This window comes from Pyxicephalus adspersus, chromosome 11 (genome assembly GCF_032062135.1).
Source record: "Pyxicephalus adspersus chromosome 11, UCB_Pads_2.0, whole genome shotgun sequence".
Lineage (NCBI taxonomy): Eukaryota > Metazoa > Chordata > Amphibia > Anura > Pyxicephalidae > Pyxicephalus > Pyxicephalus adspersus.
Genome location: NC_092868.1, coordinates 15,002,473 through 15,053,951, shown reverse-complemented (window position 1 = coordinate 15,053,951; position 51,479 = coordinate 15,002,473). Strand labels below are relative to the sequence as shown.

General features: G+C 37.5%; 1 protein-coding gene across 1 annotated transcript; it reads right to left on the bottom strand.

Moving 5' to 3' along the window:
• Positions 1-8,875: 8,875 nt before the first annotated feature.
• Positions 8,876-45,998, bottom strand: KIF18B (kinesin family member 18B). The gene is made up of 16 exons (XM_072426150.1): positions 45,914-45,998; positions 42,500-42,851; positions 41,853-42,010; positions 39,740-39,844; positions 36,754-36,864; positions 35,886-36,083; positions 32,041-32,217; positions 30,813-30,887; positions 30,601-30,710; positions 25,991-26,120; positions 20,964-21,055; positions 20,040-20,284; positions 16,957-17,545; positions 16,033-16,143; positions 14,938-15,041; positions 8,876-14,222 (listed from the first exon to the last, which is right to left on the bottom strand). Exons 2-16 carry the CDS (start codon positions 42,819-42,821, stop codon positions 14,095-14,097), a joined length of 2,655 nt encoding a protein of 884 aa, XP_072282251.1. The 5' UTR covers positions 42,822-42,851; positions 45,914-45,998; the 3' UTR covers positions 8,876-14,094.
• Positions 45,999-51,479: the final 5,481 nt, after the last annotated feature.

Here is a 51,479-nt window from a genome sequence, read left to right as displayed (position 1 = left end):
AAAAGACCATGGACTTTACGAACCATCCATTAAATGTTGAGAATGCTGCCAGTATACAAATATATATCAATATATATGAGAAAATATATGGGAATATGAATTCACATAATTTTAGAGCACGTTCCTGGAATTATGTCTGTTGAATTTTTTGAAATATTCCAATCTAGTTCTAACCAAAATTAACATATAATAGGTGTGTACGTGTGCATTTGTGTTAATGTGAGTTTTCTCTTGCTCTACTATATAGTTACCATACTGCTGAATTACAATATCTTGTTTTACACAATGTAACCCAGATAAATGCTACATGTAACACCTTGTCTAAACCCTTTAATGCTTGTTTTACAGCTAAATAACATGTTAATCCAAAAGCTACAGGGGAATATTTCATAGAAATGTGCTGTATTTTCCTATTTTATAACAGCTACTGTAGGACTCATACCTAATACTACATAATCACAGCTAAAACCTACAATCATACATAAGACCCAATCATTTCTTTAATGAACAAAGAATGTGCCAAAGCTTCCAAATACCTTGCAGTCTATTGAAATAATGTACTGAGATTTGGGGGTGGCTACTGGAAAGCATGTTCTCATACAGAAAAGTGTATGATTATTAGTGAAAGGTATTTTGCTTCTGCATGTAAAGCAATAAATTGCAATAAAATGTTTTATTGTAATAAATTGCAATAAAATGGTTATTTAAGGCCACTGGATGTTTATCTCTTAAACTGAATGTCAGCGTAACAAAAACAAAGTAGCATGCATGGCAACATCCTCTCATTTCCCATGTTTTATCCCTTTCAAGACGCAAGCACAGTAAAATATCTGATTATCTGCCACAAATTTGTATTTAGCTTAAAAGTTTTGTTGTAGGCAGAGAAACCGAGAGGCAAGTAGGATCCAAGATAACGAAGATGGGCTGTAAATGGCGAGGTTTATAACAGTGAACAGCAGTGGTTTTTATTTGGTTAAAACGATGTTGATAAGTTTTGAAGTTAAACTCAAAGTCTGGAAACATATTGATTGATGCACGAGAGAATGAAAAGTTGGATGGTAAACATGGAGAAGTACCGGTCACAAATTATGAATTGTATCATACTCTATGCTTCCCTACTTGCCCTGCGGCCATTGAGACTCTTTCTGGGTATGTCAAGTGATGTATAGAAGGGGGAGAGCAACAGACAAAATATCCCCTGAGGAAGCAGACTGGGGTTCCGCAAAACACTTGGAGAATACTACACCAACAAGAGATACCTATGTATTAGTTGTCACATATTCACCTAATGACAAGGATTTTATGTTATGATTTTAAAATGTTAAAACTTTTTATTTAATAAATGCAATTTTCTTTTTATTGATGTTTTATTAAAAATTGATACAAACTTTAATTCATGGATTTTACTATTTATTACTGTCTTTACATCCCATGTGTTATTTAGTTGTTTTGGTTTCTGTATCTATTTTGTTGTAGGCTGACAACTAATAGCATTTTTATGGAGGTGGAGTTGTGTCAGTCTTGGCCAGTACTAGTCAGAACTACCCATTATCTTATTTTCCACAACATAGACGTTTGGTATGATGAGATCATATAAAAAGCCTGCGTTTGGCATAAATATAATAATTTAAAAATATACACAGTGTATCCAAATAACAAAGTGTTAAGTGGTAAGGCTGGACCTTCTTGTGTCATTGCATGGGAGCAAGTGCATCAGAACAGAACATACAGACGACTCCTAGATACGAATGGCGTCCCTGCTCGCTCCTGTGCAGGATGGAGGCTTGGACGGGGGAGGAGACTGTTTGCAAAACATGCAGAAGAAATCTTTTGCTAAACACAGCTGAGGTTTTGGGTGATCTTGGGGGGGTGGGGGAGCTCTGCAGCCTCCTGTAACTCTTTAATGACCAAGACAAACTCTGCAATCGATTTTTTTTGCCTATCAAAGTACAGCTTGCTCCAGAAGTTAATGGATGTCTAGGCTCCATAAAGTTTTTTTTTTTTTGCTTTGTTTGTGATTAGCTCACAAGGAGGATTTTATACAGTAACCAACACCATGCTGGCTAATAATATGTTGAAACAAACATCCTTCCTAATTGCATTTATTAAAATAATGTACCTATTCCAACTTACAAACATACAAATTCAACTTAAGAACAAACCTACAGTCCCTATCTCATATGTAACCCGGAGACTACCTGTATATAAATGTCCTCTGTCAAAAAACTGATCAGCTACTAGTTTCTGTGGGAAAGCCTGTATTCACCTTAGAAATTAGCCGACTTGGACTTTTTTCCCTTAGTTCAATAGGAGCAACTGTAAGTTCTCTCTGGAGCCTGTCCGGTCAACATACTGCACAGGACCAAGTACACTGTCTAATGGTCTGGTAACCATTCTCTGGGTGAAATAAAGCATCTGTCTTTGATATCTAACCACACTCATAGCCTTTAATCTCTAAGTGATGCTGTTTTGACTGACCCAATAACTAATACTATTGTAAACAGGCAAAGTATATACATAAAAATCAGAAACGTAGAAATGTTATCTAATATTTAAAAAAAAAAGCCAAAACATCTGTGAATGGGACATCCTTGTTGCCTGAAGCAGTCAGTTTTCCCCATACTTTTTGTGATGTTTAAAAACTAATTAATTACAGGTTTTGTTGCCATATTGCTGACTTTGGATAGTTGCCAAACAGCCTTTGGGCAGCACCCGTAACTGTGTAATTCTTGCTATCATTATTAGCATTCCAGACTGGCACAAATCATACACTGCAGTTGTACGCAGATACAAGTGGTGGTATTGGCTGAGCATGCTTGCTCTCGCTGTGTGGGTGGGTGGGGTACACTACTGATATATGTGATAATGAGAACTACTAAGAATAAAAAATAATGTATAAATCTACTGCCTCCACTATCCTTAATATGTTTACTAAAAGCTTTAGATATATGTGGAAAAGTCAAACAGGCCAATGCCTACAGCACAACAATTTGTAGGGGTAAACAAGCTCCAGCAGGACAAGGCCCTTTGGCAACAAATGGAAGGGAAACATTACTTCCTACATCTTTTTATTTTTACTATGTTTAGTTTTAAAGTGTTACTGATATTATTTAGTTGTACTTTCTTTTATAAGCAATTATAAATCTTTAAGCACATGACTTTGGCTATGCTGCGCTATTTTACTTTAAATCACTTTTATTAGGTTTTCATTTTAACTGATACAATAGATTGACACATCAAAATGTACAGCATACATATCAATCATGTTGTGCCATTTTGAGATAAGTAATTCTACTCTTTAGGCTTTTTGTGCTTTCATTAATGTGTTTATCTTCACATTTTGGTTTTGAATGGCTACCAACTGCTTGTGCACAGTGTCAAGGGCAACATCACCTACTAGAGTATTTAATTACCTCTGTACCCACCTTTGCCAGAATGAGTGATCTATTAAGAAAGTCAGCAGCTCTTCACATCAACACCTTGTTCTTTCAGCACACCAACTCCAATAAATATTTCAGCCGTGGAGGGGATCATAGAGTGCCAATGTAAAATTGTCCATTCCCACTGAGCACAAATGGTAGAGGAACCTTCTCTACTGAGCACTAATGTAAGGGATTCCATCTCCACTAACCACCAATGTAGATGAATTATGGGAAACCCAACTTGTCATAAGAGCTATAGGACAGAGACAACTATAGTCTGGACAACTCTTCGTGATGAACATTTCCTCCTATTTCCCATTTTTTGTAATGCAGTGTAGAAAACAAAAAGTAACCTGATAGGGGCCCCCTAAAATAGATATTTAATAACTGAAGGTATTTATGATTTTATTTCATGAACAAATGTTTTTGGTCTACACCTAGAATGGGTTCATTTTCTGTAGGGCCCTATTTTTTTTCTATTTAATGGAAGCGAAAAGGAGCAGAAGACCTGAAAGATTGCTTTTAGTGCCAACTAGAAAGAGGAAAGATTTTTTGGTGTTGATAATCAAAATGTGGGCTTTTGTAGATATACTCTACGCACAAGAGTAACTTAAGGTGCAAAAAATACCTTTTATTGTTGTATTTCTTTGGTCCTAGTTGACAGCGTTGTGTGTGACAATCATACTGTAGATTCAGTTAGGGCAAAATAAATCCTAGAGTTTATTTAATTGTTTTAAAGTGTTCTGTGATCATATACTGTACGTTGGTGTTGTAAAAGTGAGTGAGAGTTTAAATAGCTAAAATCATGTTGTTTTTAAATGAAGATTACTAATATTAGTAATACATTTATACATTCTTTATAAGCTAAGCAGCATTTGATGAAGAAAACTTTGTAACATTTACTTCCCTAATCCCTTGCTGCTGGAAGGCCTTTATACGCATTGCTCTACAAGTAAGAGCAAATTTGTATGAAGTAAGAGTGTGAGGTCTTCAGAGCAGCAATTTTATTTATGCGCCACCCAGATTGGACAGAAACACACATATCCTTCAGCAGCCTTAAAACTCTAGAATTTTTATTTGACACGCCATCATTATTAAACACAATTATTATTTAGCCCTTCCCTTCATCACACCTTGCACATGTCCTAATGAAACTCTTGCAAAAAAAAAATGTTGCTTAAAGCTACACTCTAAAAGAAAGAAGGGATGTTATGGGTACACCATGGGGAATTATTGGTTTTATGTGTCATTATAAGCATGTATTAACATTTCTCATATTTAAAACAATATGAAGCAATAGTTAAACTGAAGATAAAAGGGGTTTGGACGTTAATGAAATAATGTGGTAGTGTACAATTCAGATGGCTTCAGAAGGTTACATGTATAATTGTATAGGCATAAATGAAATATTAAATGAATATGGATCATCCATTCATTGGAGGAATGGAAGCAATGACTTTTAAGATTTTAAAAACTTGGTCATGGGAAGCTCAGATGGGACCTCCTATGAGGGTTATTCATTTGCTCGTGACAGTTGCAAGCACACAACTATTATATTTTCGCTGGTGGATTTCAAAGAAATTGATATTATTTACCTTGATATCTTGGTTCTGAATAATGTAGGAAAAGGGCATGGTATTTTAAGAGCTTTGTGCCAGGTCTGCAAAAAGTTATTACTTATGGCCCCAAAACATAAAATCTGCAGTCAACACCATTGGATATCATCAATGGTTTCAGGTAACCATGTACTTAAAGTGTGGTTTGTCCATACCATCTGCAAAGGCTGATGGCCTATGTCTTTGAACTCACAAAGCAGCTCCAAAGAGAGCTGTTTTATTACATATTCCATTAGTAGAGTACTGGACTATGTTAGCCATCAAATAATGCAGAAAATGTGGTGTGTTTGTTGTACCCTTTATTGGCTACTTCAGGGCACTGATTTAAAGATTTAGGTTAGGTACACACATGCAACAATTGTCGTTAGAAAACGAACGACTAACGACAGATCATTGCCTATCCATGATTATTTTGAACGATCGTATAGTGCACGATCCTGTACATAGGTTAACAATACGATTGCTCAAATATAATCCACCAATAATGTACACACACTAAATACAATCGATTGAACAATGCAGGAACTGACGTGTACCGTGGAACCATCCATTATCACTGAACGACCGTACACACACTAGATAATGAACGAATGTCCCCCAAAAAGATCCGCCAGGACGTTCGTTTCCAGCGACATTCCTCGTTCATCAGCATCGTTGAGCACTTTTAACGATTAACGATTGTCAAACGATAGTCGGTCGATAATTGTTCGTTTCCAATGACAATTATTGCAGATCTTCCTGAATGCATAAACTTTAAACTTACTGCATGTAAAAAAACAAACAAATTACTTTATTTTTCCCACTACCTCAAAGGACTCTATTGATAAAGCAGGGAATCTGACATTCCCTTAAATATTTCCTGGTGGAGTATTTACAGATCCATGTGTTTCAATGGCAGTAACTGATTCTCCTCCAGGGAATGTTTGAAGTCATGTCCCTCCTTTATTAAGAAGAAAAAAAAACCAAAATGTGTACATCTAGCCTATAAAATACATTGTAAAACCATATTAAACAGAGAAGCTATCATCGCCTTTTTTATTTTTGATAACAGAAACTGGGTATGCCAGATAAAGAACAAAGGATTCAGACTCAACAAGTGAGCTAAATGATATATTACCAGTCTTCCAGTAAAAGCCACTAGGCTGTGCACCTCATTCAATTACTTTCTTAAAAGAAACCTATAAAACCTTTAAATGGAATCCAGCACAGAAGGGTTTGTATTGTTACTTCAAATTAAAGGTAAGAGCCCTTTAAAAAACACTAAAGTTTAAAACAAGACCAATATACTTTTTTAAAGGTGCAGAGAAAGTATCTCATGCAGAACATCCCACAGTAAATGAAGAAGTACACTTTGAGAATAAAGCAGCCAAAAACTAGGTCTAAAAATGTCTTGAAACATATTTTTAAACTATATAGTGAAAAAAAAGAATTACCAACAGCTGTTTTGTATTAGAGCATTACTGAGATACTGGTGGGGGAACTAGAAACATACATAAAACTATTCGGGAAATACAGCAGCACATAACTTTATTAAACAACCCCACGCAGACATTGTCCTGTTAAACATGGCTTTTGATAAAACAGAAATCACACTTTGGTTATGAATGTAAAGCAGGTCATAATGGAAGACACACAGTTCACAGACCCAGATGGCAATATTATTACCAGCAGCTCTGTAGAGGAAAGGGGCAGGCACATCCAGACACACCATTAGTTTAAGTGGACCTGCCGCTGTAAAATCAATTTTGCAGCCCGAACATGAGGCAAATAAGCGTTTAATGAAGGGAAATCTGTTACATGTTGTTCCATAGGATCTGACAAAAATTTACCATTCTTTCCCATGTAAAACACATTACCATTTAGATGCATATCACCACTGAAGGCAAAATAGCTTTCAATTGTAAAGCACATAATAATTTACATATGCCTTAAATATTTATTTGATTTGATGCAGTTTTCGGATATTTAGCCTGTTCCTAGCAGCTGATTTGGATTAGTGTATATGTACATTTTAAAAAATTCTTGTTTGCAGTTAAGAATTGCAACATTTTAACTGACTACATTTGCAGCTTGTTGATAAATTTAACAAAATTTTTGAAGTATGTATAGCCAACAAATTGTTTTAAGTTTTGGGTCAACTTTTTACTATGATCTCTGTTCCTGAGAGATAGATTCACTTTTTGTTGTGGTGACTATGATCAGCACGATAGAAAGTCATAGTAAATACTAAATTGTCCAAAGGGAATACTGGTTTGATTGACAACTAAGTAGGGAACTCCTTCTGCTTCATCTTTAAGACAGTAAGTAAAGTGAAATTTCCCAAGCAAACCAATGGCTACATTTACACAATATAAAGTTGCAATTAGTCAATTATACAATGAAGGGCAGGCTCCTGGAGAATGGTTGATTGGCTATTTAGACCAGTGGTCCCCAACCTTTTTGGTCCCACAGACCAATAAATGTACAGAATCCGGACCACACATGCGTTGTGAGCCGTGTGTCACCCAAAGGGGAAGAAACTTCCCCCACAGTGACATCATGCCAGAACCCACCTACCGCTCTGGGCCTGTGATGGAAAAATGGGCGGGTTGTGTCCATACAGGGGACATGGTCCGCTGCTCTGGCCGGTGCACCCCCAGAGGGGTCATTCTCTTGACCCTGCTTGGGAGTGCACAGGCCAGAGTCGTGGACCACCAAAATTTTCTTGCGGACCACAGGTTGGTGACAGCTGATTTAGACCACTCATACAAGGTTCAGACATTATTAGGCTCATAACGCCTAGGGTGGGTCAGTGCAATGACCATTCTATGCTATAGCTGGGTGCCAGTCCAACTGTATTATAACGCCAACACACAGGAAACGGAGTACCTGAACCATGGGTGAAACTTCTTTACTGATCATGGTAACCAGAATACATGGAGGCTATTGTTTCACACTTCATGCTGTCTATATTTCACATCACCATATTGGGTTAACGTTTGGGATACAACATCTTAATCTATAAACCTATGCTGTAAACAGTCTGCATACAATGCATATTTTATAGATTCATTGAATTAATTGAAACATGCAATTGTACAGAGTTCTGCTCTGGTTTTCATGCTATAATTCTAGTAGCAAATATATACCATTGTACATGGTGTACAAAATTCCTACCTAAAGGGTAATGCCAACTATCCATTTCTGGTGTTCTTACATTTATGAATTTGGGATTAAGTTTTTATCAGCCCTGGGTTGTGGATTAGTTGGGAAATCTGGAATTATTCTGAGATATCCACCAGCTGTGGAAAAAAATTACAATTATCCTTTTCTGGATAGTCTTTTGCACCCAAATTGTTCTGACCTCACCTATAAAAAGAGATTACGGTTATGGTATTTTGTGACCTACAATATAAAACAAAGCAAGCAGTTCCTTTACATTACATGTCATCACTAAATATTCCCATAAAGCTACAGACACTTTTTTCTCTAGTTTTGGTTTAGTGGGGAGAGGGTTTGATTGCAGTCTGTGTTGTCACAGGGAAGTCAATAGGAGTTGTGAAAATCTTTGAGGTAAGAAATTCAGAAGGATCAACCCATCAGGTGCTCCTTTTGTGCAAATTTGTTCAGTCAATGGCCAATACCACCAGCAAAGCTTACAGTAGAAATTTTTTATATATATATATATATATATATATATATATATATATATATATAGTGTTTAGCCACAGAGACTTTACTGAGAAAGAAATGTTTCAAACACACTCTCATAGAAGGCCAGTTTCACAGATTTGTCTTAAAATAAGTTGAACTTGTATTTATTCTTAAAAAAGGCCTATGTTGTATTTTTAAAATCAAGGTCTTCAAAGCTCATTTATTCAACAATCATTTAGCTTTAGACAATAACTCGTGCGGCTTTTAAAAAGGAAAATAAACTAGGGAAACAAGGCAAAAAAATGTATATATTCTCTATTGGCACAATTATATGGACTAACATACAAAAATATATAAAACAAAGTTTTTTTTTACACAGTTTAGAGATGGTAGCATCATATTTACAGGTTTGCAAGGCTAACTAAGTTTATAAAAAGTTACCAATAACATGCACATGCAGGTATCTTCAGTACTTCATATCCTTATAAAAAACATACAGCACAATAATGCCCAACCAAGACAGAAGTTAAGCTACAAAATATGATTTTAATACAGAAATATCCTCCCTTTGGTCAAATAAAACAAACTGTACATATGTGTTTCTACAAGTGGTAATGTTATATGATAAATATTTTACTTGCATCATATTTAAATGTAATATTTCATAATTTGATGTAAAAAAATATGTGTTTTGTCACATACTTATTCCCCATCTATATATATATGCATATCATAGACACCATTTTTCAGTTGCGCTAAATGTCCTTTTGACAATTTCCTAGTTGTTTTCCTTTAAGATTTACTTGGGATGTTGCAAGGTATGTAATGATTTATATATACATCATATACTATGTATTAAATATCATCACAGTCATCACTTAAAAATACAAAAACAAGCCTAAGGGGATAGTTTAGTTTTGAATGGATGCTGGTAGCCTGAAATGCAAAATGATCTCATAGCTTTCTGGGTGCCCTTGCAGACCCCACTACCAATCCTGACCTTAACAGCAGGTATTATGGAACAGGAAAAACAGATTCCTTCTTCTGCATTCTCTGTACTGTAAACCTACCATGAAAAGGAAATATCTAGTATTCTGGAAGAAAATTGGAAAGTTTGCTTGGTCTTAGCATATGACATTCAACCAAAATTTACATACTAGCTTAAAAGTTAATATATTCTTTCGTCCCTGTAATAATTTGCTGTAAATGTTTTGATCAAGAGTTGCATATGCACTCATCTCTGAAATATTGTTTTAAGAAAATGTTTTATTTCCATAACAACCAAACTTTTAGAAATAACAGGTAAACTCAATGGTTCTTTTAAACTACAGACAGTAATCAATTCCAATGCATGGCGTTTGCCTACTTAAGCCCCATGCTTGTAGTTGGTTACTAGAAAGATAGTAGTTCTAAACAGGTACTAAAGCCTTGTCAGGTTTCAGTCCAATGAAAAATTCCCATTAAAGGGGCTGCCTGTTTTTAAGTCAAAACTATCAGTCAGATGACTGATGGATCAAAATGAGTCCCACCTATTCAAGCCTGCTGATCATATAACTGTAGTCCATTTGTGAAGACCGTGCAATATTGGTGGTTTCCTTGAGTGGGCCAATAGGTCCATAGCCCAACAGGGCAAGAGATTAGAGGTCTGTGTGTAATCATTACACCTGAAAAAGTTTTACTATTGTGCAGTACATGTAGAAGATCTTTTTAAGCATGAAAATTTCCTTCATCTCAAGACTCTCCCACCTAGGGGCCTAACAATCACAAGCTAAGCTCAGTTTTTCAGCTGAGCTTGTAGCCTCAAACTGGAAAGAAAATTCTGCATATGTTCTTACACAGAATCCAGCAAAAGGCAAAGCATTCCAGTGCCCTGCATGCAGTAGTGACTTCTCTTTAGGAAAATAGGAGGAATTCACACCAGAAGACTAATACTGACTACAAAATTTCACTAGTAGGTAAAATCTACAACTGAAGCTCCTGGTAAACGTTTCCAGCACTGTGCCAAAGGGTACGACAAACTCTTTGCTATTTGACAGTAATTTCAGTTTGAAAGCAATGTATAGCAACTAATCACAAATAGGAATAATGTATTCAATCTTCGGTCCTGCATATCACTTCTTAAGTAGTAATAAATAGGTTCCAGGCCCACATATTGCAAACTGTTTTGAAGTGAAGCATCTCCATTATACATTCAAGAGTTGCTTTTCTGTAATCATTTGTAAATAATTACTGACATTCTCAGTTATATTTCTGAAATGTATATAGTTTACTACACACTTGCTGACATAGCTGGTCATGCTGGCAGTCTGCCCGGATAACATTGTCTGTCTGGTGCTAAACTAAAGAAATGCCAAGAATAAGACTAATGAGATGAAGAGGTCTGTAGCCAGCCATGATTAGGAAGATATGCTTTTTTGTTATTACCATGCTTAATCAGAGATGAAAATTGCCAGATCTGGCTTTTTGTTTATTGGAATACTGGAAATTACAAGAGATGACCTACATAACTGCACCACGATCAGGTGGCTTCATATATAGGCATTTTCCTTGTGTGTATTTTACAGCTGAGCTGCTCCCCTACTCTAAACTCTAAGAACACCCTGATTACAAGGATTACATGTGTGCTCCAGTGAATATATATCATGCAATGCTTCATAGGAAAGCAAACCTGGTGGGAGAGCTCTCATTTGTTACAGCTCAGGTGTTTATCCAGTGTTAGAGACTGATATTTATGGAAGCATTGCTAGTTCCAGGGCAGACATTTCTAGTGCATTGTTCCCCAGAACCAACACCATTGCCTGTGGTACAGTACTATCAACCTGCAGTCCAGGGCATAAGATGCCATGACAGGTTTCCTTCTAAGATGTTTACCTACTAGGACACAAAGACTCCTTGATGTCTAGTATGTCTAGCTAAGCTGCAGCGAGCTACAACAAATTCCTTTACACATTTTTGCAGTATAGAACGATGTGAACCTAGGGCTAAGAGCATGAGGCAGATTGTTCTTGCACCCCTATGGTATAGTGGGGCAGCATTGACTATTGCTTAGAAATAACAGGAAGAAAAATGGCAATAAAGTTTTATAAACCACAAGAAAGAAATACTCCTGGATATTTCTAACCTGCATCAAATGAGAATTTCAATGATAGTCCTCCGCATCAAGTACACCAGCACATTTGAAGCATTGTATAACACTTCATATATAGCTCAGATTGACACCAGGTGAGCGTTATAAAGCCATCACCGTTATGCCTTCCCTATTGTAAAAAAAAAACAAAAAAAAAAAAAAAAAAAAACATAACTTACATTGGGTTCTGTTAAAAATTAACCTAGTAACTTTGTTAGACTGTATAAGTAATTCCTGACGGTATATAGCTATAACATAAGTAAAAAAAACTGGATCAGTATATCCTAAAAAGTTGAACAAAGATGGCACCCGCCACTGAGGTAGATGAAGGAGTTATCCGGAAGATTACTTTGAGGTCTTTCAGGATGTAAAATAAATACATACAAGAGCCACACATACACAGGTCCCACTAGAAGTAGATTTGAATGAAAGTATACGTAATGACTAATTCTCTCATTTTGACTTTTATCTCCACATTTTTCTTTAATTCTTTAGTACATTACATTCTTTATACATGTCAGTGATGAAAGGATTTTAGACAAACTGGCTCAAGCTGTAAAGAGCTGCCTGCATAGCTTAACACAGTATTCCCTAAAACTATTGAGAACACTATGCCACCAAAAAGAAGTGATTGCCCATGTGGTGCTGTGCACCAGAACCACAGATAGTTTTTAATAAAGTGCTGTACAACCCATGACTTCAAACCACCCATGTGAACTTTGTTCCTGAGATTCCAGAGGGGGCTCAATGTACCCCAATCTGATGAGACAACATTGGTAAATGCAGAGGAAAAACTATACATGGAAAAACATTTCCTCTGGTTATAAAATCTAAAAGTCAACCTATATGTAAAACTATCAGATTGGGGTGGAGTTACCCAGCAACCAAATTGTTAATATACAAAAGTTAAAATGTGATTAGGGAACCTGTAACAAGCTCATAATATTATTTTAAAAATTTTTAAATTCATAAATAAAAGATGAGCTACTCAAGGGTTCTAAATCCTTTCTTTTTTTGGTTACAGTTTCATTTGCATCTGATCGTGCATATACCTTCAGTTTTGCACAATTCTGAATACACCAATCCTATTAAATTGTGTTTTTTAGTTAAGGTAACTTCAGCCGAACTTCAGATTTTCCTCTCTTTGAATCACCCAAGTGTGTTTTAGGTAGCTACATGCAATGCAGAAGACTGAAAGCTGAATATTTTAAACCTGAACTCTGGCAAATAGGTAAATGCAAAGACACAGAAAAGGCTGCTTTTACCTGCCAAGGGATTTATATTTTTGCACATCCAATTCTGAGATTTACATCAGTTCTGTCTTACCGTACAACCCTGTCTGGCAGGAGACAAAACCCGATTTTATATCTGCTGCAGTTAAAGCTAAACTCCAGGAATAAATAAGAACAACCATTGCCAGTGGGACTCACCTTGTACTGTAAAGGGTTTAAATTCCATTTTAGTCTAAGAACTCTCCCTTTTTTTTATCTTATCCCTTGCTCCACTGGCAGACATCACACCCCTCTTCCCTCAGATGCCCAAGGTTGTGATTAGGTCCTCTGGTTTCTTGCTTGGATTAAGGCAACATTAGTCCCGCATTGTAGGTGATGATATCAAGGCCTGTGACCATCACACATAATACTGATGGGAAAAGGTTTCAGGGGACTGGTAAGAGCAAGGTCATAATAATAATAATAATAACACTTAACCTGCTATAATGTGTCCCAATATAAATATGTAGAGTAATTGGCACCAGTTTGACCAGCTGTAATGCAATAGGCCTTTCCAGACGCAGCCGCTATAATTCCATAGCACTACAAGTCTTTGTGAGGACACTGGGGTTGAGGGGGTTTTGGTCGTTACTCATTTATGCCAGCAGAGGGCAAGAAATGTAATTCCAATAATAAAAGATGGTATTTAAAAGTTTTCAAAGGTAAAATATGATTTTAAAAAAAGTAATATACAACAGTACAGAACTTTAAAGATAAAAAGGTGTAAAACTTAAGTTGGGCATAATAGCCTGTTGAAACTTGGTCAGCTTATGGTAAACACATGTCAGCTCACATTGACAGAAAAAGGTTTCAAACTTTCCTTGTTTAAACCTGCCAAGGAAATCCTTGTTGTGTCCAGTTAATAATATAATGACTATACTGCCATTAATGTAATAACAGTACGTTAAATATACTACTACACATGGACAATACAAATTACAGCATGCTGCAAAGGAATCATAGGGACTTATATGACGTTCCAGATGGATGAGTTTTTTTGAACAAAAGACAGTGGAGTAGAGGCTTCATGACTTGACTGCTGCAAACTGCATTATTCGAGTCACTGGTGCTCCTCCTAATGATCGGCAAGATGCCAGTGTCCCTCTTCCTGTCTTCTTGGTATTCTGCCCTTTGGGGCTGCAGGAAATGTTTTCTAGGGACAAAACATTTCAAATTAGAAGATCTACCCAGCATTGTGGATGAGAAAGGAAAGAAACTCAGAAGGGCACAATACAAAAAAAAAAACAAAAGGATGAGGCCATGCAGGGCAGCCCAGTAAACAAAAGTTCTGGCTCTGATAAAGAGAAAAAGAATGTGTGCAGATAAAATGACAAATTACAAAAAAGGCTAAATCCTTTCCTCCTCCGTTTTTGGATTAACTAGCCTTACAACACAGACTCAGGAGTCAGTGCTGAAGTTGCCTTAGTAAAGGTCTCTCAAACCACACACATCTCCGTTCTTATGCGTTAAAGGACATCCACAGAAATTAATTAAAAAAGAATCTGTTCTGTGGGCATGAAATGTGACCTGTCAGTTTTGGGTGGCATCCGGCTGACATTTATACCTTTTTTGCTTATGGGATGCTGTAGAAAGGACACAGGACAGTAGAACAGTAGGTTCAATGTTTCCAGTTGGGGCCACTATTTGCATTGACTAATACAGATTCCATGTGAAAGCAATGAAACAATGGTAGAACTTTAAGGAAAAGCATAGACAACTGCCACATCATTTAAACCAATATATGCTTCTCCCGATAACGCACTATATAAAGTCAGAGAAATCTACATCCTCATACATGTGTACATAGAAACCATACTCATCAGAGTGACATACTTACTACTGTAAATACAGACTATAGAGCAACTTACCTGCAATGGTATTTGAATGTTGTAGCTTTTTTGCCGTGCTAAGCTGTAACCTTCCAATTCTACTTTGGCTGGCTGTTCCAATGCTTAAACGCGATGAGAATGAACTAGAGCAGAAAAAAAAAAATAAGATAAATAAAAGTGTTATGACGTCACTTAGTTCTCCAAAATAAGAAAATACAAAATATAATTAATTCCAATAAAAAAAAAAAAAAATAAAAAAAAAAACTCAGTTGCCATCAAATTTCATAAAATGTTTTATAGTGTATACAAGGCTGCCACAGTGCTATACAGAACACATGTAGCAATGTCTAAGAAGAGCTAACAATCTAATTTTCTTATCCAGATGTATTTTAGATTGTGAGACAAACATAACTATTTTGGGTAAATACATAGTAAGTTCATACCCAGGACCCTGTCACCTTAATAATAATTTCAAATAAAGCCTTACTTGTCTGTGTCATCAAACCCAGGAGTCTGACACATCTAAAAATGTTGGGTTTCCCAGGGTCAGAACAGACCAGACAGTAGGAATGTAGGCTTTACGCTGAAGTGTGAAAAATGCAGCATGCGTTTATCCTGCATTGATTAATTTTTCTTGCTTTAAAAACCACAGCTTTGAAGTACGGAGAAGCACAAAAGTACTTTGCAAACTACAGTATGGGTGATAAGAATGTCAAAAACACACAAATGTTTCCTAAACGCAACTCAATGAAATAGCTTCTATGAAAATATAAGGATGCTTTGACAAAAGGCACCACAGCATTCCGCATTGAAACTGAAATAGTGAAGTTCCTAATTATTTTCAATGAAAAGCGATGGGAGTGTGTTTCAGGGGCTTCTAAACAGAGGAGTCTGTACAACTACACAATACTGAAGATAAAGCTTTATTATTTTAAATAGCTTTATTTAAAAATATTACTATAGAGACAGGGCTTTAACAATTTATTCTTGCCCGGAGAATGCCAACACACTTGTACAGTGATGACCAGCCTATGTAGTAAATTTTTACAGTAAATGGAGGTCTTTCGATTTTAAAATAGCAAGCAAAAAAGTAGCAGTTCGTTCCTGAATACAAGCACAGGCTGCATTTCTTACCTCACAGAGCGCCTTCTCCGCTGAGAGTAGGTTTTTGCAGATGCAATACTTAAAACAGTATTTGCAGCCCTTTCAGAAAGGCCATTGGTGGTGAATACAGGAACCTCAGAACTGGGGAGAAAAATGTATAAGTTGTATAAGTTTCTTGTATAAGGCAAACGTTAACAACCAACTCCAACATGTGTTTGTTCAGCTTTAGAGCGAGGATAATATAATCTATTAATATTTAAACATATTAAAAAAAGAAGAATAGAATATTAAGACTTTAGAAGATTAAGACTCAGTTTGTATTGCAGTGCCCTTGTCACTTGTGAGATAAACTGACAGATAAAATTACTTCTGTAAACTACTAATACCAGAAACCTCCAAGTAAAAGAAATGAACAAAGGCAGACATGTTTGACATGTTACTCTTAAAATTAATTGATCAGCTACTTTAATCTTTTAAAAACAAAGGCCCTGCTTTGCACTTAGCAAAAGGCATTGCTCTTACCCTAGTTCATTGGAAAACACTTTTTTGTACACCCTTCTGACTTTGTTACCCCAAATGATAATGCTACCATCCTCCAAGATTGCAGCCAAAGCATCAGCGATCAACCCCAAGCAGAGGAAAAAAAAAAACATGAAAGCCATGACATTACATCCTGCCATGATAAGCAATAACATCCCCCAGGCCTTGTGGCCCCCTTTTTCCAAGGTATACTTTATAAGGAAGTGGAAGGCCTGACCAATTACTCCTTTGTCACATCGTCCAAGCCATACAATAGAAGGATGAGTGGGATAGTGCAAGCCATACCATAGAAGTATGAGTGGGATTTTCTTTAAGGGGGTATGAGTACAATCCATTAACTATAATATGAACAACTTTTCTGATACAATATCGAGAGTGCTGTCCCTGGTTTATAGGCACTGCAGGGTTACCAACCTTTTTACGAAAGTGCAGTCAATCTGTGGTACACCAACATTTTCCCAACCAGGATAATCAGAGGGTCCAAAAGTGACAGTTTTGTCCATTTCTGACATTAGCCAGCCCTCCTCTGAAAGGTCAAATGTAGTATTCATGTCCCTAACAGCTGGAGCTGGGAGAGAAGCATTGTTTTGGAGAGCAGAGGTCCCCAGCGGCACTCTGCCTTTTGTCACAGTCTGAGATATTAGCTTTGGTGCTGTCTTTGTAATTTTCTTGGGAGTGCATAGAGAAAATCGTTTTGAAGCATTGGCAGGAGCCAAGTCCCCGTTTTTATTGGGAAAGAGATTCGCAGCAGAACGCAGATTTGGACGACTGGGAATAGACGATTTTCTGGGCCTTTTGACATGGATCTCTGGGGTGTTAGGAATGGCTTCTGCTTTACATGGAGTGTTTGCCTGCCTTCTTCTCTTTGCCGGTACAACTGGACTACGAAGGCTGGGGCTGGCATCTGGAAGAAGCTCTCGCCTGCAGCGTTTTATAGGCTGCCTTTTCTTGGTGGGTGGGGCTTGGGTCACAGGCTCCTCCTCTTGTACATCTGAAATAATTTCTAAAGAGAAAGAAAGCACTTTAAAAATCAATCCATAGCTTGACATGGAGAAGTATAGACTTTGGTAAGATAAGGCTTTGGTTTCCACTTTGCCAACACAAGGGAAGCTCACTACTAAAACAATTCTATACTCTGCGCCATAAAATAAAAAAACGTTATAGGCTGATCTTAACGTGGGAAGCAATCAATCAAAGTATTGTACAAATTATAACTTACAATGCAATGCATTCATCTCACCAAATGCCAAGCAAATTTCAATGTGTAAGGGTGTACTATGGTGCTTGACTTGTTCCCCAAATCAAGACTGGCATATGCCGCACACAAGGGCTCAGGGTTTAACTTATGCAAGAACCTATTACCTATTTTCCAGTTGTTGTTTTTTAAAGCAAACATGCCATAAACATGGGAAACTCAACTGAGCATATGATGATAAACAAAAAGCATAACCAGGTTCAGACATGCTTCAGGATTGAGTGATCTTGCACAGCTCACCATAACTCAGTCATTTGAACCACAGTGCTGGTTCTTAAAAAAACCCTATTCACTCTCTATGAGCTACCGTCCCGGAAAAAGATAAAGGTAGCATCTCCCCAAAGGCAGTGGTTCCCTGGCATGAGGAAATGGTAAACGCACCACAACTTCATGACCAGTGTGAACATGACCCAATGTAAAACCACAAATCAAAATGATCTGTAGATATAATTATATAGACAGTTAAAATTATATGCAGCCGTCAAGTTATCCATTAGAGGGTCCTAACCCATCTCAGCTGCCAAAATTGTGCAGTTACTAAAAGTTTGTTTAAAAAAAAAAAAAAAAAAAAAAAAACATCAGGTTTGTTTTGCATTAATAATTTTTTCACTTAATTTGCTTTTGATGCCCTTCACCATGCTAAATTTTCTTGACTGTCTTCTACTTAAAATGGAACTTAGTTTACTCCACGCTTTTATTTTTTTAACACGCAGGGTGTGTCTTTAAACAAAATTCTGCTCTAAACATATGGAAGGGGAAGAAAAATATAGCACAGTACAATAAGGAATGCAAAGCAAACCAGATATAGATGATAGTTACAACTACATTACAGTGCACAGAACTTGTGACGACCTGGTTTTTAGGTCCCCTGAAACAGTTCACATAATTATTTCAAACTGTGTTCCAGCAAATGTCTGACTTCATCTAGACCTGATCGTGTAAGGGCCAAGGATTTTCCCTCAATGTTTTCCATGGGGAATGAGTTGACTGTTTTACAGTTGTGATGTTATCATTGTGTATCAGTATGAAAGCTAAACTGAAAACACAACTTTACTCAGTAGACCCCACTGCACCAAGGATCAATGGCCTTGGCATTCATAAAAATGTTACTACGCATGGTATGGCATTGTAATTGATGCCCGGGGAACTGCTGCCATTAATCTTCTTCCCATCTATAATCCCCCCAATTCACTGACTGAATTCCCAAACATGATTCATTCACTTCACTTAATGATCTTTCAGCAGCTCATTCTCTGCTTTAAAACAACTGCAGCACTATTAATCTGACACTTCACAATACATCATTACACTAAGCAACAATGACAGCTAACATGACAATAGTAATTCCATGACACAGGCACTGAAAGATCAAGATCAACTTCAGGAGACACAACAGGAGGAGAGACTTAAAGCATATTTAAACCACATATAATGAGCATCTCTTATTTTATTCCTGGCTAATCTGGTCAGAAATTTAGAGCTGTCCTGTCTCCACACAGAATGATTGGCCTTTATATTATTCAGATATTAGAGTGGGATTGGTTGGATATTTCAGCTAAACACAGGCAACATTCAGTCTCCATAAAAAGCTCAGCCCACATCAGATACATAAGGAAAAAAGAAAAACATATCTCCCCATCTATCTACCTATCCAAGCCACAAAGTAAACTGGCTCAGATTTGGCCAGAAGACCCAAAACTAAACTAAGACAAAACTAACACTATTGTTCACAAAGTGCCACTGAAAACAGCCATGTTGCTGACCTAAGACTTCTTTGGTGGCTTTAGGCAAGATGTGGTTTCCAGATTGATGATTTTGTTGAATATTTTTTTTCCAGCTCCAAAAGAAAACATTTAGAAAACAGTGCAATCCAGGAAAGAATGATGGTAGGGTATCCTTGTCCTAAAGTCTCCATATATAGAGACAGATGAAAGAATTATTGAACAAAAATGCAGTAAATATTTAATTCAAAAGCGAGCTTGTTACGATTTGTGCTGTACATTATTTATTTTATATTTATTCTAGCTCTCACGCTTTTGATTAATGTTTTCAGATATAAGGTTTTATGGTAATTGCTGCAACCACAATTAGCGTCTGTGTGCACACATGGAGCTGCCACAGTTATATTAGCCTGACTACCTGCTACCCACATCAGAAACTATTCCAAAAGGTAATTTTACCTGTCACAACGAGCCATTCAGTAAGATCACACATGCAAGAAGCAAATTGGAGACAGACTTACCTTCCATTGATGGCAGTTGACTGTCATCTGCCTTCAGGCTCTTACTGGTGTTGGCTTCACTGACTTTGGTCTTTTCTCCTTCATCAGAACGGGACCTATCCTGACCAATATCAAGTATGATGTGGCTTCCCATTGCCAACAGCTCCAATGCCTGTATTTCTGCATCCATCTCATGAGTGTGAAGATTGGCTTGCTTTAAAATTGCATATTGCTTCTGCACAACGTGGAGGAGAGCACTAACCAGCCTAAAACCAAAAAGATATGTTAAAGAGGAAGATATTAAAAAAATATGTACTTTATGCAGCAAGCCATTAGTGAAAGAAATCCAAGAGGACCAGTATTTTAAAAACTGTGCAAAAAAAGCTGAAGACAAATGACTATTCAGCACATTCCCTGTAGACTCCTCAAAGCGGAATTCTATGAATTGCCATACTTTTTTCCACACTGTTTGACCGTGAGGTGCTATCAAGATATCAGAGCTTTCTCCGATGGCTGATAATCTGATAACTGATGGGTTAGTGATCATGAGGCAACAAGGTAGGAAGAAATAATTCACATTAATGAAGCAGATAAAGGAAGATGCGTACACTGCAGCATCTTTGGGTTCCTGAACCTACTTTTTTCCGTTGCACTGGTTTCATCCATAGCTATAAAGCTCTGTTGAACAACTACAACTGTGCCAGTCTTTCAAATGTATCATCTTCAGTGTTCAACCCAGAAACTTTTTTTCAGGCTGGGTGGGAAAAAGTTGTAAGTGGGTGGTAGCCCTTGTATTGTGACCCAGCTCTTCAGTGTTTGTGACCCAACTTTTCAGTGTTCTCCCCAGACCCTTTTAGCCGGACGCACCACCCGGAACCTTTTATGGGGAGAATACTGGTATAATTGCTCCACAACAGACATATATATTAGGTGAAAAACACTTACTTGTTGTTGCTGTAGTTTTGTGGAGCAAGTAACATACTAAGGCCAACGTCTTCACCCGCTTCCCTTTCACAACTGCGAGATACGAGTAAGTCCTGCATTGGAAATAGAATGATCAGCAAAGCATGTCAAGTAAAAGCCAAACAAAAATACTTTGTAAATCTTGTAAACGGTAGTCTAAATCAGTCGTTCAGTAAATGTGAACAACATTTTCAAGCCATTCAAGGATTCTTGAAGCCTATGAAGCAAGCACCCTCCAAGCTACTGTTTTAGGATGTCAGTAAAAGTTCTGACAGTTTCATCAAACAAGTAGAAGGATTAAAACATGTTTCAGCACTTGTTTAACAATCAACACGTGTGACTTCATCCTGAACAGAGGGAAGGATGCCTAAAATGTTTTAAGACAGACATTTAAAGGTAATTAATTAGTGGATGTAATCTAAGATGGCGGCCCTAGGAGCGGTCAGAAGGCTTCTACAGGTAAACATGCATAGAAAAGTAAAAAAATGCATCTATTTTCTTATGGGAAGATTTTTGTTGAAATAAATGTTTTAGTGAAAGGATTTGTAAGTATTTCAGGACATTTTTTTTCTTCAAATCCATGCATCAAGACTGTATGCATACCATAAATCAACACCTGATTATACCACCTAGGTATAAGTCAACCTTAATTCTATTTCTATTTGAATAGACATATTTACTATTGTGAAAAAAGTAACATTGTTGGTCTAAAAAGCCGGTGTTTCCACATTAAGCAGAAATTAATTTAAACCTCCATCCTCCCACACACATTTCAGTGGGGTTCAAACCAGGCTTCTGATTGGTACTAGGCTTTAACCATCCATTTTTCGCTTTTGAGACATTCTTTGGTGGATTAGTTAGTGTGCTTTGGCTCATTACGTTGAAAGATCCATTTCCAGCTCAACTACAACTTTTTGACAATTGACCTCACATTTACATCAATCATACTTATTATGATGCAGAATTTATAGTTGACCTAAGGGCAGCAAGCGGCTCAGGTTCTAAAACAGCAATGAAACCCCAAACCAAACTATTTCTACCACCATGCTTTACAGTTAGTATAATGTTCTTTAAAATTCATAATACTGTACACCTTGCATTATGTAAAATAATTTTTTTCACTATCTTCCACAAGTATGTTTAATTTTATCATTTTATAACTTTTACAGAGAATACACTTGTGGGTTGATATAGACACATAGACAATGTGAACAATTTTACTTAAAAAACAAGCCAGCAGGAAGACAATGGCATTCAATTGCAATTAAAAGGAATCTTTCTTCTTTTTCAAAGAATTTTGTGTTTTCAGAAAAAAAATATCTTGCAATGATTAAGAGACATTTTTGACCGAAACATAAAATCCATTTTGATCACATGAATTTTAAAATGTTCTAAATAAAATGTAATTGGAGATTGGATCACGTCTCGGTGATTACCTCTGTGGAATAACTGTTTTGTTGCCAACTGCCAAAGGGGAATTAGTTAAAAAGTATACCGTATTTTTCGGACCATAAGACGCACTGGACCATAAGACGCACCAGTTTTTTACAGTCACTCTGGCCACGCTGAACAGGAGACGGGACGGGACAGCAGCTGGGAAGGATACATTTTGATACATTTGGACCATAAGACGCAGGGACTTTTTCCCCCCACTTCTGGGGGGAAAAAAGTGCGTCTTATGGTCCGAAAAATACGGTACTCTGGTAAAATATGAAAATTTAAACTTCGGGCAAGTCAGCCTATCCGCAAAGTGGCTCCAATTATCTTCGTGACGTTCATCTACAGCACTTGGCTACATTGTTATTTATTTATTTTTATTTTTTTTAATTGACCATAAAACTTTGCAACTGTAAGCCACTAATATATAACAACATATATTGTGTTGAATTGCATTTTATATAACTACACACACACACAAACACATTTATAAAAAAGGAAGGGGGGGGGGTAGACATTGCATTTTGACAGCATCCTTTGACAAAGGAATGCAATGCTTTAACCTAACACAATAAAAAGCAAAATACACATAATGCCCGTAACAGCCAGATGTGAAGGGGTGTACACCCATACAAAATGCTGTGACGGAGGAAACTAGAGAGCTAGGTGCAGTATGGTCCTCCCTGTAGTGTGAGGTGTTTTAGAAATATAAAGCTAGAAACTAAATCCTTTTTATTAAATGATAACAATAAACAGATCGGGAAAAGGTATGAAAACTTTCTTTATCTGTTCATGGTTAGCAGCTCAAAATACCCAGTAGGTCAAAAAAATGATCCTAAATGATCCATTGGTAAAAGTATTTTGGTTTAGTTGGATTTTCCTATCCAATCACTGAAGTCTTCTATAACCCTGAATGCTTCCCATCCAGTCCCATATTCAGAAAACGTGCGTTTTAATTTGATCTGAATGTCTGTATTTGTAAAATGTTTTGTAAGTATGTTTTTTTTTCCCAGGCAGCTGCTTGAATCATAATTTTTTTACATCGTCTTTTTATTTGGTGTTGCAAAAGTCATAGGCAAATTCATATTTTAAAAGCTAGAGTAATTAAAAAAACTTCTGAAATCACTAACTCTATACAAAATAATAGATCGCATGTGAAAAGGCCAAACAAATTGTTTTTCAAATGAAGGCTAAAAATAACATCTCAAACCTTCAGAACATGGTCCAGTTTGAAGCTTTATGGGTTATAAATTGCACAATTTTTCCAATTTCAGGGAAGACATTTATATAAATTAATTAAAAATAGAATTTATAATCATATAACCATATATAAAAATGAAAAAAAAATTACAAGAATGCAGGCCTCGCCTAGTGCACATTGCAACTAATTAAAGCAAGATCACCAGTTCCTTTTACACCCTTCGTGCCCAAGAATATATATATTTTTTAAAACAAGCAGCTTAGCAGTGAGCTCTAGGTATTTAAAGCAAAGCTTTGTGCTAACCCTTCCTCAAAGTTCAAAGCTCTCATTAACCTTTTCAAATGTTAATGTGTTTTTAGTGGTAATTTTTAAATTATTTTAATGTTGATGCCTGCATACTCTCCTCCAGCTTTATACTTATGTTGAACATTTCACTCCATACACTTATATATGAGAGTGGGACAAAGACAAAAATAAAAAGTGCTGGTGTCTAGAAGAATAAAACAAAAAAAAAATAAAATCAGGAGTTTTAAATTCCAAAAGAATGAAAAGTTCTTCAACAATACTGTGAAGGAATTGGACAATAGCTTACAATTGAGAAAAGAAAAACTGAAACTTGGGCTTTAAATAAACTTTCTATATAACCCCAATAAATAATGTAAACCCAAAAAAAATATCTTGCTACCCTATTCAAAGGAAGTTGGAGCACTATTTTTATAAACCACCTGCAAATAAAGATAAACCCATCAAACTAGAATCAAATCTGATTTTGTTTCTACCTTTTTTTCTTATATAACTCCAAAATGTTATAAACAAAAAGTATATTTGAAAAAAATTTCAACAACACCTTAAATCATAGTCATGTGTTCTAAGATTGTGACCTTGTTCAACCCAACCAAAAAAAAACCCTTTAATTGACCGACAAAGCCCTGGAAACATGACTTCCTCAAACAGTCAAACAACTTACAGATGCGAAAGCCATCAGATGAATGAAACAAGTGTCCAGCCGATCTTCTGAGGCTCTAACTTTACCTTTGTTTGATCTTGTTTGAAATATAATATATATTTATTTATTGCCAGTTTTGTAGCACCATCAGATAAATTCTAATGACTGGATGCAAAATTCTAAATAATTTATTTTTAGGTTTTTGACAAAATAGGTAAGGGTGTAACATTTTGTCAAGATTTTACTGCCTAATTTTTTTAATTCACTCCCTAAACTTGTCCTGGTAACCCTAATCTAAAAAAAAACAAAAATGAAAGTTAAAGAAATCCAACATTTTATTCCGACATTGGGCTTGAGCTCTCCAAAGCTGGAGAAGATACACTTTCATCAGTGAACCTGGGTGATCCAGCAAACCAACAGCACAGATCTGATTACAGCTTTACTTTTCTCTAATCTAAATGCTCCTTTTCCAAGTCAGTGACTGAAAACAGCCAGGCATCTAGTATTTTTAGAATTATAACAGCAACATTGCAGCCTCTTTATTTTCCTTTAAATCAATGTGCCAAAAACAATAAGCGAACTGTATCTGTAACCTGTCATGATAGAATATTTAGGCCCAACTTGAGTTTAGAAATAACCACAATATGTCTGGTCCGGCCAAAACGAGCAGCATTTCTTTATGCATTTTATAATCCCAACACAAAGAAATAAATGTTGACAGTGTAATCCTATGTGATTTCGTGTACATAGATATATATATACATTTGTCATCTGTAAAACATTAGGTCCGAGGTAATTGCTGTGCTATAGACATAAATTGGCATTCAGATCACCCCAAGGGATGCCTTAGCCCTATATATCACAATAGGTTCTGTTGAGCTAGGTAGGGTGATGTCTCCTACACACAGCATAAATGTATCCACACATTCAGAAACATTCCTAGATGTCGGACACTGCCTGCCTTATAATTTGTGTACACAGTTTGTGAAGCAGACACACTTTAAATATGTCAAAACTACAAGCTATCTGTGCACAGATATCTCCTCGGAAGCGAGGTAGTCAAACTCCCTTGCTTTTCATGGATCACAAATATCCTAGCTTTACTTCCCTCTCTAACAGACGTTATACTGGAGGTCATAAATCACATCTAAAAAAATTACATATAACTGAACCAGATTAAAAAAAAATTGTGGTGCAAAGTGTAAAATTGCAAGATATTTCTAAAACTGTATAAGCAATATGAACATGCTACTTAATTTTATCATATTGACATACTATACTGGTCAGTCCTTTAAATAAATTTGCTACTGTAATTATAAGAAAAAAAGGCACTGGTCATTTCACTAGGATTGCAACCATAGGCAACTTTGTGTTCTACTATTCATATAGTGCATACACGTATACCACTTTCTCTCCCACATTTACCTCTTTCTCTCCATTTCCATTAAGAACCTCCTTCTTATTTAATGGATGTCCAGAACTCTGCTGGCTCAGTGACTGTAGATGAGTCTTGATGCCTCGCTCAGGACTGGAAGTATCCAAGGGCTTATGTAGCCTGTTGAAATGAAAACAAAAATATCAAGTAATACACATTTGCAAGACACAATTACAAAATTGAAAGTTCACACGTTTTTCCTCTTTTAGGAGTTGTAGGACAGGGTCTGACTCCTCCTGTGTCATTATATTGGACTATCCACTGTACAAAACTATCTGTACACAAAGTCTGTAACCCGGCCCAGTAACAATGGCAACTTAGCTGTTCTAGAGTGACAAAACTATGCCAGGATCATGTGAACATATTCCTGCCAGTCCAAAACAGCCGGGGAGACTTCTAATGGAATAACACCATGCCCAAGAGGGATCCGTTTTAATGGAAATGGTCGTTAAGACTTTTATTTTAAAAAAGGCCAGTCGATTGAAATCCAATATTTAGTACGTACTGTGTTTCCCCGAAAATAAGACCTACCCCGAAAGTAAGCCCCAGCATGCTAATCATGCAAAGGTGAAATATAAGCCCTCCCCCGAAAGTAAGCCCTATTGGCTTCTTCGGAGGGTGTGGTCACGTGGTACATGGAGGGATACCAAGAGGAAGGAGGGAGCACAGAGAGAGAGAGAGAGGCTTAAAAACCATTTACTGTTGAGTAAAATTTCTCTCCCATGCCAAGGATACAACTAGATGTTAGAGACATGAATGCAAAGGGACATGAATTTCGCTCTTAGAGAATTTTCCCTGTCTCCATTGGAAGATCTCCGCCTAACTCATGTACTGGGGACAACTCTTATAATTTTTTCTGCCTGCAGAGAAATAAGTCACCAGTACAAATAGATATATCTCCCGAATGGGACATGAACAGCAATAAACTTGACCAACGTTTGCCAAGACAGACTAACCTCCTGGCAGATAGTGAACAGTACTTAATTGCCTCTCATCCACATTGTGGTAAAAAGCCAGCAATTGATGAAAGCAGAGGTTTAACAAATTTGGCCACTGGCATGTATGCACAGCATTAGTTAGTTCTTTGTACCAGATTTTTCCGGTTTTCAGATTTTTCTTTTTGCACATCTGCTGCAACATTTAAAGGGATTTGACACTCACTCTTTTTGTATTTAAATTTGTATTTTACATATTTGGGAATAAGAAAGAGGGACTCGGTACCAAAGTTGCTTAAAAGTTCTCAACGGATGATTCCGCTTCTATCACTTCAATCCATAAAACCCTACGGGTGGTAGCTATACAGAAACTATTCCAGTATAAATATATAAATTCAAGTCAACTGCTACTGATGCTTTACTTTAAAATGACATGTATGGATTATTCCTCAAACTCAAGAATGTTCATCTAAACTTTAGTTTCCTAAAAACCTTTAAATAAAACTAACCCCTTTGGAACATTGTGTAGAACTCCACAGTTCTCTGATCAGATCATAATTCAGAATATGAAAATAAGAACAGGTATATAATTTCAAGTTAACATGTACCATCCCCTCCACACCAGTCTGTATTGAATCGTACTATGTTGGTGCTATATAATTGTTTATAATATTAACAATAACAAACCACTACAACCAAGTTGCAGAAAACATACTCATGGTGATGAAACCAGAGAACAATGAAGAATTGCTGTCTTTTAGGGAGATTTCAGTGACCAGATTCAATCCACAAACCCACAACAGCAGTAAAGGCAAACAGTGGGGATTGGCAGTCAAAACTGTACTGAAGCAAGACCTTCAAACTGTTTCTTAATAGAATGAATCCCTAAATGCAGGGATAACTGCAACTAAAGTTGTGGACTACCACAGGATCAACCAGAGCAGTAGACTGCATAAAAAAAGTGTTCCCCAAAAGTGAAAACCTCCACCAAACACTTGAGGTAGCAAAGATATGTCTGACTTTTTCAAAGTCCTTAAAGAATAGCATCAAATGGCAGGTGCTCAGGAAAAGATAACATTTTCTGAAACTCTAAAAGAACCAGTAGTAAGTGTAAGAAATGGGGGAACTCTGGGGAGCGGTCCCAAAATAGGTGGGACCCACATGTGCTGTGCAGATCCCAAGGATGCTTAAAACAAATTTCTTATAAACTCTTGCATTATACACAACACCAAGTATGCATGGGGAGTTTCTATGTTACACAATCATCCTATTACTGCAAACTGAAAAGAGAATATTTTTGCAGCAAAGTCGGATCAAAGTACAATTTGAAAGCAATGAGCAGTAAACTCTCATAGTACTAGGTTTAGCAGCATCCAAGAAACAGTGTAAACAGCACAATGTGTAGACATAAAAAAAAAAAAAAAAAAAATCAGAGAAAATCATTTGTTGAGACACTTAAGAAGGGTATAAAAAGGGATAAGACGCATTACTCAGCTGGAAATAAATTCTTCCATGCGGTAAACGTAATAATAAAAATTTTAAAATGCCAAACTAAAATGAAACATTTTAGGAGAACAAAGCAAAATGCTAAGCATCCTGTGCTTACCCTGTGATTTTTATGTATTTTGTTTTACATGTTCCAGATCCAATCGTAATAGCGAGGACTGAAAAGGAGGGGGGCACATAACTTAAAGAGGAGCAGCTTGTGCATATGTAACGCATTTCAGCTAAATGGTCCCAGCTACACTGGATGGACTGTTACTGTCATTAGGCAAAACAACAAATTGAAGACCAGTGCAAAGTTTAAACATTCACAGCATAATGCATGATAACACTTCGGCTGGTCCTGTATTACACAGTAGCGCTACAAATAGCATGATAAATGGATGAACAAATTTGTTTTTTTTAACCATGCTGAATGGTATGCTACTGACTCTTGGCAGTGTCCTTAGCCCAATTATTTAAGGGGGATCTAAACTCAACATGTTTATTTTACATAAAAAGGTAGCCCCCCCTTATATGTAAAGTAAAAATGTAATTGATTTAAAAAAGACTGAATGGGAGCGCCAAGCCTATCAGGATACCTACTTAACGCATCCTGGGAGGCTCTGGCTGCTCCTTCTGCCTATACCTCTCTGGCATGAGCAGAAGGGGCATTTTTTCCACTAAGGGTAAGGAAATGCAGATATCACACCTGCGCAGTGAGATCGGCTCTCTTTTTTTACCCTGGATAGCGGGCTACGTCACCTGATCTCGCACCTGGGCAATGCAAGATTGAGTGACACAGCAAAAAGACCAGAAGAGAAAAGCAAACATAGAGGTGCCTGGCACAAAGAATTCTAGGACGACGCAGGACCAGATTGAGGGAAGGTCCAGCGCCATCGAGGGATCTGCGGGATTAAAGGCAAGTATGATTTCTGCTTTAAACTCCAACCAACTATCCCCTTCCAAGTACTTAGAATCTGTGTCCCTCAAGTGGGAACACAGAAAAAAGTTTAGGTAGATCTTCTGGCTTTCCCTATACTCCCTCCCCCTCTGTTTGCTCTAATTACAAAAAAAAAAGTTCATAAAATTAAACAAAAAGTTTATATACAGTATACCTTGGATCTTTCACGATCCTTTCCAATGACAAAAGACTGGAAGGTGAATGATGCACAGACACACGTCAAATTCTCATTCAATACCAGCCCTGAAGCGATAGTTGGAAGAGAATCATCTGGCATGTGTAGGTAGCCTGTGATTAGCTTTGATTTGAAAACAAAAACACAGAATTTAGTATAATATGCATGTTGGTTATTAAGGCTAGGTACATACGTGCAATGGTTCTCGTCCGATAATCGTCTTAGGGCCGATACTGGACGATAATCTTGCGTGTGTACAGTGCCTGTGGCCCATACGACCGCCCTGGCGGACCCACGGACGACAAACAATTGTAATGGAAGTGAAGGGAGGGAGAACGCAGCAGGGTGCTGTCCTGTCGCTCTCTCCCCTCTCTAAAGAGCAGAGCAGTGCTGTATGTACAGCGTTCGTTCATGCATCGTGCAGTCATTTGTCGTTGGAAAGGACAATTATTACACGTGTGTACAACGCCTAATGCATTACAGTTGTAATATTAAAAAAATGAGTTGGACTACCAAGCAAACTGTTTTGATGTATCTGTTCAGGTTTCTAATTATTTTTTATTTCAAGTCAGACAAGCAACACAAAGAACCAAACAAACCTCAACCTTCTAACTGGACAATCAAATCTCACTGATGTCATAACCTTGTTCTCCTTCTTGTCAGCCAGTCCTGTATGTAAGAATTTGCTCCTATCCTAGCCTGAATACTGCTGTGAAGGAGATAACAGGAAGCCAGTATATATTTATGCACCATTTAAAAGGCACTTTTCAAAGTTTACGCTTGCTTACACCAGAAGCATATAAGAATGCATAAAAAAAAACATTAATATTGACATCTAGATTTGTTTTGTCCAAGTATTGAAACTGCATTGGGCAACACTGCCCAACACTGCTCAATGCAACTGCTGTGAACAAGCATTCAAAATGTAATACCTATATTTATTAGTGATTTTTAATATTTTGAGATGTAATATTTATATTACAACTGGCAACAAATAAAATTTGAAAACATTTGATATCCGTGAGAAAACAAAGAAAATATTACCTGGGTGGTGTTGTCTGTTCAAGGCTATCACACAGAGGTAAAGAATCAGTTTGCTCCAGTGTGGACTCCTTATTTTCATAATATTGTAATTTTGCTTTAAGTTCAGCAACCTGATTTTAAGAAAATATATACACGTAGAATAATTCATCTGCATATAAACCCTGCCAAGGAAAGCTAAAAGGCTCTTAAGAAAAACAGGATGATAACTTTACCTCAGCTTTCAGCTCCTCACACACAGCTGCATATTTGCTGATATGGCAATCCAGGTTGATCACATTGCTCTTCAGCTACACAAGATCAATACATAAAGAAAATTATTTTAACAGGTACTTTTAGCTACCATCATAGCTAAATTTTATAATATGCCATCTTAGCATATGTGTCTTCAGTAGATTCAATTAGAAGACAGCTAGCAAATAAACTGTGCCAGTTTAATACTCTTTTAGTTTTGGATAGGATGGGGAAGGGTTAAAACCCTTCTGTCCTGTAAAAACTACAGTGTCCCCACTGGATATCCCCTAGCAGGCTCTAAAATTATTTAAATATACTCTCAGGTGTTAAACACAGATTTCACTGTACCATTATTTTTTTATATAAGCCAAAATGGAGAAGTCAAGTGTGGAAAACAAAGCGGACTCCATGATTCAATAGCTTGTAGAACAATCTTTGGACATTAGTGTTCTTCCCAGCCCCTATTGGCTGGGAGTACTGCTCAGCAATATTCTGTAGCCAATCGTCATTAGCTTAGACTGGGCTTTGTGTAAAGATTTATACTTTGTATCTTTTCCACGCTGCATCCTTTGGGAACAGACCAACAAGCTTCTAAATGCAAGTACAGATCAGTAACTATGCGCTGCACACAGGTGAGCCCTGGTTTACTGTATGAGGCTTAGTGTACATTAGCTGTGTAACTGCTGTTAACATCCTGAAAAACTTGTTGTGTGTTGCCCTGGCTACTTTGACCCACCAGCTACAGGATCTAACCACCCGAATATATTTCTGGGGAGAGCACTAGCAGAGAGCAGATATTCTCATATCTTGTTTACATTAACATATGTACAATGTAGGCTCACTGTCTATGTTAAGTATTATAAAGCAGTTTTTAGAGAACTAACCAAGTAACAGTTCTAAGCACCAACAGAACTATCAGGAAGCACAAAGGGGAGGAGCCAATCTCACATTTTTGCAAGAAATACAAAGTTTTAAATAATTTTAGCTGCCTGTATTTGTGTGCCTACTGAGCAATCTCTTTCTATTCAATTAAATTTGGAAGAAAAGCTTTGCCCTAAGAATCACATGTCTTTATTGAATAACACTGAATGCCTTTTAGTAATGAGGAAAAGGTCACCATATGTTAACCACATGCTACCGAAGATTCAGAAAGACTTTAATCAAATTAAAAAAACAAAACTATTGTTTATAGAACTGATAGCTACTCACCGAGAGTTTAATCTCTTTGGCACGATTGGCATATTTAAGTGTATTGTACGTATCATCATAACTCAAAGAAGACGGGCTGATGGCAGCAATCATCACTGTCCTGCAGTTTCCTCCAATAGAGTCTTTCAAAAGTCGGGTGAGTTTACTATCTCTGTAGGGGATGTGAGCCTTCTTACTCTAGGTTATAGAAAAAAAAAAAAAAAAATCAACAAATTCTGCAAGTTACCAGCCCACAGAAGGTGTCCAATAATACCTTGATCAGCCAGAAAACCCCATTTACTGACTTAATGCCCTTTCTGGCTATAGCCTGCACTTTTTTAAATTTAGTTTTACTTTGTCACTAGTAATCTAACTTCTGAGCTAGATTCTGCACAACTCCCTGCACCTTGTCCCATAATGACCAGATAAGTGCTCTTACTGGCCAGGCTTTACTGTATATTCAGGTCCCTATTAATACGGTATAACAGTGGTCTCCAACCAGTGGTCCCCATCTCTGCCAGTGGGGTCAGGAGAAGGACTTGGGAGGGTTCACCAGCCAGAGCCGTTGACCATGGCTCCCTTATGCATCGCAGGCTCAGGGCAGTGGGCACTCTCTTATCGCAGGCCTGAGTGAGCAAGGTTCTGGCATCATGACGTCACTCTGGGGGAAGTTTCTTCCCCTTTGAGTGGCACACGGCTCCCCGCATATGGGTGGAGTCCGTAAATGTAGTGGTCCGTGACGTCCAAACGCTTTGGGACCACTGCGGTATAATACAGTAATTACAATATAACCAGACATGAAAATTGATAAATTGCAAATTTACTGACCAAAAACAAATAAATAAAAAGTCCAAGAATGTGCATGCTTGGGCGGCCTGTCACTAGATTTAGCAAAGGAGACAAGAACAGACCTAGGTCTTGCAAGTAAATAAAGACAGAAATTTTGTATTCACTATAAAATCCTTTTTCTTGAATCCACTAAGGGACACAGGAAATTCCTACACTGCTGCATACAGGAGGACAGGAAGCAAAGAAAAAAATGTATAGGCCAACCATGGAGAACTATTCCTATTATCGGGATATAGCAAAACAGTACCATACCAAAATCATTATCTTACATACAGGAAGGTCTGACCCGTTTCTCCCAGTGGACAGCAAGAAAAGGGCAAATTTTAATTAGAGTACAAATATCCTGTTTTCTTTTCCATCCTCTGAGGGACATAGAAAATCTTTTACTTGCCCAAAGCAGTCCAACTGAAAGGAGGGGTGCAACACCACTAATAGCCCCCCTCACCCCAGAAAAATAGGGACTGTCTGCAGCTTGGAAAACCACCTGAATGATCTTATGCCTGAAGTTGGCAATAAATGAGTCCACAACATCCAAATTGCTTGAATTTAGATAACAAGTGAACAGAAGACCAGGTGGCAGCATGACAATGTGAAAAAAAGACTTTAAACAGTCGCATATCTATTGTGTTATATCTGGACAGAGACAGGAAAACCCTCTTTAATTGGTACTGTAAGTTTTGAAGATGCTTTAACCTCCCTGGCAGTCTGAATAATGAATAACTCTAGAGCATTGTAAACCTTACAGAAAGTCTTCCTATGCTTGAGCATAATTAGAATTACCAATTCAGAGATGCAAACAACATTTCTATCTAACAATATGCTACAGACCATGAAGCAACTGCCAGGAGCCTTACTGGATTGATATAGCATATTTGCCTCTGTCAAACAACTTGTCATACTATACCAGTGAAGTGCTGAAACAGTCTGCAGTGAAACTATACAGAAGGCACTGCCTTAAAGGAGGCTAACAACAGATCCACTAATCCTTTGCAAAAACAATGATGCATACAATTCCAGACTGAAGGACCGGAATCTGGCCTGAAAGGTATCCAGACAAAGAGGATTCCAGCACTAACTTCCCAAGGTTTCGGAACAAATCAGATGACTGTGACAACTGAACAATCAAAATGACACTTGGCAATGGAACCCCTGCAAATTGTTCCCTCATCAGAAATAGCTCACAATAGTGATACCATGAGAGTGTAATGGGACCAACATGGTTACCAGCACTCTGGTCAACAAGATCAAAAAGCAGGGACACAAACTGGTACCACGACAAACTGTAAAAAGAAAAAAGTTGGTGGACTAGAAGGATGAGGAACTGTAAGTGTCTTAAACTTCCACAAAACCTCCAGTTAAAGTTAAAAAATGTGTAAAGCCATTACACTGCAAGAACTGAAGCAATGATACCTTAGTCCAGTAGACCTTGAATGAGATCTACTAATGAGTGTGGTGACAATGGAAAGTTGAAAGTAAGGAACAGAAGATGGGGTGAAGAGCAAGAGTTTAGTTAATTTCTTTGGAATAACACCTCCTAAATCTAAGAATCTGGGAGGCAAACTAATAAGGTGCCTGCAAAGGTTAACAACCCCCTGCCACCCCTCCCCACACACACTTTGTAAAGAAGTGGGGGACCCATCAGTTAAACGGTCAGGTCTTTACATGTAGAACATCCTCTTCTAATATAATGGTCACCTTTTTGAAAGCAAGCCCCTTTCAGTTCCTCAGTGGGGGTAAACTAAGTAGAACAAGTTTGAAAAAAGGTGGTCAATGTAGGTAGGCACCCAAAACAGACAAAAGACTGGAATTTTTTGTAGTTATATCCACGCAGCTGCAGCAGTTTGGAGATGCTTTCTTAACACTCTATGGTGGGAAAGAGCCGAGAATGTTGGGAATGGCTGTGGCAGACAACCGTATTGAAAAGACCAGCAATAGCAGAAAGGTTTTGAAAAAACAGGATTAGAAGAAAACAATATACTGTATTTATCTTCCTGAAAGAACAGGTAAGAATTGAGGAATTCTAACAGTAGAAGTGTTATCCTGTGCTAGACTACAGTTTTTTTTATTCTTTACCATTGTGCAATCCTCTTGCAGGTGGCAGAATACCCAAAGGTAAAATACATCCTTTATCCTTCAAAAAAGTAAACATGTTTACATTCTGACTTTGCTTTGGTAAATGAGCATCTTCCTGGAGCCAGCTAATAATTAGAAGAGCAACTGTTAAATATTGTTTTTTTAAACATTTAATTATTTACCAAAATTAAATAAATTTAGCTGCCAAAAGTTTATAATTCAGTCATGCTGGAAACACAGACATGTTTTCAGCTTGTTAATTGGAAAATGGGGGAACAGAGGCACAATGAGTTGTCATCCTGCTCTCAATATGCTGTCAACAAATGTGTACTCCCTGCTATACAATAAAAAAGGCTAATTGGGGGAGGGGGGTACTTACCCTAGTTGTGATTAAAATACTCTTAAATGTATATAAATGCATTGTTTTTTATCTTCCTGGAGTCCAGCTTTGAAATATGAGCCGTATGCTGGTTACTTCAATTACTGCATATGCAGTGATAAAAAGTCCTTTGTGAAAATTTTGAGGGGTTTTAATAAAGGGGGGAATGCAGATATTTCATGTATAATTAAACTTTATAAGTGATATTTTCAAGCGGCACATTCTCCCCCAAGTTCTACAAACCTAATAAAATAAATCTCAAAACAGAAACACATGTCCTCGAGGATGTTATGTTATCCTTAAAGCCTGCTGTTGTGGAAGATTCCAAGTTTGTAAACTGTTGTGGAACGTAAACACAATTAGCCTATGCCCAGTGTCAGAGCAACCTAGGCCAGGAAAACAACATTCTGCGTTTGCTTTTTGCCCAGGAACTGTAGATTAAATTAACACAGAACAGACACTAGAGGCTTTTCATAAGTCCCAAAAATAACAAGGTATTAATCAAACATGCAACCCATATGACAACAATCAGAATGGCCATATGTGTGCAGGGGACAGAAGGTACCTTGGCATCAGCTAGTGCATTAATGACGTTTATGAGAGCAAGAAGAGAGCGATTGATGTTGGCACCTTCCCTGAGGCGCTCTCCTTTGGCATTTGTAGAAGAAGCTCTTTCAGACCCAGCCAGGTCAATAAGACTCATCTTAGCTACACGGATGTCCTGACTGATGCTTGCTGTGCGGTCTTGCTGTTTAACGTAGATCTGAAAGAAATGACAATACATTTGGTGTGAATACAATTTCTGCTACTTCAAAAATAGAACCAGTCATCTTCGTATCATGACCCTAACACATGGCTCAAAGTGTAATGATAAAGGATTTTATATATGCATAATAAAAGGTTTAGCATTCACAACAGTAAATATTTTAGATAGAAGAGGAGCAAAGTGGGTTGTGTAAGCTTTTGGCTTTCTCTTCAGAATAGTCTAATAATGAGAGCTTCCTTCCTTATCTACCAGTCCTGTTCTTTGGTCTTTTTTGTGTTACAAAACCTCCTTTTAAACTATAAATATACATTTATAAATATACTTGGGTATAAGTTGATTTATTAGCTTAGGTACTTATTTTTCTATATACATTGCGGTAATCGCCATGTCTCTATGCTACCTCCCAGATCCCACCTCTTGCAGATTGATATTTGTGCAATTCAGTGCCTCCCTGATGTACCATTCTGACTGTGTGACACCAAAAGGAGGAACAAAAGATGCTGAAAACCATGGTTGCTTTGAAAATTTGCCTTGTTCAATTTAGCCTTCTATTAAGCTTCATCTATACTTATCAATTTATTTGTAGCCACTGGCAAAGGCAACCACACTTATTCACGTATTCACTTTACAGAACACCAACACTTGGACAAAATAAGCAAAACATTACCTGAAAAACAGCATGTGATCGAGATGAAGAAGCATTGGCATCTGTTGGATGCTGAGTGCGGTTAAGGTTCCCATTTGCTAACATTTGGAGTAGCTGTTCTGCAGATTTGGGCTTCACGTTAATTTAGAGGGAAAAAAAATGGAGACATTACAAACCGGTATTACAAACACAAACCTGTCATCCTACTGTAGATGTATTTTAACATTTACTGAGGTTGTAGGCAACTACTAATAAAAGATCAAACTTAGTGCCAGGTAAGTGCTATTTCACAATTAGAAATACAATTAAAAGACTTGACTGCAGGAGATTGTAGCTATTAATATCAAGGTTTGGTGAAATGTAAACGGTCTCATTTAAGAGATGAACCGGATGCCTAAACCATGTAGTCCAAGGACATGTCTGACCAAATGAAAAAGCCATCAACTCAGCAATCATTTGCTATCCCACTGGACAAAAAAACTCAAGACTGGAAAAAACTTGAGGAAAAAGCTGCACAAGTAGCCAAATATGTTGACAGGAGAAGAAACCCAAGTTCAACCCAAGCCCAACATTAAATACTACCTTATCAGTTTGCAGCTTCTCCTCCAATAATAGGCTGGGGGAATGGACAAGACCTTCTTTCACAGTCTATAGAAACAGAAGGTCTTCCTACTGTCTTGTGTACATCTCCAAAAACAAATGAACAGAAACACAAAATTTCTATAATATCTAGGGCATGAAGTAAGACCTCCTTTCAGAGTTTCAGGCTTTTTCCTTCATGTTATAGTTCCACTAATGTTAAAGAACATGTGTTGCAACGGGGATAGAGATCTGTCTTTTCAATAACCTCAGTGGGTTATAGGTCAAAGAAAGCAATCTCTAATCCCACCACCAAATACAACCAACCAAGTTTTGGCTAAACCGAACCTTTAAGAAGATCTAACTGCTAAAAGGTCTCAGTGAGGCTTTGCATCCAAGCACAATGGTACAATGGTATAATGGAACAAGACCAGGGGCAAAACCTCCAGTGAAGTTACCATGAAGCCTTCATAGATGTATATCTGAGCAGAACCAATTACATCAGGAAGATAAAAACATGTGTCAAAGGCATAGAGGAACTAAAGCAGATGGTGTATAAATTATTACAGAACTGGACTTGTTTGTAAAAGGGGATATCTGGCTGTGCAAAGAATTTCTCATACTGGATAAATACAAACAAGAACATTTTTAATAGCTGTAGGGAAGCAGCCCATACCTTGGCATTACTAACAAAACATCTTAAAAAGAAAAATCATAATGACTTTTGGTAGATTTCATAATACATTTTACATGAAGCTTTACTAATTAATTGGGGCTGTAAGTAATTCCTTGAGGACCAGGATTCACACACATTTTTACAGCAGTAAATGTAAAATAGTGTGGTTTGCAAAAAGCCAAAAAATGACTGTCTATATGAAAATACTGGCCTATATTTGGTCTTCAAGGACTGAAGTTGAACAACCCAGCTATAGACCAATGGTTTATATCACAGAGTTTATGAAAGTTGTCCTTGCTCAATTTATTCTAAAAATGCTAATAGACTGGGTGTATCGCTAATATTGTGGCTTTAATAATTTCAATCACATGTTCTAAATAAGCATGCAGCTAACTGCATACAATCTCTCAGTAAATGCCCTCTTTACAGATTAAACAAGGCAAGGCCAGCTAAAAGCAAAAATCAAACAACATATAAAAGCAAGGTTTTATACAGTGTACAGTGGAAACCCTATGTGTCCACATGAGGAGGAAAGTAGGTGCTAAGCAATTGTAAGACCCTAATTTATCAACAGGAAAAAAAAGGGTATGGAAGGTGCACAGCAAACTCAGTTTGTAAAGTGCCACATGCAATACTTCTAATTTACACTAATTTAATTTGCACTAATCTACATGATTACTTTAGGAATTTGGATAATTGGATTATGAATGAAGTTGGAAGAAAACATGTACAAAACACTAAGCATCTCACACACAACAGTATGCTTGTTGGCAGCCTCTGTATGTAGGGGAGGAAACGGTGCATACTTAAGGATCATTTAACTTTATCTCAGATTCATATTTATCTTGATCCTGCAGCCACACATTCCAGTGTTCTTTTTTTATACAATCCTTCTCGTAAAACTGTGTACTGAATGCTTCTGCACAGTAGCTTCATGTAGACTTCCTTGGGGGTGTCCCAAGGCCCAAGATGGTCATGAGACAACCTTGATAAAAGCTTCATCACATGTATGACCAAAGAACAGATTTTCAAGCCAGGATCTAAACAAATGCCCGAGGCTACAGAATCAAGGTAATCACGCATCTATGGAAAGGTAAAATTATTAGTGTACTTGGGTATGTATGTCAGCTGTTTGTTGATGTGGTTAATCACATCTTTACACATTAAAAACACACACATATAAAATATTTAATTCTTTAGTATTTAGCATTACAAGTCAGTAAAAAAATATGCAAAAAAATACCATTCATCCTCTTCAAGACTTTAACAAAGTGCACACTTAAACAAGAATCTCTATCTTCACTAAAGCAACAACCCATTGGCTGGGCAATGAAGGGAAAGTGGCAAATCATTAGGATCATCCATCCTGATCTGCTTTCTCTTTCTGTTAGAACGCTTCTCCACATATGTGCAAGTGGCCGAGCCAAATATCTACTAGTCTTGCTAAGTTGGAGTGTTCTTGTGCAGAGTTTTATGTGAGGCTGATACAAATTTAGGAACTCCTACTGCTTGCATTTTAAGCAGTACTAAAGTCGCCTTCTCTCACTCTTTGGCTATTTTGATTGGCTGTTTGAAATGATGCATCTCCCATGCCTGAGAGAGTAATTTATTGGGCCTTGAAGTACTTGTGTGCAGCTCATTGTACATTCTAAGCAAAACCAAATAAAACAATAAAATGTGGGAAAGTATGCTTTCTCACGTGTTTACAACTTCTTTAGAAAGAGAACATGGTGAAACAACATTTTAACTTACTTGGTGGAAAGAAAGACCCTGAACTACAACTCCTTTCTGTGGATCTTCTCTAATTGCCAGAAAACCTTTGGGTTCCAACAGATCCTGAATCTGTTCATTGTACACCTGATGGCAAAAAACCAAAGTAAAACATGAGCATACATTATAAATAGATTAGCAGCTTGCAACAGTTTATAAAGTTTTACAGAAAATAATACATCATTTATTCTGAACAGCGTGCAACTTTTTGTGTACCTTTGGATTGAATGAGTCCCTGCCCTGTTAAATCTCCTAAACACCCACTCATTCTGAACACTAAAGAAGTCATAAAAAAAAAAAAGAAAGAAAAATTTGAACACTAAACACAACAAACTGAAATTTGTAGAAATAAAATAAATATACCACTGAGGGTATGTATTCCAATTAGGAAGGACCATAAAAGTTCTGTGGAGCAGATATTTTTGGATTGTTGGACGTTATAAACAGTCAGTTGTATCCACAAAATAGTATTGGTTGATATGATTGTACTGATATAAACAATTGTTTGTTTGTATTTATAGATTGTGATGTGTCGGTTGTCTTTCCCGAGGAAGCAAATGAAAAAAAAAACTCATAGAAAGAAACTGCAAAGTATTTGAAAACACATTTATAAGGACATTGAAAAGCATTTGGTCTGATTTAATAAAGCTCTAAGGGGCCAGAGAGGATACACTTTCATCAGTGAAGCTTGGTGATCCAGCAAACCTGGAATGGATCAGGGCCAGGATTCAAAACATGTGCTAGCAAATTACTTTGAAGAAATCCATTCCAGTTTTGCTGGATCATCCAACTTCACTGATGAAAGTGTATCCTCTCTGGCCTTGGAGATATTTATTAAACCAGGCCCATTGAAACAAATTTAAATATTGAAACCTTACCTCATGGAGGTAAGAAAAAAACATGTCTTATACATTTTATTGATGTGTAATTGTAAATAAAAGTTGATGATTTTATAGAGAGATTGATGTGAGTACCTAAAAAGTCCCACAATTTTATGTTGTGATAGTGGTGTATGTAGAGTAATGAGGTAGCTATTGACCAGCTTTTGAATTATTATGCACTCTGTAGAATCCCCTAGTCTCGGTTACTAAAAGCAGCAAAATCAATTTTTCACCAGTTTATCACCAGTTCACATCTCAAAAATTAGGCAAGCCCTGAAAAAGGTGCACAAGAGACACTCCCTCTGTCATAAGTATGTAGGACACAATCCACTACTGCTTGTGGACTATGGCTTTCATTAACTTAATGGCAAAAAAAGATGATGAATTACATGTGCCATGAACAGAGCCAGAAACCAGGGACCCTCTTACTGCCCCTACAGCAATCACTAAACTGAAATATCCCTGCTGGCCTTAAGTATGGTGAAGATGCAGGCAACTCGTAAATGTATAGGTCACCTAAAAAAGTCAGACTGAATTTTTACACTTAAAAATGCTTCTCAATTCAATTCTAGATTTACCGGAAAAAAAAGAAACTGCAAACTTTTACTAAAAATTTTATTAGTCCTGACTTTCCTTTTTGTAGGTACAAGAAATAAAAAGTCTTAGGTGTCTGAATTAAACTGCTTCCAGATGTCTGGGAATAGGGAGCCCCCTTTTTACCAGAGGTTAAGCAAAGGAAAGATTTCCAACAGGTTGTTGAATATGAATAAACAAGCTACACTTGATCGACACTATAACGTGAATCAGATAAGTATTCTCCCAAGAAAGTTTCTTAAGCTGGTTGGGAAGAAGCTGTAGGTGGGTAGCGACCCCTGTTTTGTGACCCTGTGGTGCAACCAGCTACAAGAGGCTGGGGAGAACACTTCAAATCCAAAACACTAAGGGATCAACTTATATTATTTAAGGAAATACTAATTTTGATATTTCTACCCCGATTCCATTCTTCACCAATTTAAATGTTAATATCCAATTTGGGGAGATGAGGAAAGGAAAGGACTTGCAACCTACACCACTGAGGTAGTTCATAGCTCTGGGAGTGGAAGTAATCTGGCCTTTTCATCTTGGGTACTAAAGGACCTTGTCCTGTACCTAATGTTGCGGAGTATGATATAGATCACAAGCTTTTTTTTTTTTTTTTATCAAGCAGAACACACCTCAAGATAAGAGATGACCACTTCACAAGACTTCTCTTCTTTGATTGCTTCAATGCGCTGGTAAAGCTCCACCATAGTTAAATACATCACTCCAGGGTCAGCTGCGCTTCCCAACATTGTGTGCGTCTTCCCTGCACCTGTAGCTCCATAAGCAAACACTACATACAAAAAGAAGAAAAAGATGGTAAAAAAAAAAACAGCCCCAGAGTACTGAGGTGTTTATGGAAAAATATATATTTTTTTTTACCCCTACACACAGACAATTTTGTAAGTGTGCAGAACACTGTTTAAAACATGGCGATAGGCAAATATAGTCAAATCTGTGGCAAGAAGTAAAGGTGTCAGATTGGGGTGCACATTATACATCTGCATGATAACATTCTGTGCATAAGCCCAGGGTGTTCCAACAAACAACCATTCCAACTCTACTTGAACCTGGGACCAGGCTGGTGGATAAAGAATAGCACAAATACTTTTGTTTTTGGACAGTTTTTATATGCAGTGAGCCTAATGCAGACATTTTTTCATCTGCAAAGCCCCATGTAACATTTTTCATGATTTGAAAATTTTCCTTTAAAATAATTCAAATAAAATTTTTAGAAACCTCAAAAGGCATTAACACATTATTGTAATGATTTGTTTCTTACCAGAACAATTGTATCCATTTAATACACCATCAATAATCGGCTTAGTTGTGTGCTCGAAGACTTCTTGTTGTCTGCTCTGCTCTCCAAAAACGCGGTCGAAGATGAATTTCAAATCTTTCCCTTTGCGCCTGGTTCCCTCGTGACTTCGCAAACCAGAAAAGACGTTCGAAGTCTCGGGTTCATCTGGGTCAAACACTAGAATGTTGTGGTCCACAACTTGTACAGCTGGATATTGATTCCCTTCTTGCTCACGCGTGTTTGGCGGGCGGACACGAACCACAACAGACACATTGCCCTCTTCAGAGGCTGCTGCAGCAGTCATAGCAGCTAAATGGGGAACACAGCCAAAGATCTGTGTGGAGAATAAAAATACATTATAGAAAAGTGATTGCATGATTTATATTCCCTTTGTGGTCTCCCTGCTGAAACCAACTCTCTTATCATAGAAGATGTAGCGCATGCACATACTGTACATAGCAGTGGTCTCCCTAGCCTCTTTTAGCTGGGCACACCACCCGGCACTTTCCAGTGAGCACCTGGCTGTTTTTGGGTGGTTACTGACAACTTGGGTCACAATACTGGGCCAACACACGCCTACAGTTTATTACCACTGAGCTTAAAAAAAATTCTGAGGAGAATACTGTCAATGCAAGAAGACATAAGTTTTTAGGTCTCAGACATAAACTGTATGCCTGTATTTTTCACAGATATGCTAAAACTATTAGGAAGCTGTCAATTCTTACAGAGCATATGTCAAGAAATAAAATATCTTTGAATTAAAGTGTTTATACTATATGCACAAATTTTTTTTTATGTTATGGATGAATCTGAGGATTCATTAACGATATTTCTTTTCATTTTATTTTATTCTTGTGACAACTTTTTACCAGGCAGAAGTGAGGAACAAATCTGCAACAAGTAAATTGTGAACAATAAAAAGTGCATACATAATTCTAGCATTCACCTACTTAACTTTAAAAATGCATTTTTACTTCTGTTGCTTTGAGTTTTCCTTTGCTGTCCTGATTAGACGTCTATTTTTACCAGACAGAAAGTGAAGGAAATTCTTCAACGGAGCCTCCAACTAGAGTGCAACTGTAGACGTTCTAATCCTTCATCACACTATCTAAAAACCATAAAATGTTTTGGGTACTGATAAACTTTAAAATATTAAAAAGACAACTACTAAGCTTTTCCTTTCAACATTTCATGAATGATAATGTTCCAAACTTATTTTTCCAAGGATAATGTCTTTCATGCAAAGAAATCTTGTCTTTACAAATCATTCATTGTGCACAGATTTCATGTCTTATTTCAACTGCAGACCAGCACTGAGCCATAGGCAGCTTCATCGAAGAAGGGGAGACTGCTATGCGGCATCCAGGAAACAACTTTGTGGAGTTCACTTTTAAAGCACTCCGAGCACTTCAGTTATATAGGATATATTAGTCTAGCCTGTGTGGTTAAACATATGTCTCAGAACAGAACGAAGAAGAAAGAACAGGCTTTTGTAGGCAGTGATATAAGTAAAATGAAGATTATATTTTAATGAACATATTAGCAAAGTCCAACAAAACAAGTTCCTCGACTAACATACTTCTTAGGCTAGATGGTGATACATTACTCTGCGGTTTTCATATCACACACAAAATTACTTTGTGATAAAAAATCTCCACTATCAGATCCGGCCCTTCCCATGCATCCATGGGAGAACATTCTGGGTGTTTTAAAAAATGTTGTAGTTTCTATTTGAAGTCAAAGGATTTAAGATTATTCGAAATCTGTATGTTACAAATTCATGGGGGTATCATAAGTAGTTTCTTGTGTTGGTGGATAGTGGTAGGAAAGACGTGTAGACAGCCAGAGTGTAGTCAGCCAGCCACACTTTAGCACTATTTAGTAGATCTAGGTCCTAGGTTAGAATCCCAGCCAGGACACTATCTGCATGGAGTTTGCAGGTTCTCCCTGTGTCTGCGTGGGTTTCCTTCCACATCCCAAAAACATGAAGTAAGGATAATTGGCTTCCCCCTAAATTGACCTTTAGACTACATTATTAACATATGACTATAGTAGGGACATTAGATTGTGAGCTCCTTTGAGGGACAGTTAGTGACACGACTATGGACTTTGTACAGCGCTGCGTACCATGATGGCGCTATATAAATACTGTGTAATATTAATAAAGATCTGTTAAAATGAATTTGCTTTGCCTACTTTATTAGGTACACCTGTTTAACTGCTTGTTAATGCAAATATCCAATCGGCCATCACAAAGCAGCATCTCAGTGCATTTAGGCATTGTCGGGATAATCTGTTGAAGAACTGAGCATCAGAATGGTGGAGAAAGGCGATTTAATTGACCTTGAATGTGGGACTGTTCTTGGTAACAGGTGGGAGGTGGGATGTGGGATCTGCTGAGATTTTTAACCACCTCTAAGGTTTAGAGAGAATGGTCTGAAAAAAGGAAAACAGCCAGCGAGAGGGAATTCTCTGGGCGACAATCTTTGTTGATGCCACAAGTTAGTGGGGAATGGCAAGTTTAGGAACAGATTCCTAAAGGTACAGTTTGTAAAGGATCATAAATATTGGACAGGAGAAGATTGGAAAAATGCTGCCTGGTCCTATGAATGGGAAATTCAGATCATGATCGCAACGGACAGATGCTAGGATGAAATTTATGGTCCATATCGTCAGTTCCTTGTTAAATCCATGCAATGAAGACTTACAGCTGGGTCCAACCTGGTGCAAGGTGTTTGTAATCGAATAGTAAATGTATATATACTCATTTATTTTTCTATAAAATAATTTACCTCATTACTATTACAGCTTCCATACATAGGTGAGCACTCTATAGCCACAAATGTACAGATCCCTGTGGTGACATTAAGGGCAGCTCTTGGTGCTTTCCTCCATGTGGGGACACCAGATCAATACCTGCACATCAGTCTGTAGGTCGAGGTCACATGACATAAGGTGACAACACTCCTCCTGCAGTTACACCATGGAAGTAAGCGTTGTCATCAGACAGGAAGTCAAGTCCAACAGGTTAATCATACAATTAAAGAAATAATGTAAAAGAGAAGCTATAAGGGACCCCAATATATGAGTCTTTCAGCCATGTGTTTAATGTGTAACTAAATTATTATATTAATATTAATATAATTATATATTAATTATATATTAATATATATAATATTTGAATGTATTAGATGTATAAAACACTCATCACCACGGATACCACCTGCTTTCTACATAAATGCTGTGCTTGGTTTGCTGCAGGATTCATGCACAGCCATTCATATCTTCTATACAGCAGCCCTTTTCCCCGCCGGTACTGTATATACCCCCTCTACCCATAATACAAACATATCAGCCATCTCTCTGCGCAATGACACGTCACCACTCAGCACTCACCTGCAGTACCGATCGCAATCAGTAATTCTTTATTCCTCCGTGTTATTATTATTGTCCCCTCTTGAGCCCGGTCATCCCCGCCCACTCCTTTAACACTTCCGCAAGACTAAGTTCAAATCACGCGGGCACGTCAGAGCGTGGCTACTGATTGGTCAGAGACTCTCCCTTCTGATTGGTGAATGCGAGGTAAGGATGCGTAAGAGAGCTGCGTGTGATGTTGGTAGATGCATGTGGTTGGGGGCGGGGCATATGAGTCACGTGGTAGGGTGGCAATACAGAGTTAATCCTGAGCAGGGGGGACATTCATATTTATTGCTGGCTGTCCTGACAATGGCTGTTGTAATGAGGGGTTCCCAGGAGGAGCAGGAGATATTAGGAAAGGAATGGGGAAGTCCATGATGCTTCACACCTACCTTCATAGCTCCTACAATGAAGCCGATAGCCTGGGTGTATGTCCCCGGCAGCTAATGGGTTAAATGAATGTGAGGGCAGCGCTGGGTCCCAGGTTCAAATCCCAGCCAGGACATTATCTGCATGGAGTTTGCACGCTCTCCCCGTGTTTGTGTGGGTTTTCCGGTACTCCGAATTCCTCCCACATTCCAAAAACACGGCTTCCCCCCAAACTGACCTTAGACTATTAAAGACATATGACTATGGTAGGGACACAATATAAATATTGTGAGCTACTTTGAGGGACAGCTAGTGACATGACTATGGACTTTGTACAGTGCTGCGTAATATGTTGGCGCTGTATAAATACTGAATAATAATGTGTGATTTGATAAGGTTGCTCTAGTAATGCTTACTATTGAAAAGGGATAAAGTCTGAATGTGTTATGCATGGCTGCTTTATTCTATTTTTACTATATAGATCTATTCACTGTGCAGGGAAAATAAGCAGACTGTTATGTGTGAAGAGACAACTTTATATTATGCACCCCAACTCTTCCTCATCATGCAAAATCTGGTGTTTGATTAGAATTCTGGGGGTGGGGGGTCCGGTACATATGCTTATATGTGTTATAAGAGTAGGTAGTTGCTAGACTAAGCTGTCCACCATAGTAGGGTGTAGGCAGTCACCCAATCAATCTGTCCATCAGTCCTTGTAGGGGGTAATTAAAACGTACCTAAACTCAACATAACATTTTTACTTTACATAGAAGGGTAGACAACCCCTCTATGTAAGGTAAAAATGTTGTTTTTTTTTTTTAAAGTGCAACACTGCCCCTTTAAAAAAACTTAAAGAGGAACTAAACTAAAAACTGCCCCCCCTAAAAAATACACACCTTCAATTCCACAGGGCAGTCCAATCCATCCAAGGGTGTCTTGCATCTGGTCCCACATGGTCCCGCCACCATCTTCGTCTCTTCTTCCGGATTCTTCATCCTACGTCACCCCATCCAGGCGCGAGATCGGGTGACATAGGATGAAAAAAAACTGCGCATGCGTGAGATTGGCAAATTTTTTTCCCCACGAAATTGCCCACCGAAGAGCCTCCCGGGATGCTTGATGTAGGTATCCCGGGAGGCTTTACACTCACATTCATTCTCGATCGTCTAAGCGCGAATTAGGTGGCAGTGCTGCACCCTTTTTTTATTAAAAAAAAGGGTGTTGCACCTAAAAAAAAAACAGTTTTTACCGTACATTAGAGTTGTCTACTCTTTTATGTAAAGTGAAAATTCTAAGTTTAGGTATGCTTTAATAGGAGCGCAGAACCCCCCTGAAAAGTTATGTCAAGCATCCCTGGAGGCTCTCGCTCCTTCTGCGCATTCTCGAGATGAGGGCATGCACAGAAGGGGCATATTTCCTCCTAGGGGAAAGAGATGTCGATCTCATGCATGCAAAGTGAGATCTCTTTTTTTTTTTTTCCCCTTCACAGTGTCTACTTCACCCGATCTTGCACCTGTGCAGTGCGAGATCAGATGATGAAGAAAGAAGATGGAAGAGAAGATTGATGGGGGCGGGACCGGATCGTGGAAAGGACAAGCACCATCGACCTGTGAGATTAAAGGTAAGTGTAATATTTTTGTTTTGTAGTTTAGTTACGCTTTAATGGGGTATTTTTTATTTCATCTTTTTTTACTAACCACAGATGACAAACTTTTTTATTTGCCTCCCACCTCTGCAGGGGTTTGACAATAACTGCTTGTTATGTGACTGCTTACAATTTTTGTCCAGAGGCAGATTGGAGGAAAGTTCAGGTAGAAAAGCAGAGCAGCAGCAAGGAGGCATGTTTTTTTATTTGTTGCAGGGGGCTGAAAACGAAACTAAGCCTGCACAACTTGCCTATCTGCGTTCAATCAAAGGGTGCTGCCATCTTTCTTTTTCCTTCTACAGACAGTCATCAGCCAACTTGATTGGCTGTCCTAGGATGAAATAATTTCCACACAAGCACAGGAAGGTGGGATTGCCAGAATTCACTGGCAACCAAAGCGGACAGCTCCGCTTTGACAGCATAAACCCAAAGCGATCAGGCAGGTAACACACATTATTGCATCGTCTGTCTCTTTCTGCAGTAATACTCATCCTTATCTTGGAAACTTAAAAGTGGAACCTTAGTTCCACTTTAAGGGAGCTGTCATCTTCCCAACTCGTGTGATAACACTACCCTCAGGTACAGGGCACTGGTATTCCCAAAACTAGTCCACAGCACTGAGAAGTGTGGGCCATTTTTCACATGGTTATCTGCAGCCTAAAACAAGTCAAATTTGATAAAAGAAACACTTATGGGTACCACGTGTGCTGAAGAGGGTCAAGCGAAGGCTCAAAATTCTGCAGGTTTCTCTATATCCATCCCACTTTCTTCGAAGGGTTGAACATTGGTTTTGTGTTAACTGTATGGCAAATAAAATACATTTATAAGGAAATGCTTAAACTCATAGTGTAACACTTGAATAAAATACATGTCCAATATTCACCTATAAATAAACCTAAAAATAATACAAATATTAAATTTGGCAGTTGTGAGGTAGCTTTTAAAAAGAAGCTTGGTACAGAGCATGCCATCTGCTCATGAAGGATGATGGAATGGGATACATGTGTATTTAATTGTAATAACATCGTGTTGCAATTTTGGGTACATACAAAAAACGGTACATCTAATTATAAACAAATACAGAGTGCAACATCTTAATAAAAGACATACAAGTGTTCATTTGAATTATTTTGATATACATGTTATTTTGATATACATTTGTGAAGTAATTTTAGGTAAAAAGAACATAAACATAGATGTATAAAAGAGTGTGGTTATAGCAATGGGAAAGCAGTAGAAAACCATACACTGACTGATTTGTAAGGGGCAAGGGTGTTTGCTTTACTCCAATAAGCAATGTTTATGCCTTGGTGCATTTAAAGCTGTAAGTGAGAGGAAGAGATTATTCCTTGGACAGTAAGAGTAATTTATTGGAAAACAAGAATGATGGGTCACTAACCTTGGTTTGTTTGTCTTTTAACCAAACTCTTCTCATATCGTCCCTGACTTTAGCTTGTTTATAGAATATTTTTAGTTTGCTGCATCCAGCACCTTGATTTGTCTCCTGATTGGCACTCAAACCTTTTTGTACTTTACCTATTATTTGTCTTCTGATCATCTCTTTCATACTGTCTGCTTTGACCTTGGCTTGTCTTCTGAACCTAACCACTACAGTTTTGCCTTGGCTAACTTTAGCTAGTCTCCTGACTACTGTTTATGTACTGCCTGCTGTGACCTCTTCTTTTTCTTGATCCACCTTCCAACATATACACGCCATCTCCGTTGCACTACCTTATGTGACTTTGGCTTGCCTTCCAAACTGAGCTACATTCGCTGCATCAACACTCTTTCCTAATTCTCAGGTGTTACTGTGCCAATTAGAGGCTGATAGTTCTTGAAATAGGCTACAGAGTTGTACTTTCACTGTACTCTGCTCTCCTGTATTCACATTCTGTGCACACTTTTCTGTTGTAATGATAGTATATTGTTTGAATTTGCATCAGAATATTAATATGTATCAGTGATTAATATAACTAACACATCTATGCTGGTATATGTATATATTTTTTTACTAGGATATGCAAGTAAAAGTGTAATGAGAGGGAGGAATGATTTTAATATTGATTTTAAACATTTTGATAAAATACATATGTATGTATAGAGCATTTTCTCCTATCACATTTTACAGGAATTTCATTACTACTTATTATAATATTTATACTTAGGTCTTGATTAGTCTCCTACCGTACTTATTAGTCTCTTTAGTTTTTAGCAGGGGTGTAGTGGGGCAGTCAAGGGGTGGGAATGCCATGCCCTCACTTTTTTCGGGTGCCCACTCTTTTTTTACAAAGAATTCTTTCTTCTCCGCAGACCACATCTCCCGGAATCACAGGCTCAGGGTGGTGGGCAGGTTGTCTCTCTTCTGGCTTTAAGACGTCACTCTGTGGGTAGTTTCTTCACCTTTGAGAGACATAGGCAGAGGTTTAGTGGGGTGGGCACGTACCATGCCCTTCTTCTTTTTTCACGACTACACCCCTGGCCTTCAGCCATTAATTATTTACTAACAAAGTAGTTAAAAAAATAATATATATTAGGTAATATTCCAATATTCATGTTTTATACATTGTCATTGATGCATTTTTTGTTTATTTGTTAAAGCTTTGATTAGTGATTTTTTTTTTCTTATTAGGGTCAAACTAAATATTTCCAAATGGTATCACAGTCAGAGAAGAGGGAAGAAGCTAGGACATCACTCTTTGAACTTAGGAGTATTGTGAGCACACATTGTTAAGAAATTGAAGAGTTAAAACACAACAGTAATGTTTCCTTTTACTCACTCAAGTACCTATGTTGCAGTATACCAAAATGTATGGTAACACACTACTGTGCAATATGTGTCCTACATTCCTAGCAAATCCACTAAAAAAGAGGAAAGATGTGAACATACAACCAATTGAAAAACTATCTGCAGTTATGCTTTTTATCTGATTGAATGATATGAGCCAATTTTTTCATTGCTAAATAAAGTCTGCTGTCCTGTAAGTATTTTAACTTTATATTATATATAAAGTTATATATTTTTATATATTATATATTTATATATAATATATATTATATATTATTATATATATATATTATATATTTATATTAACATGCAGCTTGAGGCAAAGTTCCACACAGATCTAGAAGCAAACTGCCTGCTACTGATATCGATGAGCGTTGAAGGATGTCTAATTTCATTCTTGCCTACAATATTTGATTTCAATCTTTGTCTGGAGGTTTGTAGAGAGCAGCAGATAAGATCCTGGCTCTGTTACTTGGGTAGCTACACATCAATGTTAATGGACACTCTGCAGATGATAATTTGTAGCTTTGGCGGCTGGATCTAGTTTACTCTTAAGTAGTTGTGATGAGAGCTATGATGATCTTGATAAGCATTCTTTTCTTCACAGACAGTAATACAGAAGGAGACAAGAATGAAAGGGGAGAGATGAATGCAACTGAAAGGGCAGCTCTTTGCACTAAAAAGGCCAAACAAATAATTTATCAGAGCTTGCCTGTGAAAATCTGGGCCAGGAATTGGCATAAAAT

Coding starts and splice junctions, on each gene's coding strand:
- KIF18B (XM_072426150.1), bottom strand. CDS start 42,821: ATGACTGCTGCAGCAGCCTCTGAAGAGGGCAATGTGTCTGTTGTGGTT. Junction 26,121..30,600: donor GAACAGACAACACCACCCAG/GTAATATTTTCT, acceptor TCATTTCAACAG/GCTACATAAGCCCTTGGATA. Junction 16,144..16,956: donor GACTGCACTTTCGTAAAAAG/GTTGGTAACCCT, acceptor TTTTCTCCCCAG/TTCTGAGGTTCCTGTATTCA.